Source organism: Akebia trifoliata, chromosome 16 (assembly GCF_017979445.1).
Source record: "Akebia trifoliata isolate Shusen 1 chromosome 16, ASM1797944v1, whole genome shotgun sequence".
Classification (NCBI taxonomy): domain Eukaryota; kingdom Viridiplantae; phylum Streptophyta; class Magnoliopsida; order Ranunculales; family Lardizabalaceae; genus Akebia; species Akebia trifoliata.
Genome location: NC_141390.1, coordinates 20241736 through 20313824, shown reverse-complemented (window position 1 = coordinate 20313824; position 72089 = coordinate 20241736). Strand labels below are relative to the sequence as shown.

The 72089-nt window shown below is 34.9% G+C and overlaps 2 protein-coding genes and 1 non-coding gene across 3 annotated transcripts; 2 read left to right on the top strand and 1 right to left on the bottom strand.

Moving 5' to 3' along the window:
• Positions 1-6080: 6080 nt before the first annotated feature.
• LOC147382777 (small nucleolar RNA R71) lies at positions 6081-6187 on the bottom strand. The gene has a single exon (XR_015174112.1). It is a non-coding gene; the product is annotated as a small nucleolar RNA R71 (small nucleolar RNA).
• A 13830-nt stretch (positions 6188-20017) lies between these two features.
• Positions 20018-20899, top strand: LOC147382776 (NAC domain-containing protein 100-like). The gene is made up of 2 exons (XM_086427228.1): positions 20018-20047; positions 20181-20899. The coding sequence occupies exons 1-2, from the start codon at positions 20018-20020 to the stop codon at positions 20802-20804; spliced, it is 654 nt and encodes a 217-aa protein (XP_086283354.1). The 3' UTR covers positions 20805-20899.
• A 12317-nt stretch (positions 20900-33216) lies between these two features.
• LOC147382775 (gibberellin-regulated protein 12-like) lies at positions 33217-36627 on the top strand. The gene is made up of 4 exons (XM_086428270.1): positions 33217-33368; positions 33996-34034; positions 34528-34558; positions 36317-36627. Exons 1-4 carry the CDS (start codon positions 33294-33296, stop codon positions 36496-36498), a joined length of 327 nt encoding a protein of 108 aa, XP_086284396.1. The 5' UTR covers positions 33217-33293; the 3' UTR covers positions 36499-36627.
• Positions 36628-72089: the final 35462 nt, after the last annotated feature.

Sequence of the window (72089 nt, the reverse complement as noted above, 5' to 3'; positions counted from 1 at the left end):
ACAGAGGCTTGTCTGCAGCAACCCTGTGAAGCACTCCACATATGAACATATCTCCCAGGATATAAGATTACAAAAAAAGACTACACAGATGAGCTTTTTTTTTTTTTTTACTTTGCATGAAAGAAAAGCAACAAAGAAGAGTGATGGATAACAAGAGAAGAGCTATACTGTACTTTATTCTAACCATCACAATTAATAAAGATACTCCATTATCCTAGGATTATGGTTGCAGTAGGGTTCATGCTATGATTTCCTTTAATTGCAAAAATAAATTTATTGCTAGATTTTGAGGACATCTTTTAATTGCATAGGGCATGATTTGGCTAGTAGCATGTATTGGAGAAATCCCTAGAATGTTGTGTAGCCCTTTAAGTGTTCTTAAGAAACATCACAATGAGTTTTCCCTTCCTAATTCTTTCATTTTGAGTAGAAGTAAATACCATTCTATCAGAGTTATGTGCTTGAAATTGATATTTTCTTCATATTAGAGGCGTGCATTCATTATAGACTGTAAATGACTGTTTCATGTTTATGATAAAAGATATCTGTTCTTGTTTAGGTCCCCAAGGGCCACAACTACAGAAGGTGCTGGAAAGGTTGACTGGACTACATACTGCACCAAACATTTTTATTGGTGAGCTAATTCTTTATACTTTCACCTTGCCATCACATATTATGAATAACCTTCACTTTTGAACATGGATCATATTGATTCCAGTTAAGCTTTTTATTTTCGTTTCTAAACAAACAGAAACATGCATCAACCACGTAGATGTCGTATTTTCCAATTCCAAAAAGTCTAAAAATTTCTGATCATGCATATCTGCTAAAGGGACTTTGCCTAACTTTCTATTTTTAAAAGGCTGTGAAACTAAGGGACCATAAAGCTTAGTTTTATTCCATGATACACATTGAACTTCCTCAGTCATAGTTAAGATATAGTTGTCAGTTTGTTTGTCTTAAAAAAAAACTTTATTAAGTTGTTTTCTTCACTAAAAGGGCAATATAGTAATGATTGCAATTTTCTATTATTGAATAAAATAGAGGAAAGTGGGATTTATTTGTTAATCCCTTCCCTAATTTCACTAGTCTTCCTCTCTTATCATTTTTTCTCAAATCATTTCCTTTGAAGTGGTGCTATGGCAGTTATCCTAGTTGAAGAGGTTAGGGTTTCATGGCTCCCAACTCATTAACTTTATGTGCAATAATCCCCAAGAAGACTTAGGTGCCAACTTTTAAGTTGGTTAAGTTTGCAAGTGTTAATATCATAGACTGGCTGGTGAGTGATTCTCTAATTACTAGTCACTACAACAAATATGGCGATTAGGAACAGTTTATAACCGTTCCTAAGAAAATATGAAACGGTTTACTGACCATCTCTAATTGAGGTGTCGTTAATGAATTTAAACGGCTAGAAGCCGTTCTTGATCTCAAGATTTGGAATGGTTAAAAACCGTTCCAAAACTCAGATTTTGGAACGGCTTAAAAACCGCTCCAAATATGCATTTATATATAAAAAAAAATATCTTAGACATCGATTTAAAATCCGATGTCCATAAGAGTGATGTCCTAAGTCTGAGACTTTAGGCATCGGTTACAAACCAGTATCTAAACTTAAAAAAAAAAAAAAAATTTATTTTAATTTTTTATTTCTACGCACTTTTTACCCACGGTCAAAATATACCCAAATAGAAAACATTGAGATTCTTTATCACATTAATTTATACACAAAAAGAGTTACAATGAGTCATAAGTACAAAATTCAATTCATGTGGCTTCAAAGCTCCCTGAACAATCTCTTGAACTCCTCTATTGCCACGGCAAACATCCGATAGCTCTTCAACTGAAACTATTACAACTGAAACTATTAGAGCAGAAATATCACCCCCTATTGCTGCCTTGGATAATGCTTGCAGAAATCTTGATCGCTCCACCTTAGTCACAACTGTTGATGGAATCAATGAAATAATCTCCTTGGGCCAATCCAATGCCTTTTCCCATATGCCCTCACCAGAGATAGCAGTGCATATGTTATCTAATTAAAAAAAAGAGGTTCACTTATCATAAATGGAGATGAGTAAAAAGCTGATTTTCGGCAAGAATAATTTCCAAACCGTGGAGATCATTTTGACATATTTAGCCTTATCAAGAGACGATAGATAGAGAGAACAATAACGTATGCTCAAGAGTACTTACCACTTCTAATCAAGAACTTGGGAGTGCCCTAGTTAATGAGGCTACCAAGATTCTGGTAATGCTTGCACCTTGAGGAATTACCACATTATCCCTGATAGATTTGTACTGCTCTCCTCGATTAGAGTTTGCAAGATCAAAGACATCGGATAAGAATGTCCATATGGAATTGCAGGCCTTCTTTAAAAGCAATAATGAAAATAGAGGGTAAGTTAGATGGGAAAAATGCCAATATTTAGCCAAAATAATTGTGAAGAATATAATTATCCATGTCAGTATTGCTTCCTCATTGAAAACTACTGGGTCTCTTCTTGCTTAGCATAGAGAATCAACTAGATTGATATCTGATCCCTTACTGTGGGTATGCCTACTTTTGGGTAGAGGGCTATCTAAGTTCCTCAGAGTTACACTCACAACATATTTGCAAGCCTAGCATGGAGCATCCATCGTTCTAATGTCCCAAGCACGACTACACAACAAGAACTTACAAGCTCAAATTGGACATCGACAAGAAAATTTAGGCATTTAACCTTCGAAAATTGTTCCCTAAAAGGAAAGTTATTCAAGAATCCTTACTGATCAAATATAGCTTTGAAAATTGGCCATAACCTTTGAATTGCATATGCCACAGCTTCAGGGTGATTTACAAACCTAAAAATTAATAAGTTGGGCAATTGAGAAACCACATAATAGAAACTGGGATACATAAATAAAATACATGTCAATTCTACCTTAAAATGTTTCCAAGTTGATCAATATGAATAGTAAGCTCCCGTGCAATTATTTTTTGCAATGGTCCTGGACATTGATTGATGATTTCCTGTTTGTTTAGAAACAAAAATAAAACAGTATTACCCAGTCCAATAGAATTTTAGACTACTTTCTTTAGAAATAGAATTTTAGACTATTTTTTTTAGAACACTAACCTGTAAAGGAGTTACAACTGGCAGGCATAAAGCCTCCAGGGCTTTCTTAGCATGCATCTGTGATGGTATAGTAAACAGACCTGCAATATAAAAAAGAATGTACTTCACAAGAAAGATCCAGAATAAGAATGGTCTATCAATGACAATGATACTAGCAGTACAGGATAAAGGACAGGATAAAGGTTGATCTAATAGATGGCTACGATCATCCAGCTGAGATTGGCTTCAAAGATCTCATAACTTACTCTGATTTCCTAGTCTTTGCTTTAAACTGCGCTTGAATGTGTCTAATCAGAATGTCATCGGCACCTAACGGTTTTTCTTCATCTTGCATTCAAATGGAAGTCATAATCAACTTTTAGTGAAAAACAACATGATCTTATCTGCCAACCGACGCTAATTGTACTTTGTAGAACCAAATAAGAGTAAAAAGACATAACACTCACACAGAATTTCCAATTTTAAATGAGCATTAAAGAGGATATATTATCTGGTTTAAAGTTTTGTGTCACTCCTGAATGTTTCAACCAAAACTTTCTGTTTTTTTTTTGACATACAAGAATGCCACATTATTTAATCTCCAACAATCTTTACCTTTCAAAAAAAAAAAAAAGGAATGCCACATTAATATTGTTTTGAAATTCCAAATGTATCCCAATGTTTCGCAAAACATTAAGGAACATAACAGAAAAACATATGTATTCCCATTAAGTCACGGGTACCTATGCTCGTTCCAGAATGTTTTAGAAACATTTGTAATGTGTATTTGTAAGGTGGAGTCCAAAATTTCAAGTTGCTATAGTTTTAGAGAGAATAAAGGAAGGTCAAGTAGTTGAGGGCATGGGTGTGTGTTATTTAAGCTTGGTTTATTATTCGCAGTATTGTTTGTTGATTGTAATGGAAACCAATGATTAAAGAGCTAGACTTTTACCTATGGGCCACATCTTAATCATTGAGTCCCTGAAGTTTGTGGAGAGCACTAGGGCATGCAAATTATGATAACATGACTTCCACTAAATGCTAACTTCCAACTTCTGCCTAGTCTTTCCAAACCAACAACATCCCATTGCCAATCTGACAATCTTCCACACTATATTATAATTTCAAACCTTTCATGAAATTTTTTTACACATGCATGATATTTTCCTACAACCAAACATATATCAATCACAAAGGATGAGGAGACGTGCATTAGTTATTGATTCCACCTACTCTTACTAAGTTAGTAAGGATTTCACCCTTTACTAGGGGTCATTGGGCTCAACTTGTGTCATCCAAGAACATGATCCCATGCATCTCCCAGTGATTGTCATTAAGCCATCAACCAATTAAAGAACAAATTAACAATTAGAACCAAAAGGAAAAGACTTAAGCCCAACCACTAAACAATTAAACAAGTCTAAGCTGCTTATAACCATGTTTGGACTTTAATGACTACCCATTAAAGAATCGGAAGATACCTCTAGTATTCCATTCCCAAAGCTGCCTTTTCTAAACGCACTCCACTCTGGCTGTTTGTCCCAACAAAATCTACCTTTTGCATGGCCTTATTAGAAATTCACATAGCATAGCCCTCCAAATTCTGGTATGTTATCTCCAATGGAAGGACACTTTCCTGGGTCATCTGCATACTCAACATCAACTTTTTCTAAGCTCCCACCATCTCCAACTGTTATATAAACAGGACCGCATGGATCCAATTTATAGTTGTACATTCTATTCATTCACTCATAAGCGTGCACCTGTCAAGCATGTAAGGGATTAAACCCTATTTAGCATCCTTGGTAATTTGTTTATGAAAACACTTGCTGTTGTCTAATTTACGCACGCAAGTATACGTATCGAAACAAGTAATAAAGTGATAAGAAAGTATCGTTCCCACGGAGACTAAATACCAATCTATTGCTAATTACTAATTTATTTCACTTTAATTTTATCCAAACAAAAGTAAAAATAGGATTTATAAACAAGAAAAATAACGGAGAAAATAAATTTGCAGATTTAAAATTAATGAATGATAAAATCTAGGTTTATAATTTCCCCCAAACAATCCACTTGATTAAATTATCTTTCCTTCTATGATAAATTAATCAAGTGGATTGTTTGGGGGAAATTATAAACCTAGATTTTATCACTCATTGATTTTAAATTTGTAAATTTATTTTCTCCGTTATTTTTCTTGTTTATTTTTAAAACCTATTTTTTACTTTTGTTTGGATAAAATTAGAGTGAGATAAATTGGTAATTAGCAATAGATTGGTATTTAGTTTCCGTGGGAACGATACTTTCTTACCACTTTATTACTTGTTTCGATACGTATACTTGCATGCATAAATTAGACCAACAAGTTTTTGGCGTCGCTGCCGGGGACTAATTTATTAATCTTTTTTGTTAATATTAATTCAATCATATTTGATTTTAGACCAAACGTTTTTTTGTTTTGTAAGTGTTTGGCTAGTGTATGCGTAGTACGGGAAATTCAAAACTTGTTTCTTTGGATCTTGAGATCGAGAAAACTTGTCGAAGAAATAGAAAGAAAAAGCGAGAAGCTTCTCAACACCATACAATGGCCGATCAAAATAATGGTAATGAAGATGCTAAGTCTATGCGGGACTATGCTGTTCCACTGGTAGATGGGATTCACACTAGTATTCGTCGTCCAACAATACAAGCCAACAATTTTGAACTCATGTAGGCTATTATTCAGATGGTACAAGCATCTCAGTTTGGGGTTCACATGTCGAAGATCCCAATGCACATTTAGCTAATTTTCTAAAGATATGTGTGACTTTCAAGTATAACGGTGTTGATGATGATGCCATCCAGTTGCGACTATTTCCGTTCTCATTGAGGGACATGGCGAAGAATTGGTTGAACTCATTACCAAGGGAGTCTATCACCACTTGGGATGACTTGGCGAAAAAATTCCTTGCTAAATACTTTCCGCATTCAAAAACTGTAAAGTTGAGGAATGACATCACTACTTTCATGCAGTTGGACAGTGAGTCTCTTTATGAAGCCTGGGAGAGGTACAAAGATTTGCTTCGGAGATGTCCTCATCATGCTCTACCGGAATGGTTGATCATCCAAATTGTCTACAATGGGTTGGTTGGATCTATTAGAACGAGTGTTGATGCTGCAGCAGGTGGATCTCTTATGACGAAGACATTTAAGGATGGGTATAATTTATTAGAGGAGATGACCTCTAACAAATTCCAGTATCATACAGAGAAAATGAATCCAAGAAGAATAGTAGGAGTGCATCAATTAGATACTTTTACTGCTTTGACTACTCAAGTGGCCTCTTTATTTAAGAAGTTGGATTCATTTGGAGTTCATACCATTCAAACTCCTACTGTTACATGTGAGATTTTTAGAGGTAATCATTCAGGAGATATGTGCCCTAATAATCTAGAGTCTCTCAATTTTATTGGTAACATGCAAAATGATCCATACTCCAATTACTACATTCCGGGCTGGAAAAATCATCCGAACTTCTCATGGAGTAACAATAATCAAGTAGAGACCTCTTCATCTACAAAACCCATGTTTCAATCGGGTTATCATCCTCAAGCTCCTCCTAGATAAAAGAAGCCTTCTTTGGAAGATCTAGTACATCAGATGGAAACCAACACTAATCAGTTCATGATAGATACTAAGTAGTTCATGACAGAGACTAGAACTCAACTCCATAGCCAAGCAACTTCTATTCGGAATATAAAAATTCAGTTGGGTCAGCTTGCTTCAACAATTAACAATCGCCATCAAGGAACCTTGCCTAGCAATACAGAGACCAATCCGAAAAGAGATGGTAAGGAGCACTGAAATGCTATCACATTGAGGAGTAGAAAAGAGCTGAATGATGTTATCAAAGAACCAGATGTTTTATTGGCAGAAGAAACAGTTTCTAAAGAGAAGGGTTAACAAGAGAAAGAAGCTACAAACCAGGAACATAAAAAGCCGGGCTTGGAAAATATTACTCCCTACAACCCACCCCCACCATTTCCTCAACGATTCAAGAAACAAAAACATGACGAGCAGTTTGCAAAGTTTCTAAATATCTTCAAGAAGTTGCATATTAATATTCCATTCATTGAAGCTTTAGAACAAATGCCAAGTTATGCCAAGTTTTTGAAAGATATCTTGACTAAAAAGAGGCGATTGAGTGAATTTGAAACAGTGGGTTTGACTGAAGAGTGTAGTGCTATCATTCAAAGGAAACTTCTAGCAAAGCTTAAGGATCCAGGGAGCTTAACTATACCGTGCACAATAGGTAATCAATTCTCTGGTAGAGCTTTTTGTGATTTGGGGGCTAGTATTAATCTAATGCCACTGTCTATATTTGAAAAATTGGGATTGGGAGAAGCTTGGCCTACTACTGTGACACTCCAATTAGCGGATAGATCACTAAAGTATCCAAGGGGAAAAATTGAAGATGTTCTTGTTAAGGTTGACAAATTTATATTCCCTGTGGATTTTATTGTTCTTGATATGGAAGAGGGTAAAGATGTTCCAATCATTCTTGACAAACCATTCTTAGCCACAAGTAGAACTCTTATTGATGTGCAAAAGGGGGAGCTTACTATGAGAGTTCAAGATCAAGAGGTGACGTTTAATATTTTTAAAACTATGAAGTTCCCCCACTGAAGAGCCTGAAGATTGTTATAGAATTGATGCAATGGACACATGTATTCAACATGACCATGAAGATACACTCCCATTTAACCAACTTGAATTAGCAATCATTAATACATACAATGAGAAAGATTTGGAGTATTTGGAGTTGGTGAACTACTTGGAAGCTGCACCAAAATTCTCTCGTTCTAAACCAAAATTTGAGTTGTTAGAAGTACCACTATTAGGTTCTCATTTGAAGCTGTCAACTCAAGAATCGTCATCATTAGAGCTCAAGTCTCTTCTTAGCCATTTAAGGGAGTTGCGAGATTACAAGAAAGCATTGGGATAGCCTATAATAGATATTAAGGGGGTTTATCCTTCCACCAGCATGCAAAAAATCCATATGGAGGAATATCATAAGTCCTTTATTGAGTACCAACGTCAGCTTAACCCAATCATGAAGGAGGTGGAGATCTTGGATGTGTGGGGAATTGACCATCAAAAATCCACCATCACTCTAGCAAACTCGACGTGACTTCAGACAAAATCAGGTTGATGACTTTAAAACAAGTGCTTATTGGGAGGCAACCCAAGCGTTCTAAGCTCTCTCTTCGTTTATTTTGATTTTCATTATTTTCTTTTTAATTTCAAAATAAAAAAAGGTTAATTAGTTTGTTTTTATTATAATTTTTTTGAATTCTCTTTAATTCTATTCAATTATGTTTTGTTGAAACATGTTGGGAGTCTGTAAGCAATTCAAGGGCATTGGTAACATGATGCAAGGCGGTGGAAGTATAAATTGAAGAAGTCGTGGCATCTATTCATTTATAGCCGTGACATCTAAACCAGACAGCAGGTCCTGATCTCACAGTTTTAAGAGGTCGTGGCTTAACTCTTCTCAGGCCAAGGCACGAGTCCGTGACAGAACTGATCAGAAAGATAAAAATGCGGGGCTTGGCATAATATTCTACCAGGCCTCGACCCAAACTCGTACCCACAAAGAAAAGGGTTACACTTACCCTAATATTTCTAATGTTACACAATTTCACAACCAACCTTCTCTTCGTGCCTCAACGACAGAAAACTCTTCATCTCTCTCCCTCTTCTCCAGCATTATTCTTATATCTCCCTCTCAATATTCAAACGTGGCTAAAGAGAGATAAAATCCGTGAGCACGATTTTACCAAATTTCAACGGATCTTTCGAGTACTTTCTTTGCCGATTTGACCAAATCAAGTGAAGCACCATCAGGTTTTGTCTGTAAGTCTTACATTCAATTAACCTATTTTGCATATTGTGAATAAATATTTGATTATTTGGAATGAAAAATTCGAGTTTTGATTACACTTGTGGTTGTTTGGGTGTACTTGATGGATTTAATTGGTGATTGATGCTGAGTGATTGGTGGAGTGATTGATGTTGGAATGGGTGTGTGGATTGTTTGATTGGTGGAGTACTATGTGTTGTAATATGTACGGTCTTTTGTGACAGTAGTTGGTATTACTAAATTTTGGGGAGATCATTAAATTTTTGCTCACACCAGGTGTTTGTGAAAATTTCAATGACAATGAGAAAGGTTGGGAAGGTTAAGTTGTTGAAAATTTTGGGGATTGTTTGATATACATGGTGCTTGGTAGATATAATTGAGTGCAGTTGTGATACTTGTCATTTCGGTTGTTGGTGATTGGGTTCCGATTACTTGTTGTTGGAGTTGTGATTTTTGACCATCGATTGTTAAAAGTAACAAAACATGAACTTCACCATTTCATCACTACCGGCAGGACTGAATGACAATAGCAATGAAGATGGCGTAGATGATGCTGATGACTCCTGACCGCCAATAAATATTTCAGGGAAGTTCTTTTACCAACCTTTGGTTCTAATTGATTACATTGAGGACAATGCAATAACTAAGTTTGAGGGTGGGAGTAGTATTTTTCTGAAAACGTTTTTTTTTTATTTCATGTTTGCTTTAATGTGTGTAAGTTTAGGTTTTGGTGTGCTTAAGTTAGTGTTAAAAAAAAATGTTTTGTGATGATTTTTACCTGATAATCTACAGGCAATGATAATGATTTTGATTGAGTATAGACATAGTTCTTAGAAAATGATGGAGGTTGAACATATCTATGTGCTTAACTCTGATGAAATTCAGTCTTGTTTTGAATTATTTTACATTGAGCTTATAATCTTAATACACTTAGTTGTTTGATACACTTGAGGAATGTTTATGCTTTTGAGTGTGATTTATGATCTCAATGAACTCTAGAACTTATTTGATTGTTACTCGAGGCGAAATCCTAGGTTGCACTTGATTAGGAACATGATTTAGGCTATTTTTTGATCGATTGAGCCTTTTAAGCTTACCTATGTTGATTTTATCACTAATCTTCCCCATTGAGCCGTGTTTCCCATTTTCTTTGGCACCCACATTTTTAACCAAGCCTTTTTTATCTAATTTTTCCAAAATTTGACCCATCACCTCTTAGGCATATTGATTGCTACTGGATAATTTTGAGCTATGCAAATAAGGGTCGAAAGGGAAGTTTCGAAAATGTGGAAGGCAAAGTTTCGAGAATATTCAATTCAAGGTTCGAAAAATACTTATGTTAAAAAAAAAAATTTGTCTCATCACTACATAGCTTCATGTTAAAGAATGCATTGAATCAGATAAGTTTGGGGGTGCAGTGGACTATTTTGAAAAAAAAAAGTATGAAAAGAAAAATAAAAATAATAAAAAATGATGAATAAAAGGTTGTCAAAGGAATGAAGTGAAACAAGATTGAGATTGCGGAGTGACTTAATGTTGAAATGTAAGTTTGCGCTCTGTGAGAATCCTAAGAGATTGATGTGTTTAAGGGGTGATCTGAGCCACAAAATTTCCTTTTATCCTACCTTTAACCCAGCAACACATTACAAGCTGAATAAAAGTCCTATTGATTCTTGATTGAGTGACGACCTACATTAGTAGAGAATAACATGAAAAATAGGCCTACGGAGTTCATCAATGTCAATATCTAGAGATCACCTGTGTTTATTCTTGATTGCATAAATTGATTTGAGTTGAAAACTGATTAAGTGATAAGGAGTTGTTTGCACATATGTTAGGGATTCAAGGTGAGGTTAAATGACATTTGGGTTGAAAATCTAGACTGTTTCAATTTCTAAAGTTTTTTAAGAATTATGAAAGTTGCGCAATCTTTGAGGCAAGTGTGGAGAATCAGGCTAGTATCATCGCTTTTGTTTTATTTTTGTTTTAGATTTCTTTCCTGTAGTTAGGTTTTTCTTTGTTTTTTGTTTTGCTCGAGGACTAGCAAAATGTTAAGTTTGGGGGTATTTGATGAGTAGGTTTTATACCTACGAATTAACCACTTTTAAATATAATATTTTCTTAATTTTAGAGACTTTTAGTTGTTTTTAGTTAAGTTTAATTTATTTTATACTTTTTATGTGATTCTATGTTTTTATTTGATTTTTATGCTTATTTTGTAGTTTAGGAACAATATGGAACATTAGAATATTTAGCAACGTTTAAGAGAAATTCTGACTTCAAATTGGTTCACTCTCGGAAGAAGGAAGTTAAGAATACAAGCTAAAAAGTCTTCAAGCCGCAACTTGAAAGAAAACGAGGCTGCGGCAGGAATTCAAGAATTGCACAATAGAAATATGAAAATATAAGCCGCGGCATGACATGTTTTAAGGTTATAGCTTACTTACGTTTCCAACTTTATACGTTAATTTTTGGGGATCGAATTAGAGACGGATTTTGGGGCTCTTAAATTCTAATGACTCCATACCTATAAATATGAACAATTAAACCTTATTCAGCACATAAGTTTTTAGGGTTTTTCTTGGAGGCAGAAGATTGAGAAGGAGGATGGGAATTGGAGAACGGCTCTTGAGTTTTATCTTCTTTAACTTTAACTCTTCTCTTAATTTTGTAATCTAAGAATGGCTAAATACTTTTGTGATTTTGTTTTCTTTTCAATGATGAACTAATTTCTATTCTAGGGTTATAATGGAATCCATTCATGATATTTGATCAGTTTTCTTTCTTTCTTCTATAATCCCACATGTGATTGTTTATTCTATCCAATGTTTAATGCGATTTGATTAACTGACCATTGATTTAATTGATTTGGTGAACCTTAATAATATCGGCAGAGTTATTTTGTGTTCATGACCTAAATAGATTAACATATGCTAATTTGAGATAGGAATATACTCAGGTTGCATGTGCATTTTTAATGAGAACTTATTCTTAATGAATTCTTCTTGATTTAATTCTCATAGGCATATAGGGAGTTAGTTTAGAAGGATATTTTTACATGACTATCAGAAGAGGTTTGTAGAGAATTTAGTGTTCTTAGATGACAATCATAGTGGACTAATTTATCATAAAGGGAAGGAGAATTTAATCAAGTGGATTGTTTTGGGGGAAATTATAAACATAGATTTCATCACTCATTGATTTTAAACTTCAAATTTATCATCTGCGTTATTTTCTTGTTTAGTTTTAAATCCTATTTTTACTTTTATTTGGATAAAATTAAATTGAGATAAATTAGTAATTAGCAATAGATTGGTATTTAATCTCTATGGGAACGATAATTTCTTATCACTTTATTACTTGTTTTGATAAGTATACTTTCGATCCCCGGCAGCGACGCCAAAAACTTGTTGTCTAAATTTACACACGCAAGTATACGTATCGAAACAAGAAATAAAGTGATTAAAAAGTATCATTCTCACGGAGACTAAATACCAATCTATTGCTAATTACCAATTTATCTCAATCTAATTTTATCCAAACAAAAGTAAAATAGGATTTAAAACTAAACAAAAAAATAACGCAGATAATAAATTTGAAGTTTAAAATCAATGAGTGATGAAATCTAGGTTTATAATTTCCCCCAAAACAATTCACTTGATTAAATTCTCCTTCCCTTTATGATAAATTAATCCACTATAATTGTCATCCAAGAACACTAAATTCTCTACAAGCTTCTTCCGATGGTCATGTAAAAATATCCTTCTAGACTAACTCCCTATATGCCTATGAGAATTAAATCAAGAAGAATTCATTAAGAATAAGTTCTCATAAAGAATGCACATGCAACCTGAGTATATTCCTATCTCAAATTAGCATATGTTAATCTATCTAAGTCATGAACACAAAATATCTCTGCCGATATTATTAAGGTTCACCAAATCAATTAAATCAATGGTCAATTAATCAAATCGTATTAAACATTGGATAAAATAAACAATCACATTTGGGATCATAGAAGAAAGAAAGAAAGTAATCAAAAATCATGAATGGGTTCCATTATAACCCTAAAATAGAAATTAGTTCATCATTGAAAAAAAAAAAAATCACAAAAGTATTTAGTCATTCTTATATTACAAAATTAAAAGAAGAGTTAGAGTTAAAGTTAAAGTTAAAGAAGATAAAACTCAAGAGACGATCTCCAATTCTCGTCCTCCTTCTTAATCATCTGTCTCCAAGAAAAATTTCAAAAACTTCTATGCTGAATAAGGTTTAATTGTTCCTATTTATACGTATGGAGTCATTAGGGTTTAAGAGCCCCAAAATCCGTCTCTAATTCGGTCCCCAAAAATTAACGTGTAAAGTTGAAAACGTAAGCAGGCCATGGCCTCAAAACATGTCATGCCGCGGATTGTATTTTCATATTTCTTTTGTGCAATTCTTGAATTCTCGCTGCGGCCTCATTTTCTATCAAGCTGCGGCTTGAAGACTTTTTAGCTTGTATACTTAGATTCCTTCTTCCGAGAGTGAACCATTGAAGTCAGAATTTCTCTTAAACGTTGCCAAATATCCTAATGTTCCATATTGTTCCTAAACTGCAAAATAAGCACAAAAATCAAATAAAAACATAGAATCACATAAAAAATATAACATAAACTAAACTTAACTAAAAACAACTAAAAGTCTCTAAAATTAACAAAATATTATATTTAAAAGTGGTTAATCATAGGTATAAAACCTACTTATCACTTGCCCAACAGTCCTTCATGGTTTCTTTTAAAATTGGAAAGATTAGAAATAATCTGCTACAAATTATTCATTTTTAAATGCAGTTACACATGCTTTGAGAAATCTGTATATTTAACGAAGTTAAAAAAAAATGACAATGGCTTCTGAGAAATCTAAAGACACATAGATGTTAGATTTCTTCACTATTTTTAAATTGTTTGAAGGATAACTAGATCTTGTCTAATAAAAATGATTGGGTTTTTAAATGTGATCATAATGGGATGCTTCTTCATTGACTCTTGCAATGTCTACAAGGGTGTTCTATCATGCCTTTCCCAATCTCCAAACAGAGGATGCCTGGTGCTTTAAGACTTCTATGATAGTTGCAGCACTGTAATTAAAATCATAAACTAATAGATGTGTAAGACTCACTAAACCCCACATTTCAAAGTAGAGAAGGGCAATGTATTAGGAATTTAGTTAATACTACCTAATAGCCAAACCCAAGTTTTCGTGAATTGTGATTAGGCTTCCATGATGAATTTATATTATCTGATATTGTCAAAACTATAAAAACAATGTATAAATGATTGATGCAAGGAAAATATATACATGAATCAAGATTGGTTTAAATACAAGTAAACCAGACCCTTCCATAACTCAAGCTTAGCTTCATGTACCTAAAAGCCCACATAAATGTAACCTACTTTAATCTTAAATAAAACAGAGTAAAGAACTTCAAAGCCATTAAATAAACCAAAAGAAAAAATATGTACATAAATAGACCCAATAAATGAAAAAACCCTAACTCACAAAATCGAAATGCTTATGTTACTGTTTTTTCTGGTTGAATGGTTGAAGTTTTGTTCAGTTAGAGAGGCTAGAACACATCAAACAAGACATTAAACCCTACATCGATCGGAATTCCACCTAAGAAATGTAACGATCTTAGTTGAAAACTAGCAAATCAAATCAGATCTAACTAAGAATCGATAATAAGGTTCCAAAATCATAAAAAAATGATAGATCGAAAAGAAAATTAAAAGAAAGCAAGATCTTAACCCATAGACGAGGGGATTTCGACGATTTGAACCTTAGATTTCATAGTTCTTGGACGAAGAACCGATCGACATTGAGGGACGAAGTGGATTTTCTCTCTGAAATTGATAAATCTTCATCAATCCTAAGTTCATTGACAAGCAAGTGGAATTTCTCTCTAAAACGAATGGATTTTCGCAGATCACTTTCCCTTTCATCTCGATCTAACTCTTTCTGTCTTCCATCTTTCGTTCTTGTTAGAACGAGAGAGAATGAGGTCGATTTCTTCGGTCTGGTTCGGGTTAAAACGAATGGGTCGCGATTTAGAAACAGCTCCTAACATAAAAAACAATTTAAAACCATTATTTATTAGAAACGGATAAAATCCGTTTCATCCTCCTGTTCCAAAATAACCATTTTTTTGTAGTGAGTCTTGTGAGTGAAACAAAGCCTGAGGAAGAATCACCCTATGTTCCTTTGACCTGTTTGGTCATTCCTGCACATTGAGTCTTGGGAAAAAACCTATTCAAGCCCTTGTCTCAGATATTGGTAGTTCGGGGCAACCTCTCTATGCTCCTATTGAAGCTTCAATTGTCTAAGGTGAAACTTTGTAGTCCAATGACTCTGTTCTATCTTCCGAACGCTAGTCTTAGGTAAAACTCTTAAATAACTTGTGCTCAAGTTAAGAGTATGGCATGCAACTCTTTTAGGCTTTGGGAAGGTTGAATTTTGGGCATATGTGCACTCGCTCAAAGTGAGCAAATGAATTGACTCGAGGAGGAAGTAAGTGTCCATTGTGTCGTGCGCCGATCGTATTTGTCTATTTGATTAGAGGTAACTGTCTCAACAGGCTGTGGCGTAGGGTGCACCTTATCTAACCAAATAGGCGGCTCAACCTCGTCCAGGCTTGAGCTATATAACTCTTCGGTTATTTGTGCACAAAAGTCAGAAATATCGCCGGCTTGAACGCATTTGCAGCAGGGAAAGCTGCAGCTTACAAGATGTTTGAGACAATAAAAGGAAACCATTTATAGATGCCTATGACATGAGTGGGATTGTAATGGAAGAAGTTAAGGGTGATACTGAGCTAAAAGATGCGTACTTCAACTACCCTTCAAGGCCCGAAGTTTAAATATTTGTGGGGTTCTCGCTGTTCTTGCCAAGTGGCACTACCGCAGCTCTAGTTGGACAAAGTGGTAGTGGGAAGTCGACAGTGATCAGTCTGATAGAGAGATTCTACGATCCCCACACTGGTGAAGTTCTTATAGATGGTATGAACCTAAAGAAGCTTCAACTCAAATGGATAAGAGAGAAGATTGGGCTTGTTAGCCAAGAATCGATATTGTTAGCAACTACTATAAAAGGGAACATTGGGTTTGGTAAGGAGAATGCAACAGATGCCAAAAGCTGGACTGCTATTGAGCTTGCCAATGCTGCAAAGTTCATCGACAAGTTACCAAAGGTGACATGAAACCATTTTTATTTGTGAATTAAAGCTTTGTGCGAGGCTGACATGGTTGCATCTTTTAGTTCTGACTTGGATGAGTGCTAAAGACATTTAAGCTCCAGCCTATTACATGACCAAATAACATTTAAAATCTTGATTAAGCACGATGTTTAGTCAAAAAGATAAAATGATTTCCCTATACAATCAGTTTCTTTTTTTTTCACAACTTTGACTTTACTGATAAGATCCTATAGCATTATCATTTTCACCATCAAAATCTTATCTTAAGGGAATTTCATCGCATGATATCAGTCTGCACATGTAATGTACACAGTTTATTTTGCATAAGCAAATAAATGTGTCCCTACACAATATAGAATGTCTGCGACATCATAATTATCAACACCAATATCACCAATCAAGGATAGCCAGGAATCCCATATAAGCCCTAGAAATGATTCAAAAATTAGATAAAGAGATAAACCTAGACCTACTAAGACTCACAAATTTGCACTTTTTTAGTCCTTTGAAATTGACCTAACCCCCCACCCACGAGTGATGAACAACACCACCCAAAAAAAGTGCAAAGCCACAAACCCCACATTGGGAGCAGTTTTCACTTACAAGAGGACAAACCCTATGTGAGTTTAGTGCTTTTGAGCATAAAGAAAAATGTTTTTGTTGAAAACATGTATCCTAATTTTCTTTCAGATAGGAAGAAAAAAAATTGAAACATATTTTGAATAATTAATGGGATAATTTCCTGCACCTCTTTCAACTAATTTAAAGTTGGAATCCAAGTCATGGTTCAACAACCAGATTTGTTGTTTCCCATTGTTTCACCACTTTGACTCAGTCAGAACCCACAAGGTTTTCTCCCCATAGAGCACCATTTTCTACTCTTCGATGATGCTATTCGGAAAAAGAACTTTAACTTTTTATATTTTATATAAAGGCACCACCATATCTGAAATATATACTAATATTTTTCTTTCCACATGTTGCTTGACATACGGTGAGCAATGACGCTGTCGATCTATTCAAGCAGATGCTACGTTGTAATAATTAAATTTCTGGTTTGTGCCTTTCTTAATTGTGATACAATGAAGTCCTATTACCATATCTAGTTTAAAATAATGGCATAGGCTATATCATATTAATATGTTTGTGTTGTGTATTCTGTTGGTGGTATTATATATAAGAGCATAGTACACTTTATACCAGGATCTACTCTATAGAAATAATAAATTGTCGTCTTTTTAATTTATAGATTATATATTTTTAAAACTCTTAAGAGGAAGATTTTCAGTTTTATTGAGAGGAAGTGAGATTGTAACACTATTTTCACGGATATTGTGAAAGGATCATCTTTTTCTTGCCAAGCCATGTAAATTTTAAGCTAGTGGACTTTAATTATCATGAACCCTATCTTTAGTCCATGTATGTTCTTTTGTATTTTTTCTTACCATCCCCCCTTATGCCATTTTTTAATTTTATTTTGCCTTTTTTCGAGTCATCAACTTACATAAACCACTCATTCTCACTAATTTTGTGATTGTTGTACTTTGCATATATGCCAAAACCACCTAAAAATGCCATTCCCTGGTTTTATTGCGCGTATTCAAGCCATTCATAGTAAAATTTCTAAATGATACTCATCTCTTTCTCTCTCTTCCTTTAATCATCTCATCATTCATCCGTCTAAACATCCTCTTCACTAATAGGCTTTCCGATAAACATGTTATTAATTGACAGTCCAACATTCAACTCAACAAACTATAAATAGTCCTATTACCATCTTATAAATTTTTTCCTTCAATTTGATTATTACATGTTAATGGCATAGTTCGTATAGTTACCACATATAAAACATGATATCCAAGTCATTTCTTTGGTTTACTATGATATGATGGATATCCAAGCCATCCAACTCATTTTGCTCACACAAGAAGTAACTCACATTGTTTTTTGGGTAGAAAAAAGTTCTCAAACCTAACCAAAATCCACATCAGATTTTAATATACAATCTGTTTGAACATGAACCTCTGCCTACTAGCAACTCTGATGGGTATATAAAGGCATGGGCTTTGTGTGTTCTCTCATATCATAAAGCTATAGTGCCTTTTGAGTTCTTTACACAAATGGGTTCTCTCATGTTGGTTATTATTGCTCTATTTGTTTTGGAACCTGTGGTGGGTGTGCTAGACATGGAACATGGTCATTTGAGAGGGGGGTGAAGTTACAGGGAAGTGACCAGGATTTTGTGACTGACTTACCTGGCCAACCCAATGTTGAGTTTCGATACTATGCAGGTTATGTTACCATGAACGAAACGAACGGTAGAGCACTATTTTACTGGTTTTAGACTGACCCTGATGAGAAGCCTCTAGTTCTCTGGCTAAATGGAGGTAATTAAAGATATTGTTATATGGAGCTAGTTGTAACATATTGTGCTCGTTGCGCCACTAACCGATATAATATGGAGACCATGGCACATCACTTTATTGCTCTGGTGGTGCACCTTTCATTGGCTGGTCTGTCTAACAAGTTTAATTTGATTAGGAGATCTACTATTGGCAGCTCAACTTCTACTAAAATGGTAATCCAGATGGTTTGCTCCCAAGTTTCAGGCTGCAAACAGAACTCCTTCGCAGAATCTGGTGCCATGTGTCTCACTGAGGGTTTTGTCACAGCGACAGAGTCTAAATGAGACTCAGCAGGACCTACTTCCTTTACTTCCCTGAAGGAGTTGGGTTTGAAGCCTGTCTCTTGGCAGTACTGAGCCCCATTATTTCCTGTATAAAATATGTTCTCATTTTTTCCTTTGTGTTTAACTTATTTAACCATTGTTCGCACAGCCAGCACCTGATTCCATCAGAGGGGTAAGAGAAGCTCTGCTAGGACATCTAACTACTGTTCTCGGTAATGATGGTGTTGCAGCTCATTATGTGTTGTTGCATCTTCTATCCCAGGTACATTTTTGTTCTTTACCTCTGTAGTTTTGTTCCTGACCTTTGACATGTTATAGGCAGAAAAGTTTGAACTCATCTTTGGTCTATTAACAGTATACATATCTGATTTACGGGAATACACTGCCACTGCTTTTCATGGTCCCGCACACACCGGAGCTGGATGGGTACGTGTTTTTCAACCTCACCTAAGCTTATAGCGATATCCATTCAAGTTCAGTTATGAATTGAGTTGGTTTTGATATTGTGTGGTGTAGTTCAATGATTTCCTCAACACCATCTTCAGTGAAATTAGTTCAATGACTAATTATGTAATTAGTCACCCCTTACTCCATTTTGAATTAATTAGAGTGTATTAAGGTATTTATCAACTCCAATTTCAGATCGGTCAATTAAGGTTTGCTATCTTTATTAGCAAACTTTGGCTTCATTAGTAGAGATAGAAATAGGTGTTTCTTATTTATGCGTTAGGTGAAGTTAATGCTAGTGGTATCATTTACATGGACCTCTATGCGATCTTTGATGTTTTGTTATTTTTCTGTTTATGAACTGTCTTGGCTAATGTCTACCATTGCTTTAGGTTCTGTTAGTTGATCCCATTTACGAGGTTGCTATTCAAAACCTGAAATCATACAAAGAGAAGAACTTCATTGACATCAGCAAGGTGTTTGATAGCGACTTCAATGCTAAAGCAATTGGTGAAGCGGATTTGAATAAGTGTGAACCTTGGGATGTAAGTCTCCTAAACAAAACTATACTTCTTCTTCTTTGATAATTATATCCTTATTTTTTAATATATATGTATATATTTTTAAATGAAGGGAGAGTAAAAATGGGTGGGAAACAATGGTATTTCTTCTGTGTTAGAGATAGAAAATACCCATGAGTTCAGATTAGAAGAGTTCCTAAAGGAGAAAAAACTAATTGGGTCACGCATGAGTTCAGATTAGAAGGAAAGTTCTCTCCTTACAACCTCCCCAAAACAATTAAGGTAGAGAGATATATCTCCTTATTTTATCTTATTTTTTCCTATTTTTGTTTTATTTATTTATTTATTTTGGCAGAATGAGTGGGTGATTTGCAAAATATTTAACAAGAGTTCTAGTTGTAAGAAACCATATGTTTCAAGTCTTGTGAGATTGAACTCTTTAAGTGCTGAAATGGGTCATTCTCATCTACCACCATTAATGGATTCTCCAATCTACAACTCCAAGACTAAACTCATTGCATCTGAGACATCTCATGAGACTTGCTTCTCCAATTCAATGGAAGACAATTGTTTCAATCCTCCACTTGTCTATGATACTTCAAATCCTTCTATTATTACCAACCCTTTGTCATCCATTATCTCTAAAATCTCTCTTCCAAACTCATTTTACTCAACTCAAGATCCTCCAAATTTAGCCAATTTACAATACCCAAATTCTGTATTAATGCAAGATCAATCAATATTGAAGGTTTTATTGGAGAACCAAATGGAGCAGAGTCATAAAGCAGAGAGGGAGATGATTAGTATCTCACAAGAAACAGAGCTGACTACAGATATGAACACTGATCTTGGAGAAGAACCATCTACTTCGGTTGGACCAGTTGATCTTGATTGTATTTGGAATTATTGAAAAATTCTATAAAAGAAGAAGAAGAAAATAAGAGCTTCAGTTACTATTAATGTCTAAAATAAATGGTGTGTATAATTTTTATGGATTGAAATAAGATCAAATTAAATATTTAATCTTACATCTCGAAGAAAAAATCTATGGCCCACTGCCAAGTCAGCATAGAATTGTGAGCAGTGTGGAATGAAGTCAGTTTAGAACAACTTTATTTTCAAATTATGAAATCAGAATTTATTAATTATAAATTGATAAAAACGACTGCCATTAACAATCGTTTTTTCCGACTGCCTAGAACCGTTGTTTTTTTCAATGGACTAAAGCCGTCGTTTTTTTTTACGATCATTTAATGGATTAAAGCCGTTGTTTTTTTCGACGGTCATTTTAACTGTCAAAAGTCGTCGTTTTTTCCAACTTTCTTTGACAGTCGCTTTCTAATCGCGACTCCTTTTAAAACGATTGTAAGGACAGTCGTTTTTGTCAAAAACGACTGTTCAAGACAGTCGTTTATCCCGCAATATGACGTAGTGTAACGTATATTTTATCATTAAAGTTTCTGTAATGGGGGCCTCAAAATAGACATTCTAGGTCCTGATCACAGAAAAGACAGTCCAAGGCAAGAAGAGCCTATGCTTTCTCATGTCGGACATCGAACCAATAAGGGAGCGGTATTAGTTTTAACCTTTCTCCAAATCTTTCCACCTTCTTTACTTCCTACTTCAAAGGAAGCTTCCCTTTCAATGGAGTTTTCTTTGTTGGGACTGACAGAGAGAGCTCTAAGAAGGGCTCGTGCGTGACTAAGGTACGATTGCATTCCACATAACAAACTGTACTAGAAAGTTGCCCAAAAGTGGGATCCAAATTTGAAGTATTCATGTAATACACCTAATCTAAAAACTCATGAAATTATTTAATCAATAATACTCCTGAAAACCTCTTGAATGGTGATAGATTATAATCAATATTTTTGTTTTGAAATAATGATAATTTCATAATTCAATAATTTATTATGTTAGACAACTAGTTGTCAAAATAATATCATGCTTCCATTCATTGTTAAAATTTTAATAATTTTATGAGATAAAAAGTGGTTACTATTATAGAATTTTTAGTTTTATATAATTGAGTCATTAATTAAAATGTAGGGACCCAATAAGTAATTCTAATAGATAAATTACTAACTTATATCATAGCAGTCCATGTGATGTGGATAGTATTTGTTAAAAAAGGATATATGAGTCATTATGAAAATGATTAATTGATGGTAGTGTTATAATGTAATTTATAATGCATATGGATGATTTTTATTAAAATTAAAATTATGGCTTTTATGAATTTTCTCGCATTGAACTCTTCAAAACACAACCTGTCGAGTAAGTATCGGAGCAATTCATGGCCATCATGTTGTTGGTAGCCCCTAAATTGAGGGACCTTGGCACAAATGCACCAGATAAAGTTCTCGAGTTTATCCCATTAGTTTCATTGTGAGTTTCGACTGATCCAATTTCGTAAAGTAATTCCATTCTGATTTATTGCAAGAAAGTTCTGCATGACTGAATGCCAAGGTTAACCAAACCTTGTACCACATAACCACTCATTCCATCCAAAACTCCTGACTTAAGAAGTTTCAAACTTCGTCTCATCTTCACCTTTACAATTCCCAAACCAAACATCCTCAACATCTATCGAAGCCCCTCTAGAAGAGTGTTCCTTGATCAACTCACTACATCCAATAAAACTTCTTCCAGCTCGACATTTTCTTCTAATTTTTTTAATTAGTGAATCACATGGAAGCCACCAACGGAGATGCGGGTTGTCAAATAGAATCACACACGAATGACAGGTTTGTTTGGAATGTCGAAGCACATGACTTTGAGGGGTTGTTGGCAATCCAACACCTCCACAAGCTAAATGCCCACACTCCAATACGGATGTTGATTCGTGCTTCATGCCCATGATGGGGCGGAGCTAATAAGGAGCTGGTGGGGGCAATTGCCCTCACAGAACTTTGGGACACCCCTATATTCCCCTTCAAATTTTTTTTTTTTGTTGAGGACATTGCCTCTTGATTGGGTCTTCTCATATACTAATTGGAAATGACCTAAATATCCTTTTTTTCGACTTCTAACCAAGAACCTCTGAATTTCTCCCTAAAACCATTCATCTTCAACTTCTTCAACTATACAATTAACCATAGTTTGCCCCCACTATAAGAAGATCCTGGCTCCGCCCCTGTGCCCATGGGGCCTATTCCTTTCTTCTTTCGATGCTTAAGTGTGTTTGTGTTTCGGATCTTCTTCCCCATTAATTCTTAGATGAATCCAACAGAAAAATATAAGCCAAACCTTCAACACCAATAATAAAAAAAAAAAATAAGAGAGAGAGAGAATGGAATCTTAATTAGAAAAACTCTAAAATCTCCGAAAAACTCATCCAAACAACCATAGTTTGATTTCAAAATGCAAACAAACAGATAGATTGAGAAAACCAAACACATATTGAGAAAACCAAACAATCAAACCAGAATCCAAAGAAAAAAAAAATAGTTACAAGAAAAACTCGAAATTTTCTTTAAAATAAAAAACCTCATTCAAATGAACATAGTTCCGTTAAAAACGCAACCAAACACATATATTGAGAAAACCGAGAAATAAATTTGAATTCTGCGAAGAACCCAGATGGTAAAATTTATTAAAAACATGTATAAAAGGATATTCTGGGCATCTAATCTAACAAGCAAAATAAGAGGATATGCTACAGGGGAAAAAACTAGTTGGCTCACCAAGAAAATCGAATGGAGAAGGAACTGAGATTGCTCAAAGACGATTCAATCGATTTACATTTATATTTGAAGAGCGAACTTTGATGCTTTAATTAGTTTCAGAGGATGATTAAGTATCTTGCGCACGAAACCTCTCAATTATGAAACACAAGAGAGACAACCTGGAAGTAGAGTTGTAGTCTGCAGAGGTAAAAATTTGTGAAAGATGTTTTACTTCTAATATGAGTGAAACACAGATTCTAATGATAATTGGATATTCAAATTTCTGACATAAATACCCTCTTGACTGTGGTCTTCTTCTGAGACTATTAAATGACAAAAATGCCATCCCAAATCTTTGATATTATGATGTGAGTAAATGTTTTTTCAAAAATGCCATCACTTTAACATTTAAACTTACACTAATGGATTTACTGCAATTCTTAACATTTCTGACATGGAGCTCGAGGAAACAACATCAGAGGTTATGTGCAGACCACCACATAAATATGTAATAATCACAGCAAATCCAATGCGTGCCACCCCAACATGGCTTTTAAATTTAATATAATTAAGGTCATTTTGATCCAAACAAAAAAACTTGTAATTCCATGCCCCTTAAATAGTTTTCAAAATTACAAAATTTCACTTTTACAATGAAATCTACAAAAGCCCTCAATTTATATGTTAAATTAAAAAAAAACCTTTGGATACATATGTGTTCGTGATGAGTGTACCTCTCGATTATTAAACAGAAGAGAGAGACCAAGTTGGAAGGGAGGTGAAAAATTGTCTAGAGAGATGTTTTTTGTTTTTTTGTCTTTTGTTTTTAAACTTCTAATTAGAGTGAAAAACTAATTCTTAAGATATTGGGTAATTTTGTGACATCCCTCCTAAATTTTTGTATATATCTTAAGAAAAATGTTGAACCGACTTCCTTCAACAATGCGCTCAACACTACTGATGTGGTAGTGTGGAGAGGACCATAGATTTCTTGAGGAAAAAAATCTATGGTTCTTTGCACAGTACCACGTCAGCATAGTGTTTAGTGTAGAGTCGAAGGTAGTTTAGTATGACTAATATTTTAAATATCTTGTATTTTCAAATTTATGACATACCCCTTGATTGTGGTCTTCTACGAGAGACAACTAAATGCTTGAAAATGCACTCTACGAGAAAAACCTATCATCTTCCACCATTGAGTCCAATTTATTAATTATTAATTTTAATCATTATTATACTCGATATTTAATGTTGTATTTGGTTCGTTGACTCACAAAATGACACACAATCCCAACCGTATAAGCCACATATCTAGTGATTGGTATTTTAGGTGGTCAAGTATGTGATGATAATGGCCTTCAAAGAAATGGTGTTCTTCCACATAGGTATTGTAGAGGCAGGGTTTGTATAATTCTTTCTCGTGGGATTGACTCAACTTCTTGTGCTTATTGTTTTGAAGTTGGTAAGCGTGATTTCAAGGGCCCCAGATTATGGGTATTAAGGAAATAATCACGAGTGGGTCCTGTTTAGTTTTAGTAGTCAGGGAAGCCGACAGGCTTTGGCCAAGTCAGCATGACGGCTTCCCTTGCCGTTCTCTAAGTTATCCCTATAATACATATCCCGATGATACTTATCTTGATGATAATTTTCAATCACTGGATTTTGTATTCAACTATTAAGATCTTGTGTTATTTCTTGAGTAAACGCACGAAATCTACCCTTTTAATTTTTTATATATTTTATATGGTAATATGTCTTGAGTTGCAATTCTCATCAATTAATGATATGATTTATTAGGTTAGTTTGGATATTTTATCTTGTCCTTGGAGGCACATTATTAAAAAATGTTTTAGGGATTCAAGTTGGGAAAAAAATACTTGAGAGAAGTAAATATCATTTGAAAGCTTGGCTCGAGGCAATTGTAATATTGTTGGTTGAGCTCGGGCTAGATCGAATTTTAAAATCATGTTTAAGCCAACTAAATTTTTTGTTGGACTTGGATCATATGCTTTGATTTTATTGATCAAACTCTTATCTAAGGGATTTTTTCCTTTAAATATTTTTAGGATCATAGTTTAAATCTCGTTTGAAACTGAGATGACTTGTCCGATATGTCTCGATATTGTTCACCAACGAGATGGATAGACAAGTCTATGTATCAGACGAGATTTAAAATCAGGGTCCATTGTTCTCATTGTTGAAGGGACAATTCAAACGTATCGAAAAACTCGTTTAAGACGACTCGGTTTCGTTCATAGACGAGACGTCGAAATGAGTTTTGGAATCATGTTTAAGATTGATATAATTAATCAATCCAATCAACAAAGGGTCTTTAGTGTTATCAATAACGTCATGGATGTCATTTTTGTCAATATTTAAGCAACTCCATTAATGTGCTTAAAAGAGGAGATTGAGGGGATGAGAAATATTACAAATTTATTATTTTTTAAGGATTATTTAGACATACCCTTCCACGTATTTGAGATATTCCTTTATAGTTTTTAAGAATGAAATGTTCATGGTTTATATACAAGCCATTATTTATGAAAGTTGATTATATATTTGTCAACTGATATTCAAACTAAAGTTAAACTCATCGAATTGACTCAATTTTGGCCAAGTTGACTCAATCATGTTGAATATTGAGGTGATCTGACATTAAAGCTTGTTTGATCTTGGTCCAAGTATAAAAGAAATATACAATTAAATTATACACTTGATTTCAAAATTCTAGTAGGATTTTATATAGAAAATAGAAGAATCTTCTAAAAATCAGAGTTATATCTAATCTTAATCCATAATTATTTAATTTAATCCTAAAATATGTTTTGGTGTAAAATAATATCTTTATTACAATGCTCCATGGCTAATAATCTAATTCCCTCCCTCAAACACGTATGGATGGTGATAAAAGATCGACATAAGTTTGACAAAATGGGAATTCTTGAAATCTACATCTTTCATTTTGTAAGACAAAGTCCAATTTACTAAATTTGTGTCGCTGATGAAAATCTTATTAAACAAAATATATTGTTGAAATCTAGTTGAATTGCTGTGAATGCCTCCCGAGAAAAATGATGTATCCAAATCCAAATGTGTAGAAAAAGAGGATCTGATAGCTCAACTCAAACCTTGATTTGGTCGTGATCAAATTTTGGTTTAGACTGAAACCAAATAATAAGCTCAATGATGATTCCATCATGAGCTCAATCATTTGCAATGGCCTTTAAACTTTAAAATAGATTAGATGTAAACTCCATCATGGAGCAACATTGATCTGTGAGGTTTAGGGTTTTATGAAGTTTGCATTTCGTTTCGTTTATTACGTTGTCTTCATGCACACAACACTGAGGAAAAAAGTGTATTTAAATGAAGGTGAGGCCAATGGGCTTGGTGCAATCCACTATGATTTCAAATTAGATAAAGAGTGAATTTTATGAACGGTTGGGCATGTTACTATTAGATTGGTTGAGGACAAAAAGGGAAGGAAAAATTACTTAAAGGACTCTGGCAGTGGGATTTTTTTCTAATTAGTCCCTAAATTTTAGAATTTCTCTTAATAGTTCATTTAATATAGTTTTTCTTTCTAATCAATTCCTAAATCCCATTCCCAACATTTCTTGTGATTGAAATGCCAAAATTGTCCAAACCGTCCCAGCTCACCATTTTCATCCAAAAATAATTGGATTCCTAACATTCCAATCGAATTTCATAGACTCCATTATGATGGAAAAGATTTGAGAAAGAAGAAGAAGAAGAAGTTATTTTCTAGATTTTTTTCAAGTGTTTTGAGGACGTATGAAAAAAGTTAGGATTTTTTCTTTTTTTTCAGTTCCGTTTTTTTTATGCAAATCAATCAAGGATGGTTCTTTTGGTTTGAAATCATCTACAAAAGTTTTTATGTTAAATTTTTAGTCTATCTTTACATGTATTTTAGTTGGAAAAATTCGAAAAATAAAAATGGGTGGGTTTTAGCAGTGTCGAGATCACTACTGTTTATTGTTGAGTCTGACATTTAAAAAAAAAATTGTTGAATTCAACAATAAAAAATTTCAAACTCAACAATAAAAAGTGGTGTGCTTAACGATAAAAATGTTGAACTTGACAATAAATAAAAAATTGTGAGTTCGACATTGTATAAAAATTTTGGAATCTCAATTTCGTTCTTCATTTTTGTTATAATATCATTGAAATTAAAAAAAAATTAAAAAAAAAATACATCTAAATGTCCAAAATTAGAAGTATATCATTCCATTTGTCATTCATAATAAAAAAATCACCATAAATTATTGCAATTGTCGTTGGAAAACCTAAGTATGTGAAGAATATGAAAAAATAGTAATTTAAGTATTCCAAGAATATTATAACGTGAGACAAAGTTGAGGGACCATTAAGAACTGAAAGTTTTACTAAATAGACTATTAACTTATCGTCCAAAACTTAAGCACTGTTTAGAAAGAAATCCCTCCAACATAGGGATGGCAACGGGATAGGTTTGGGGCGGGTATAAGCTAAACTCGTCCTCGAGCCCAACTCGGGTCTAAATTTTTTGACCCATCTCTACCCTTAATAGTTTCTCCCCTCCCTGCCCCACCCTTTTATAATGTTAATAATTAAAAATTGCATGGGAGAAGGTTTGAACTAAAGAACATGAGAAGAAATTTTCACATACCTTACCATTAGGTTAAGTGACAATTCCTACTGATAACTCTAATATATATAATATATATTGTGGCGGGAGTATGTCAAAACCCTCAAAATTGACCCCATTTTTAATTTTCAATACCGAAATCGTCTCAAAACCGTTTAAAATAACGAAAACCTGACCTATAGAGATGAGACAGGTTAAAATCGCCTCAACATTCACACCATCTCACGCCATAAATGAGATCTCTCAGACAATATTTTGAAAATGTCGATAGAGTAAATAAATCTCAATTGAGTCAACCAAGATTTTGTAGATTTTGATTAAAATAATTATTTTTTTAGAATTTAAATATTCATTATATAATAAAAAATTATTTTATGAATGAACATTTTTTTTTCTCTCTCTTTATGTGGTTCTTTTTAGTGTGTTTGGTTCAAATTGTAGAACCCAATTCTCAAATTTGATTATGGATTGTCAAAATCAGATTATAGAAATTGATTTCTAGAATCCAAAATCTCGTTTGGCTATTTGTTTTGAAAACTAATCTTGTGGAAAAAAAAAATTACACAATTACACTTCTCGAGATTGAAAATGAGATTAAAATACAAGTCCCATAGATTGAAGATAATGGATTTTTGAGAGAAAAAATCAAATATTTTTTTGGAAAGAGTTGAAAATGAGGATATTTAGGTCACTTTCTATTGTTTTCAATTGAATTATTCATTAAGGAGCATGTTAAGATTACCCAAAAAATTATGATGATTTTGTATTTTTATATAAAAAAAACTATTATTATTATTATTGTTGTTGTTAACTATAATTATATATTAGTAGTATTATTAATATTAGTTATTATTATTATTATTATTGTTGCTTTCTTTTTTCATTATTACTATCGGTTCCTCGAGATTTACCCCTAACTATCAATCTTCATGGTTCTTGATGTACTAAATAATGATCAAAAATCACACAGAAAAATTATCAAAGAGAAGAGAGAGAGAAAACAAGAATCAAGATTTGTTTATGGAGTTCGTCCCAAAATTGGACTACATCCCCGAGCTTCGAAGAACCATTCTACTATTCTTCAAGCTATTATAAGATTTACAAGCCCCTAACCTCATCTCCCCCTTTCTTTTTCTTAAGAGCCCTCTCATTCTTCAACTTATTCGCTTTCTTTATATAGATAGAGAGATAAATCCTAAAAGAAAAGTCAAATCAAATTAGGATTCCCTATAAAATCTATCCCTATCTAGAAATAAATATTCTCTAGTCAATTATGAGACTTTTTGTTTCTGGTTAAGATTACAATTTTAACCAAAAATCTAATTAAGGATATATCAATACATCGAGATATGCATTAATTATCACGTAATCGGTCATTGATATTCGTCTTATTCGCGTCACGCGTCCAATATCGATTTTACCCTATACAACTATTATAATAATAATTTTATTAATATATTATTATTATTATTATTATTATTATTATTATTATTATTGCAAGATGTATTTTAAGATCATCATAAATGGATAGTTTGAGAGAATCGAGAAAAATATCTTAAGAACTTTTTTTGATTCTCCATGATTTTGATTCTTGATTATAAAAAAATTGGCTTGATAATCCGAAACAAACGATTCATCAGATTCTAGAATTCAATTATGAGCCAAAATCAAATGCTAGAATCCAAACCAAATGCCTACTTAGTATGGATTGGGAATTTAAAAAGAAACTATAGACACCTCATTTTCATACTCGCCTGATTAATCAACTCGTCAAACCGATTGCGACGGTTCCAAATGATGAATGAATATTCCAATGTTTCTTATTTGTTATTAGATATGTTTTAGGAAAATATAATCCAAAATATAGAAATCATCATTCTTGGGACAAAAAGAAGTTTTACGAGAAAAATCATAAAAAAATAATCAAATTACCAAAATAACCCTGACATCAAAACATCCCTAAAACCTATATTATGCTTAGGAAAATCTTTTCGAATACATAAAACAACAAACTAAAACCAAATAAACTATTTCGCCAATTTTTATAAAATTCAACAAAATTACGAAAACGCCCCCATAAGGCATACAATCATTTTATGCAAAAAATCTATAAGTGACACGAATCAATACTCCCATTAAATTGCTTACGAAAAATTGATTCCAAAACATTCCAAAACGTCGAAAAATAACCACTCAACCAAAAAATCCTCTGTAAGGGCAAAACGATAATTTTTCAACCCTAAAAATTTTAAATTTCGAAATTAATAATTAAAATATTAATTAACGTAAAGTGAAATCTTAATAAATTGAATTAAAAATTTAAACAAATAAAATTAATCAATCAAGCCCACGGGTTAAATTTTAAGTAGTGGTCCATTTATTTAAGTGGAGCCCACATGATATTTATAAAAGGCTATTTGGAGTCCTAAAGAATTAAAAATATAATTATGGGATTTTTCAAAAACTTAAAAATCTTCATTGTACGTAAGAATTAAAATCCTAATTCAAAAATTTAATTAAACAATTTAAAAAAATATAATCAAACACTAATTCTTCCAAAAAAATTCTATAAAAATGAGCTTCTACAACCTAAACTCGCAGGTCAAGAAAAATCCTTAGAAAGAGAGGCCAAAAACTCTCTCAAGCATTCTCAAAACTCTAAATCTAAAGCACCAAGTCCCTATCTGACACCTAAACCCCATTTTTTATTCAAAAAACACCTAGAAAAATATTCAGATCTAGGAGGAGAATACCTCATCTCGGAGATAGGAAGCAGATCTAGTGCCGGAGATAAAAGTAGAAAGACTCACACGAGAAATACTTTTCGCTAAGTCTGAGGGAATCAACCATCGCAATCACCTAGGTAATAAAGGTAATATTTTTATTTTGATTTTTAGGTCGTTATTTTTGCAATGTAATTTTTTTAGGAAAGTAGAAACCAGCGTTCGTTGCCGGGATTGGTGCCTAACACCTTCAAATCCCGTAATATAGTCACCAGACCCATTCTTTTCGTAGATTAGTATTTTTTTATCTGTTTAGAGTTATGTTTCAATTCTTAGACCGTAAAACTAGGTAGCAACTCCCAAAGCACCAAAAAAGTATCCACATTCACGGATCGAGGGCGCTTTCAGAAATTCAAACAAAAAAATTTGTTCATACACCTGAATGGCTATAAACATCAGATTTATTGATCTGAATGGTCCTATTTTATTTGCTATGTCCCTTATTTCGTTTGCTAAAAACATTTACTCTTCAATTTTTTCTATGTTGTTGGAACTGCATTGAAATTTTTAGAGATATATGGGTGACCTCAGAGATATTGAACCAATAATGATCGAGATTTTCATCTCCCCCTTTTTTTTTTTCTTTATGAAGACTTTCATTGATTGCAATTGTAGTGGTAGGTTTTGTAAATGGCAAGGGGTTTAATCTTATAGTGCAGATGATTTAGGAAAATCCTTGAGGGACTTTGTTTTTCACAGAGTTTCACACTGCATTGATGTGGTGGCCACTGATGTTTTTCCTCAAGATATGAGTGAAAAGCATTTATGGTTATGTGCACACCTCCTTGTCAACGTAGGGAAAAATGAAGCCCGCCCCCCCCCCCCCCCCCCCCCGCCTCCGCCTCCGCCTCCGCCCTCCCCCTCCCCCTCCCCCTCCCCAAACGACTCTATGATTTATTTGATGAAAGACCTATAGAGCATAACTAGTACAATATTTAGAGAATCGATTACAGGGTTGATTCAATTTGTTGGGAATAAAAGGTGGTGTTGATTTTATTGAATAAATGCAATATGTTGGTGGAGATAATGAAGGGATGATGATGAGGTGACTATGGTGTGTAGCCAAGATAATTAAAGGGTGTTCAAGAGGTTATGAGGTTATGGGCACAAATAACAACAAGGTGTTTGATGAAATGTCTTTAGGAAGGATTGATGTATTAGTGTAAGGGGTGATATTGAAGTGGATCTATTTTGAATGATCGATTACAAGAGCCCTAATAGGATTTTATATAAAAAGCAAAAGAATCTTTAAAGAATCAGAATCAGATCTAATTAGATTTAATCATATTCATAAATATTTAATTTAATCTTAAAATATGATTTGGTTTATCATCTTCTTAAAATCACAATCATATCTAATTAGATTTAATCCTATCCATAAATATTTAATTTAATCCTAAAATATGATTTGGTGCATCATAGTTTTCCTTATTAGAATTTTTTCTATCTAATACTCTAATCATTGGATGATTATTTAAGATACCTCCTTATATTTTCAATTGAGGGGTATTAAAAATACCCAAATGCCCTCAACTTTAATATTTAGCAAAATCCCTTTATTTTTATCCCAATATCAGTTTTCTTCAAATTCTTCAATCGTTATGGTAAATTATTTTTTATCTATTCAACTCAACTTTCATCCATCGTTTCATTATTGCCTTAACTCCTTTTAGAAAATCATTGACATTTTACCCGAATTTCATAGTTTTCTTTTTGTCTAAAACTCATATCTTATCGTTAGACTTGAAAAAAGTAAAGTGGATACAATTTTAAGATTGAAGATGAAGGTACAATATTTCACCTAATTAGAGGTTGAAGATGCCTGTCGTTTTGGAATGAAAAAACATGGGTTTTCCTGCTAATGGTTGAAAATGAGGGCACTAAGGTCATTTTTAATTAGTATATTAAAAAAGATCAAGGTCAAGGGGGCCATGTCATCGGTTTTGAAAACATAGGAGTATCTCAATATTCACCAAAACATAGAGGGTTATGTCTAAATTGCATTTATTTTGTGGGCCGCACTCTACCAATTCATTACCCGCCATGTTTTAGAAGAGATTTTTTTCTATAGAGATTAGAAAGGGAGTTAAAATAAAAATATAAATTAAAATTACCCTCCTTATTTTAGAAGAGATTCTAGAAGATATTTTTTTCCATAACAATGTGATTTGGACACCTGCCATCATTCGATGTGCACATGGGTTCTATATAAGAAAGGTGGTCTAGGCCAGGCAGGGCACACCACACCTCCTAACTCTCATTGTGTGCTCCAAGATCCAAGGCCCAACAGAAAAACTATGGCTCAGCTCTCATGGCTTCCCTCAGCCTTTGTCCTCCTCCTTGCCGTCATGTTGGTTATGGAAGTTTCATGTGTGAGTCTCTCTCTCATGTAGATGTGTGCATGGTGGATAATCATTTTATAACGGGTGCTTGGATTTATTATTATTATTTTATATATATTTTTTAATGATGGGGTACTTGGATCCGTAGGCCCAACTGGTAAGATTAGGCAACTGGTCTCTTAGAGCATCATATCTTGCACAAATCCCCTAAGTACCTACAATCTCCCTCAAACCAAACAGATCAGGTAAGTAGGGATAAATCCCTTTGGATGATCAACGAGGGGGTTTGAATTCAAGAAAAATTTTTAAATATTTTAAAAATACATGTCAAAATGTGAGGTTCGTAGGATGATTTTTGGAAATGTTCAATCTGATCACAAATACAGAAATGTTTTCTCGTGAGGTGTGGAAGAACCGGGGCACCGTTGCATGAGACCCAAGACCGAAAATGCCCACTGAACTAAGTCTAGAAGCAAGCGTAAGCTACATATCTTGGAGCTAGTGGGGTCAAGGGACCTCTCTTTTTGGAGGGGGGCCCTGGTCATTTTATATTATTATTGTAAGATTAAAGTGGGAATTACAAGTGATCGAAGTGGTTGTTTAACTAGAATTTTATGGATTTTACATTGATAATTTAGTTGTCTTATTTTCTTGCAGGCTGAAGTGGCTGATAATGGTAGAGCAGCTTATCATCCAGTAAGTTTTCTATCTAACTACGTGTTTGGAAACAAGGTTAATGTTGTGCTCGAGAGAATAGCAAAGCTAGTATTGTATGTTTGGCAACATAGTTATTAACGCACTTAATGGGTCCACATGATAAGGATCCAGTTTGATAAGTTAACAGATGGGTATTGGATCAATAATTCTCCGATCTACAATCTAACTATTGTTGGACCAGGTTTATGGATCATATTATAATCCTTAAGACTTTGGATCTGATCTGAATGTTATTGGAATAGTTTCGGCTGACCTAGGTCCGTTTTGAAGGGATCTTCAATCTGATTAGTATTGGATCAGGTTAACGGATCAGATCATGATCCATTAAGATATTGGATCTCTGTTTGTTATTGGATTAGTTCTGTTCTTTCTTTTCACATTGAATTTAATTTAAATTTTTTTTATTTTTTATTTTTTATTTTAACGAATATTGTCCGATTAATATTTCTTTGTTTAAAAAATGGATTAATAGGCGGGTGGAGAAGGATCGGTTGCAGCAGCAGGTATTAAATACAATCTGAGTGATATTTTTTTTGTTTTTATTGTGTGAATTAATAAATGGTACAATAAAAAAATTTATTTTATATTAATAAAAAAACATTTAAAATCTTATGGAACATTTTTTCTACATACATAAAAAAAAAAAAAAAAAAAAATCATGAAAAAGAAATTGGCAAACCACGTTTAGTTCGGATTTTATAATTTGATTCTGGCTCATAATTGGATTTTATAACCAATGCATTGTTTGGTTCGGATTATGGACCTGATTTTTTCATAATCATGAATCAAAATCATGGAGAATCAGGAACGACTCTTGCGTTATTTCTCTTGATTCTCACAGACTTTCCACTTATGACAATCTTGAAATACATTTTGAAATAATAATAGTTTTTAAAATAAAAATCTAAAATCTTTATAATTTTTTGGGCTATCTTAATCCTAACATGTTCCTTAATATACAATTCACTCGAAAACTAATAGAAAATGACTTAAATATTATCTTTTTTAATCACATTTTCAATCTTAAGAAGTGTAATTGGGTAACTTTTTTCACAAAGATAAGTCTTCAAAAATAATGTTAGCCAAACGAGATTTTAAATTCTGAAAATCAGTTTCTATAATCTGATTTGGGCAATCCATAATCAAAATCAAGTATTAGGATCTACAATCAGAACCAAACGCCCCCTCAATTGAGTTTGTCAAAATATCATACTAGGGCTGTCAATGGATTAAGTCTGTATTAGATGGGGTTTGACTAGGACTAACGGGATAAGGATCTGATTGGACCTATAAATGATCCAATAAGAATCTGATCAGACTTTTATTGGATCTTAATATTAGGATTCAAATCCTTTCTAGTAACAATCATATTGGATGAAATCTAATTTGATATACAAAATACAATTCTCAATCCCATACCCAAAGTTAATGGATTGGAATGGATGGGATTTCAGGTCTGATCCAATCTTTTGACAGCCTTAAATCAAATAAATAGATTCGATTTTCCAAGGTCTGTTCCAACTCATCCGAGTTCTAAAACCATGATGGGGTTGGAGTGGACTTGTTTGGATGTAAATGCCCAACCCATTATTTGGTTGGATTTGGGCTTGAGCCTGATCTCAGCCCAATATAAGCTGGGACCTTGAGACTCATGTTCCAAGCTGGGTTTGTGAGAATCCCGACCCGGCGTGATGGTCGTTTGAAGCCCTCTTTTCATCGATCAAAGATTTGATCGAGATGGTGTTAAAGAAAGACAGCTGCTATTGGCACACCAAGAATAAGTTAATGTGGGGGTGCCAATAGAATCATTCTCTCTTTGATTTTATGTTTAGAGTTTTTTTTTTTTTTTTTTTTTTTTTGAAAGGTTAGCAGGGTTAAGGCAGACCCAGACCAGTATAAGAAGGGGTTCAAGGGGTTTGAACCTAAGACCTTGGGAACAACCTCCACAAAGTCTTACCACTGAGCTAAGTGGTCCTTCTTTTATGTTTAGAGTTCTATTGGCTAGATTAAGGATTTTATGAGACTAATCCTAATTGTAAACTACTGTTGAAGTTGTTTGATTGTGTTATAATACTTTGTAATGTTGGGGTAATAACTTGAACCAAACTTCTGTAATATTTGAATGGTGTGTTTTAATCTTTAATTAGGGTGTGATAAATAATTTAAGAAATTGGAGTGTAATAAGTAAAAGTTTTGGTGCCAATAGCACCTCTCTAAAGAAATGGTGTCACTAACAAAGGCAAACCAATGTTGTTTCTCAGATTGCCCAAAGGCATGTACCTATCGATGTTCGGCGACATCGCACAAGAAGCCATGCATGTTCTTCTGCGTCAAGTGTTGCTCTAAGTGTCTTTGCGTCCCGTCAGGCACATACGGGAACAAGGAGGAATGCCCATGCTACAACAACTGGAAAACGCGGGAAGGCAAGCCCAAGTGCCCTTGAAGATACCCAACTTGAGTAGAATTATATTAGAAAAGTTAATAAGAACTGATTAAAGATGTTTAATCTTGACAATGTGCTTGTTTTGAGATGAAACAGAAATGGTAATAAATGTTTTTGATTAGCTGCCAATGAAAATGAGTAAGTTGCTTTCTTGTGTGGGATACATAGTATCGAAGTTCGGATTCAGTAATTATTTGGTTGGGTTCAATTCAATTAATTAGGGAAATTTTCTTAAGAAAACAGAAAAAAAAAAAAAACAAAAAACAAAAAACTCAATAATACACAAATGTTTTTGGGTTTTTACTAAAACCTATCATATTCAACCTTCCCAAAAACTTTATCTTGTTCTTGACAGTTGAATGTTGAAGAAAATAGAAGTTTGAGGGTGATGGATAAATATGCTACCATAGCTAATTTTTAGAAAAATTAGAAGATTTTCCTAACCATACTATTGATCCCACCTATAGCTAGGAAGTCTTATAACACAATGAAATACTAGCTAGGAAGCCCTATAACACAATGAAATACCAGCTAGGAAGTCTTATAACACAATGAAATGGTTGTTACTGCATCATTGTTGCTTGTAAAGATCTTGATTTCTCTTGACTGTCCAAATATACTAGGTTATTGAATTTCATGAGAGAAAAAGTGGCCTTGCTCCTGCAATGAAATTTCTATCTTAGGTAGGGTTCCGAAACACCGAGGTTCATGAGGGTATGGATGAGTTATAAAATAGGGATGTAGAGACGGTCGTCGACCATTGGTGGTCATCGCCAAAACCTCCAATGCTATATGTATTATCAACAGCCAACTAGTTGTCTATGAGACTTATTGCGACAGCTGCTATTGGCTGTCTCTCTAGGGTCTTTTTATAAAAAGAAATATTAGGCCTTTAGTTATGGTTGCCGACAGTCGCTATAGGTTTAAAAAAAAAAAAAAAAGAAATATTAGGTCTTTAGCTATGGTCATGGCCGTTGCTATAAGAACTTTTGAAAAAAAAAATTTGATTTTACACCTACCCCCTTCACATGTTGCCGAATATTGGAAATACGCATATGTTCTGAAATTGATGACCTAGACCCAAACTAGCAACATTACAAGATCCAAATGCCCCTCGTCTTCAACTTTCATAAATCTAACTATTTTCTAAACCACCTGTTGTAAATTATCTATTGTTAGAAGGTAAAATCATATAATTATACAAATCTAACTACCAATCCAAATTCTAGTCTACAATTTAAAATTATCGAGAACCCATTATTAGGATCGATCTCAAGTGCATTCTTCAAGTCTAACTTAGTTATGTCCAAATCAAGTGTCTCCATGTATGCTTCAACTCTCTAGAAAAGCGCTTTTACATTGCTAGGTTCAAGTTTCAATACCTCTTTTGAAACAAGTGTAGTCAATAAAACAAATTTATTAAAACAAAATACCTTTGACACAAACCAATCAGATGGAAAAAAATCAAGATTACCATTGAATTGCGTGTTCTTCAAAATTCAATCCACCTCAATTTTCCTATCTAGAATCTACCAAGAACACACCCATTAACCAAACTTCTCCCATCGATGGCAACGAAAAACACAATCTACATGTGAAATTCGAACAATTTAACAATGCATCAGAAACCTACTAGGAGCGGTATGAGGCCATGTAATATAGATTCAATGTACTTTTATCTGTAAAAATCAAATATGCAATTGACAGAGAAAAGTACTACAGTCTTTCTAGAAATAAATAACTACCTTAGAGAAAGCAATTACATCAACCTGATGAACATACAGAGATTAGAGTTTTGATTTGAAATCGAACCAAAAATAGATTATCAAACCTGATTAAAGTTTCTATATCAATAACAAAACCATGAAAGATTATACAGAGAGATGGAGAGAGACTGAGAGCTCAAATGCATAGATCTGAAGAAATAACAAATGAAAAATCAAATCATTGGTTGAGACTGATAGCACAAACAAAAGAATAGATCGAGAGCTCAAAAAAAATAAAACAAATCTGATGAACAGTGCTAAGGGTTCAGCTTGAGGAAATCGAGAAAGAGTGATTTTGAGTGAAAGAGTTCCCTTGCAAATCGAAGTGTGAAAATCAGAATGGATCTTGCAAGAAGAGAGAGAGAGAAAGAGAGTAGATCGAATAGATTGCACGAGTTTGAGTTTTGCAAAGCCACATACAACGATAGTCAAACCAAAGGCAGTCAGTACCCTCGTGGCTAAAACCGGGAAACAAATTATTATGAGAAAATAACCTATAGCAACGGTGCCAAGGTGGCCGTCACTAAATCTCGTCGCCATAAATAAATATTCTTATAGTGCATGGTAATTATTTCATAATACAATACCTTTAAAATTTCACCTAACAATTCTGCCACTCGCAAAGCAAACATGGCAGCTAAGGCTACAGTCAAAGACTAACCTTCCCATTCCATTTTGACCAAACACCCCAATGAGTTCAAAGGAAGTAACTGAAAGTAAAAGATCATAAAAAATATTAGCTATAGGCATAAAACATTGGTTCAACTCCCTAAATATTCTAATCAAATGTGAATTTTACTTGTTTTTTAAATACACATGGCACCATATCATTGATTCATCACCTTAGCATATAAATTTTGAAACGGAAAATCTCTATTCTTCTTAGCATATCAAAGTAATAATTAACTTAGGATTGCTGATTTAGGTAGGAGTTAGTTTCTATAGTATAGACTATGGAGGATATGTGGAGTGTAGTTTTGGTTTTTTATTTATCACTTTCTTGTCGCATTATGAGTTTTGTTAGTATAGGTTTATGTTATCAAATGTATTGTCTTAGGTTTGTATGCTTGGTGCAGTTATTGTACTATTTTTATATTGTGTTGGTTGCCCATGAGTTTGATGGCTTTAGTATCCTAAGAATTGATTAATTACAAAACAGTAATAGAAGGTCAATCTCCGAAACAGCTAAAACATAATAGAATAGAGCAAGCCTTACAATCTTCACAACCATTTAAAAAGGCTCTTCCTGGAAATGTGAAAAACCGAAGCCTTACAATCTTTCCAGAATTACTGCTAACAATGTCTAACAATTAATTTTATTTTTTATTTCCAACAGTTCTGCAGAAAATTTTGACAAAGTGAGTAAACATCACTAAAGATATGGACATTGGAACAGAGAATGAGGATACAACTCTTCATTTTTTTTTATTCTTCCTAGAAGACAAGGGCACTAAACATTTCACTTTTAACAAACAACATCAATTAGAATATAAATTTGTCTCACAAATATTCTCTTTCACACGTCAGTTTAACCAAACTACTAAAATTGATATTTGCAAATCAATAGCACAATGTGAAAAAAGCCCAAATTTGATGGCCTTGGGCCGTCAAATTTCATAAAATTCGACTGACGAAGAGGTCGAATTGGCGTTGAATTTTTCATTATCAATTTTTTTTTTCGACGGGCCAAATCTGTGAAATTAATGAAGGATGAGAGAAATTCAACAGCTCTAAGCTATCAAATCTGGTAATAGCAAGAATTTCAATGGTCCTAAACCGTCAAAATTCGATTTCATAAATTCGTGGGCCTTGGCCCGTCAATTTTTTCTGTAGAATTTTCCAATTTTCAGGTAGTGTAGTAAAGAATCTTAAGACTTAACATGCAATGAACAAAAATAAATGACTCCCCCAAACTTTTAATAAAGATAAAAGCTATTCATAAAACAACTATCTTGAAGGTCACAACTGATTTATATACCTTTTTTACCGGACAGTCACCAATCCAGAGGAAGATAAAAGAAGGTGTGTTTGCAATTTTGCCGGAAGAGATGAATTAGAAAGGATTAAAAACTAGAAATTTAAAGTGGAAGTTGAATATTTGGCAAAGAAGAAAGCATGGCGAATGAGTGTACCTCAATCTTAAGGTTTAATATTTCTTCAAATGTCCAATACTCCATACGGAGGTAGAAGGGAAATAACACTCTGATCATTGGCGGATACTAATAAATATTGAAAGTGCAAGAAAAACATCATTATGGGATATCTCTAGTAATATTTTACATATCATCTTCATTTATAAACAAGATTTTTTCATGTTGGCTTTTGCACTTGTCCTATCTCTAGTCACTCTAGTGTAGTCCTCAATATTTGAGCATCAACCTCTCACGCATCGCTTGATGAAGATGTTGGAGACTGCAATGTGACAAGTGTGAATGAGCAACCTCATTCAACAGATATACATGATATAGCTACAATAACAACTGACGTTGCTCAGAATCACCCATTTTGCTCTTCTTCTCTAGGAATAAGGTAGGACAGTGGGCTATTAGACTTCCATTGTGAAAAATGCAAAACAAGCTTCAGTTCGACCACCAAAAACTCAGGCTTTAATCCATCTTAATGAACCCAAAACAAAGCAGATTCAGGTTCATGTTCAAAACAAAGTGAAAGAGAATCTAACTAATTTATAATACCAAAAAGAAATAAATGACTATAGAACCCCACAAGTCAAGTCTCAAATTGTTTCAAGTTTCAAGTTATACATTGTTTTCCCTCTTTATTTAGGACCCTGTTGATACATGTTTCCATTCCCTATGTTTCTGATCATCATTCATGATGCTCTAAGAGGTCCCAATGATAGTTTTCAATTTTTTATGTGCCTATCATTGTTATTAGCTCTTAGTGTGTTGTTACATAAATTCAGAAAGCAAGACAATGTTTTAAGAAGATTATCTAGCTTCTCATAATGGTAGGCCATTTCCTTGGATGACTAATAGCCACAAATCATAAACAGTTCATTTTTGTAATGGGTAGGATAACCCACTTGGCATAATTTTCACTCTACGGCCCATCCAAGGAATGTGCAAAAAGTAAACTGCTCAATTTATAAGCAATTGTGCACATCTATTGCTGTACATGTGGGATACAGTGGGACAACTTGCTTACAAAGTGCCCAGATTTCCTCATGCTGTGCCCATTAGACTACAAAAAAGTTCTTAATAATTAATGAAGCTTTGTACATTTGATCCTCTTGAAATCAAAAGAATATATGATCAAAATGAAATTCGAAAATGATGAGATTTTGAGGAAATCAACCAAGCACAAACAAGAATCCAACACCTAAAAATGAGCCTAAATTAAGGTTGTTTTTGCTATTAAAAACCCTAACTGCCTAAAAATGATATAAAAAAAATCGAAGGAAAAAAAAACAAAGAGAACGAACTATTGAAATTGATTACCAATATTTTATAAGGTGAGATCGAAACCTAGAGAACAACCACCTGAGGGATTGAGGCACTGAATTGAGTAACTTTTCCTCAATTTTAAGTCAAAGGTGTTTGAATCATTAAAATTTATGCAATTGAGGTCACTTCTACAGGAAATTGAGTAAAAAATATTAATGTTGTTGTAGATCTCAATGAAGAATGGGAAGGTATAGCAAATCGAAATGTATTTAAACCATAAAGTACGCATGTGTCCTAGATCAGACAAATATAGAAATAATAGAAATGGAAATTAGAGACTCACAAATTTCTCTGCAAATCACCTTACCAAATTTTTTTTAAGAGAGCATAAAGATCCATCGAAGCATTTTCCCTCTTTTTTCCAATTCGAATTTGAAGAATAGAGCTTCAATTTTGAGCGGCATTAGCTTTCTCTAGACAAAATTCTCACTTAATAGAATCACTTCTCATGAGACAAATCGCTCATAAATTGTGTGAGTAGAGATGAATCACAATCTCAGAAAAAATAAATTAAAAAAAATTGAAGATTTACATAAAATTAACAGATTTGATCACTATTTTATAAAATTAAGATAAAATTCCTCAAATTCAAACAAATTCAAATCAATTATGAACAAATCTATACCTCTAAAACCTCTAAAAGATCTCCTAGAATGAGGATTCGCACTCTGAATCCTATCTTATTGCTTCAGCAACAAATCATCACTTTTCCTCAACGATTCTTTCTACGAAAGTAATGATCGTTGTTTTGGGGTTTAGATTTCGAAGAAAAAGTAAAATATATGCAACTACGAGACCAACTTTTGATTATGAAGTTTGCGTAAAAAAATGGAGAAGGAGACCGAGTTTTGATTCCATAAAAAATTGAGATTAGAGAAGGAAACGATTTAAGAGAATATGCAATCACGAGACCACGATCAAGAGTTAGGGTTTGAATGAGAGAAGAGAGAGAGAGAGAGAGAAGATGAGCTTTTGATATTGTAAGAAACATAAAATATGAGATATGAGATACTTTTTTTTTTTGCTAAGCAAGCAAGATGAATTATATTAGATTTGTAAAAAAAATATACATAGGGAGGGCCCTAACGAATTACAGATCTGAATTGTGAAATATCAAGCTTATCTCCATAATAAGCATTTCTAGCATTTAAAGGCAAGTCTATAACTAGCTTGAATGTTAGTGACTGATGTTTGTGGGTTGCTGCTGCAGTAAGTGCATCTGCAGTTGCATTTGCTTCTCTCCAGACATGAATAACACAGACTTCTATCTTCGAGATCATAGTCCTTGCCTTTTACACCCATTCATCTAGTCTCCAAGAAACTGATTGGTTTACGAGGCCTTTCGCTATAATTGCTGAATCCATTTCAATGATGATTTTCTTCCCAATTAGATCAAAGCTCTCCAATGCAGCTACCACAGCACGGATTTCTGCCATATTATTAGTCATCACACCGAAATTCCAATGACTGCTTCCACAAGATCTCCATGCTCGTCTCGAAGAATAGCACCTCCACCTGCTAAACCTGGATTGCAAATAGCTGATCCATCAATATTTAGCTTGAACCAACCTGGAGGTGGTCTTTCCCAACAGATTCTAACTATACAACGGCGTGGAATCTGTCTTTTATGTAATCCAATTTCCAATAACTTCCGGACAGCATCATCTGAGGATGGATATTTAAAAGATTGATGTTCCTCGAGTTCTTTTATCCATTTCAGACATTTGTAAATGATACCTTGAGCTGAAGGCTTCAAACCATAAAAAATACAAATGTTTCTAACTATCCAAATATTCCAACAGATTACCCATGGAACCATTCCACTAACAGTACCGAATTGAGAATTTTTCGATTGGCCCCATTTAAGTAATAAACCAGGAGACATAAATCTTATTCGCTCATCTAACAGATGGCAGCTAAAAAAATTCCACACCTCCAACGTTAAAGTACATTGATAAAAGAGGTGATCAACAGATTCTTCCTCACCTTCACAACAAGAACATCTTGAAGCCAAGGATATACCCCATTTTTTCCGCAATAAGTCCACCGGGCAAGCTTTATGAAAAATCTTCCACGCCAAAGTCTTCATCTTAGTAGGCACCTTTGCATTCCATATTGCCTTGCAAAAAAGAGAAGCATTTCCCCTGCTTCTTAAGGATTCCCATGCCGATCGAGATGAAAACAACCCTGAATTTGACAACATCCATATATTTCTATCATAACTCCCTTGTTGGATATATGATGCAAGAATCTCTTCCAGAGCAGCACTATCTTGAACCAATTCTCTGAGACTTGAAACATTCCAGCCCTCTTGACCCCAAACCTCCTTCACCAAAATGCTTTTATTTTCATTCGGGAAAAGGTCAATTAAAGGACTAGAACCTCTCCAATTATGTACAAAAAAAAAAGAAGACGTTGCTCCATCTCCAATCAATAGTTTTGTAAGACTAATTGTTGGTTTAAGATAAAACTGAATAGTTCTCCAAAGCTTTGAACCTCTTGTATTAGAAGGAAACCACCAATTATCATCCTTCACATACTACGAGCACCCTTCTTGATGTATAAGTGATTGTAGCCCTTTCTCAGTTGTCAATTTCCAGCAAGTTTTCATTAAGCCCGTTTTATGCACCTCAGATAGCGTTTTAATGCCCAATCCACCTTATGTTTTTTGTTTACAAACTTTATGCCAAGCCACAAGATGATTTTTCCTCCTACCCTCAGTGTTTCCCCAAAAAAACTTTGCAAAACATTACTCCAATGAGTCTGAAATAGACTTAGGAATAGGCAAAATTGAAATAAGGTAACCGGGATGGAAGATAGAACATGAGATAGCAGGGTTAGACGTCCTCCTTCAGAAAGAAGTTTTGATTTCCAGCCCACGATCTTCCTCGAAATCTTGGAGACCAAACCCCTACACATATCTCTTGTAATTTTTCTAGTAAACAAAGGAACTCCCAAGTAATTGGTAGTAAGAGAACACTTGGGAAAACCCATAATTGTCATGATAATTCGATTCTCTTTTCTGCCATATGATCTACCACAAAGAAACAACTCTTCTCCATGTTAATTTGCTGACCCGAAGCCTGTTCATAAGATTCCAAAAACTCTTTTATAGCCTTTAGGGACTTAGAAGTTGCCTTAGAGAAGATTATTAAATCATCCGCAAATAAAAGGTGACTAGGAGACACCCCTTTTTTTGAAACTGAAAATCTCTCCATACTTCCTTTAATCGTTAGATTGTTCAAACCCACACTAAGAGCCTCTTCAGCAAGGATGAAAAGACTTGGAGATAAAGGATCTCCTTACCTCAAGCCACGACTACCCCTAAAAAAACCATAAGAGCACCCATTAACTAACACTAAATAAGAGACGCTCTGTAGACAAACTTTTATCAGTTTTAACACTTCTGTCGAGAACCCCATCTTGGACAAGACTACCATCAAAAAAGGCCATTCAAGTCTGTCATAAGCTTTCTTCATATCAATTTTCATAGCCAAATTGCTTCCCCTGATTTTTAGACTAAGATCATCTAACACTTCATGAGCCAGCACTACATTATCATAGATATTCCTCCCCTTAACAAAAGCACCTTGTTTAGGGGAAATTAATGAAGGAAGGATCTCTCCCAATCTTGAAGCCAATATTTTAGACAGAATTTAATACAAGAAATTGTATAAACTAATAGGTATAAAATCTGAAAAAGAAAGAGGTACCTCCACCTTTGGAATCAAAGCTATGGAAGTTGCATTTACAGCTTTTGGAATGACGCCTTCTTGGAAGAAATTTGTAACTGCATTCAACAAATCTTGCTTGATGATATCCCAACATTTGATATAGAACACCCCCGAGAAACCATCCGGACCTGCAGCTCCTTGGGCATTCATACCTTGAATGGCCTGCATTACCTGAATCTCAGAAGGAAGAGCACTCATACGTTTGTTATGAAGATTAGTAACTTTGCAATTTAAACCCTCCAACAAACTTCCAAAGGACCATCTTTGGGTAGAATTAAGGAGCTCTTCAAATGCACATACCGCCTCCCTTCCAATTTCTTCTTGATCTTCTGTAAATGTCCCATCAGCCTTTTTTATTCTTCTAATTGAATTTTTCATTGTTCGAATCTTAGTAGACAAGTGAAATAATTTCGTCTTTCTATCACCTTTTTGAAGCCAAGATACTCTGGATTTCTGTTTCTAGAACGACTCCTTGTTTCTTGCCCAGGTAGCATACTCCATCTTTGATTTTTTGCATTCCAAATAAAGGTTTTGATCCCAACCCTGAGGAGTAAGTAAGTTCTCATATTCTTGGACTTTATTTTCTACTTCCTTCAACTTCATTTGGATGTTACCCACGACCTCCTTATTCCAAACTTTTAAAACACCTTTTAGTCTTTTAAGTTTAGAAAAGAATTGAAACAAAAGAGACCCCTCCGCTCTAACCACCCAAGAATCCCTTACAATTTGTAAAAAATCTTCCCTCTCAGCTCAGAAATCCATAAATCTAAATTGTCTTGGACCCAAAATAATATTAAAGAGCTGAACATGAAGAAGGCAATGATCAGAAGATATCTTGGCAGATGAGAAACTACTGGCGAGCCCAATTCTGAAATCCAAGAAAAAGACACACGTAAAATCCCAAATTTTCAATTCGTATCTCGAGGAAAAAATAAATAATGGAATTTTAAGAAAATCTTGAAAGTGGGACTTAGGGGTAAAACTTTAGGATGTTTTTGATCATTTTTAATGGAATTTGACCACACCATTAGATTCAAAATGATTGAAAAACATACTTTAGCCTGTAAGCATGCTCAAATGCGAGTTTGAATATAAAAATTGCAAAAATCCTCGATTATCGGGTTGGACCAGGCTAAAATAGTGACTTGTTGGTAGAGAAATAATTGTTAAGATTTGATCATATCATTAGGTTTGTAACAAAAAATTATTGAACATGAACTATTTATTTGTCATTTTTGGAGATCAGGAAGTCGAATTATCGTCAAAAACGAAAACGACATTAAGTTTAGGGGTCACCTTAGGTCAAAAATGTAAATTTTTGATAGAGACATAATTTGTAGAAATTGACTGTACCATTAGATCCAGAACGAAAAATTAGACGAAATAGAATATTCATTTGTTAGTTTTGGAGTCCAGATGGCCAAGTTATCATCGATCAAAATAATAGGCGAAATACCGATTTCGTCCCAACTTTTATATAAATAAAATTAAAATTTTTTTTTATTAATTCGTCTTCTCCAACCCGTCCAACAGCCAATGAAAATAAAAATGAAAAATTCATTTTTCTTCAAATTTCAATCGTAGATCTACAACAAACGGTGCACCGTCGTCGACCGACGCAGAAGAGAGAAACGTCTGCAACCTCATTCTCTACAAAACCCATCCAAATTCCTTCCATTTTTTTGTCTTTTTCACCTTGTATCGTCAAAAATCAGCCGTACATATATACGGGATTTCGAAACTTTGACCTCAGATTTCGTCCGTTTCTGGGTAACCGTCTTCCGACGCAGAAGGGAGAAACATTCGCAGCCTCGACATTTGCAAAACCCATCCAACATTTTTTAGTTTCACTTTCTATTTCACCTGATATCGTCAAAAATCAGCCGTATTTATATACGGAAATTTCAAAAACTTCGACCTCTAATTTCATCGATTCGGGGTCAAACCGTCCTCCATCGCAGAAGGAAGAAAGGACGACGGCGTCGAGATCTTCAAAATCACTAGGCCAGATTCAAAAATCAACTACTTCGAAGTTTGATTCGTCTCAATTTTCGTACCGATCGTCTCAATTTTCGTGCACGTGCTTCGCTCCTTTCGCCTGGAGATTGTAAGGAACTCTCAATTTCTATTAATAATTGTAGATTGTTAAAATTACACTTAGGATTTTATCGAAAAAATTTGGATATATTTCTAAAATATAGAATTTTTTTGTTATTTCAAAAATTCACGCCAGAAATTGCATGTTTGATATGTTTAATTGTATTTTTAATAAATTATACGTGGGAAGGGTATTTTAACGGGTTATTTCCATAAATTTGGTCTTGTACACTGCTCGGACCCCGTTTTGATATGAAATTTGTATTTTTTTTTCAATATTATTGATAGAAATAAATTCGATAGTTGAAAAATGTGATTTAATATTCAATGAACTCATATTGAGTTGATGAATATCAAAACATGGATATTTTATAAAGAGATTGAAAATTGTAAAAGTCGAAAAAAGGGAAAAAGGGTATGAAACGATAAAATGTCAGAGTCACACCCGAGGGGTGATGTTTGCATTTTACGTTGTTGTGTTGTGTGCAGGTTGGTGAACAGACATCCAGGGATAATATTGTTGGTTGCATGTTTATTTAAATTTCTGTTAGCGCGAGGCGCTGTTTATGTTTCCGTTTTGTTATTTATTTTAGGCTGGGTGGCCACACTTGCATGGTAGGAAACTGGATATCTATTCTCAACATTGTATTGTTAATTTCTCTTTTATTTTTAAATAATATATATATATATATATATATATATATATATATATATATGTAACTATTTTGTGAGCTATTAAAGAGTTTGTTAATGCTTGAAGGGATAGTGTGTCATATCATCCGAAGTGGTGTACTATCCTGGGATGTACGGTAGGGACTACCAAGCTCATACGTAGTATGGGACGCATATAAGAGTGGAGTCACAACTGAAATCCGGGTTAGTCATCTCTATCTTTACCAGTGAACTTGTAATGTAAAGGTTTGTATATTTGGGAATCATATGCACGCCTGATAGGCATAGACGAAGATGATTAGTCAGTGATCACTAACAATCTATAGTAGTTGAATGTTCTGACACATCGAAAAGAGACCCATTGCTTACAGTCACGTCAAACGGCCAGCCTGAGCCGAATAAATGGTCAAACAAACGTGGTAAGTGCAGCGACCGGCCACAAAATCAGGAACTAAAAGCCAGAGAAGAATTGTAACATCATGTCCCGACTGGGAGCGATCCAGTCTTGAATCCCAACTCTCTAATTCTAATACTCCACCATTGTGTATTATGTTTATGTTACTTATTTTGATATATAAAATGAAATGCATGTTTATTGTTTCCATTTGATCAATTAGAATTGTATAAAAAGAGAATGTTATAGTGAGTACTGTTGATCGATGTAATGTGAGTTTAAAATGTTTAGTTGTTCATCCCTGATTATATGTACCAGTTAATCGTAGTTTCTTCTGTAAAATTTTGTATATTTTAAAATGATTTAGTATGCTTATTCGTTCATATTAGAAGAGGTTATTAGCAGAAATTGTGTTATTCCTTACTAGGTATAAATGACAAAGTGGAAGTCTTAGAACAGATTTCAGAATCAACTGGCAATCCTATTGATGATCCTAAAGGAAAAATGATAGAAGAAAATACAGCGAGACGTGCCCATGAAGTTTTTGAACTCGATGGAGATGAAGAATATGTTGATGAGAATCTAGTGTTAGCCAACAGAATGTCTCAACTGGAGTCAGCTATGAAGAGTATAAAGGGTATCGCTGAAATTGCAGCTGGCATTGAAGCCCTGAACCCTATCCTTAGAATTCATCTGTCAGAAAAGTTTGTGATGCCTGAAATGGACAAGTTCAGTGGGGTAGGTTGTGCAAAAAACGCATCTTAAAGTGTATGTCACTAACATGCGCATTGTGGGCTTAGCGACGAACATATGACATTACTGTTTCAACGAACTCTGTCAGGATCAGCTCTACGATGGTTGATGTCTCGAGACCCAACTAAAGTAGGTACATGGGAGAATATGTCAAAGGCTTTCTGGCATCAGTACAAATACAACACCGAAATTGAAACTTCAAGAAGGGACTTGGAGTCAACTAAACAGAAGAATGGGGAAATATTTACTGATTTCATCGGTCGTTGGAGGGCCAAGGCTGCACAAATGTGGGATAGACTTTCAAAGAAAGAACAAGTGGCTATTATCTTAAAAAACCTTTCGCAAGGGTATGCCCGACATCTAGTCTCCCAATACTTTCCTACATTCGAGTCTCTATTGCAAGCTGGTAGCCAATTGGAAGATGCTTTCGCTTCCGGAATCCTTTCCAATCCTTCGGACAACAAGTTCAAAAAGCCTTTCACCAATTCCAAGTCTAGCGCTGATCACGCTTATGTAGCCAATACGTCTACTACACCCATCCAATCTACTATCTTGCCTAGTAACCAAGTTAACCCTTGTCAACCTCGACCACGTAGGAAATTCACCAATCTTGGTATGCCTTTGAGTATTGTGTTTCAGAAACTATTAAGTAAAAGGCTCATTGCACCTCTCCAACCTCGACCTTTACCAAATCCACTCCCTACTTCTCACAATCCCAAACTATTTTGTGAGTTTCACCAAAATTCCGGTCATCTTACTGATCGTTGTGTTGCTCTTCGTCATACAGTTCAAGACCTCATTGACGCCAAAAAAGTTACTGTCCCTGCCCCTGAGCAGCCAAATGTTACTGTAGACACCCCATTTTTTGCATTCGCCTGATTAATCAACTCGTCGACCCGATCGCAAAGGTTCCCAATGATGGATGTCTATTTCAATGCTTTATTTTGTTACCAGATATGTTTCAAAAATCCGGATGAGGTATCTCGAACTGACAAAACTTAGAAACCACGCTACGCTAGGAAAATACGACCCCAGAAACATAGAAATCATCATCTTGCAAACCAAAAAGAAGTTTCACGATAAAAATCACTAAAATTACCAAATTACCCCTAACATCAAAACAACCCTAGAGCCTGCATTACGCTTAGGAAAACCCACTCAAACACATTAAACAACAAATCGAAACTAAGTAAACCACTTCGCCAATTTTCACAAAATTTGACAAAATTACGAAAATACCCCTCATAAAGTTCACAATCATTTCATACAAAAAACTTCATAAATGACAAAAACCAACATTCCCATTGAATTCCTTACAAAAAATTGATTCCAAAACATCCTGGAACATTGAAAAACGACTTAAAACGTAAAAAATCCTCTCCGAGGGCAAAACGGTAATTTCACAATTTTCATAATTAAAAAATTCGAAATTAATAAATAAAACATTAAATAATTAAAGTGAAACATCAATGAAATTAATTTAAAAAGTTGAACCTAAAAAATAGATTAATTGGACTCTCAGGCAAAATTGTTGAGGGTTCGTGGGATATTTCTTTAAGGACCCCTCCATTTGGGGGTCCAAAGAATTAAAGATATAATAGAAGGGGGTTCTCCAAAAATTAAAAGTAAATCAAGCAAGACTAAAGTCAAGGTATTAAAGTCAATCAAGTGAAACTGAAGTCAAAATTAAAGTCAATCAAGCAAGACTGAAGTCAAGGTACTAATCGAGTCAATCTCATAAGACTAAGGTCAAAACCCTAAATCAAAACCCTAATCTAAACTAATCAAGTCAATCTCATAAGACTAAGGTCAAAATCCTAAATCCAAACCCTAATCTAAAACTAATCAAGTCAATTTCATAAGACTAAAGTCAAAACCCTAAAACCCTAAAGACTAAGTCAAAACCCTAATTGAAACCCTAAAAGAAACCCTAATCAAACCCTAAATGCTTCTAAAAACTTTATAAATAGGAGCCTCCACACCCTATTTTCGTATCAAAGAAAAAACCCTAGAAAAGTAGGTGAAGAAGCTTCCAAAATCCTAATTTTGGAGCCCCAACTACTTCCCTAACACCCCTACTCCGATTTTAGCCTAAAAAACACCCAAAAAACTTTCAAAAACACCTAAAAAATCCACCACAAATTCAAAGCATCCAGATCCAAGAAAAAGACACCTTGCCTCGGAGATCAGAAATCAGATCCGGAGACAAAGCGAAGCAAGGAGTATGGTACAAGGAACTGTTTTTCAGATCTGAGGGAATAGTACTTTTGCAGATCGAAGGTAAGGTTTTTTTATTATTTTTTAAATCTAGGTTTTATCATTAGCGATGTAGTTATATTTGGTATAAGTAGAGACCGGCATTGGCTGGGCGGGGTTGGTGCCTAACACCTTCCAACCCCGTAACATGATCTCCGGATTCAGATTTCTATAGTAGACTAGTTTTTTTTTTTATCCATTGTAGGGTCAGTTTGGTTCCTAGACCATAATAACTAGGTGGCGACTCCCAAACCTTAAGGGTCAAAAGCGGATCCGCGCACCCCGCGGATCGAGGGCGCTTTCAGTTACTACCAACCCCCTACCCATTTACCAATCTCCTCAGACTTTGAACATGGTATCCAATACTCAACTCTCATTTGACCTAATCCTTCTCATCCGATCAGTTAATCATAGACTTCCTAGCCCCCTCTTACTAGAGTGACGGTTCCTAATGAGGTTTTCACCACCAAACGTAGTCTTGGCCAAGAGAGAAGAAGTAAGTCTGAAGAATGCAAATAATTTGAAAAAGAAGACTCAGTCCAACCGCTTGGAAATAGTTTCTCGAGTTCTCAATTTGTAATCAAGTCTGTTGTGGGTAATTGTCTTTAGTTGTTTATGAGTCTTGAGTCTAGTTCTTTCTATCAATTCAGTAATCAAGTATGTCTTTTTATTTCTTATTTTGTTCTAGTCAAGTTAGTTTGTCAAGTCTGCAATAGTATCAGTCGCCCTATCTAAATTTAATTGAATAAAGAAAATTTTTGAATATCTCGAGCGCATTAACAAATTAACTAATAACTGGCTTCAAGGAGAAATTCTTCTAATAAGGAACCCCCTCTTGAATGAGAAGATAAATGTCTTGCTCGAGGAAGCAAAGGTCATTGACCTCAGAACAAAAATAATTCCCAAGAAATTCAGATTGGAACTCACTTATCCCCAAAGGAGCACAAAGAGATGATGAATTTATTCAGAAAATTCAAAAGACTTGCTTACATGGTCCTATGAGGATATGTCGATTAAATTTGGAGTGTTGTTCAACATGAAATATATACCCATCCTGTGAGAACACCACATATACAAACTAGAATAGGCTCATATAGTCAGAGGAGAGATTACAAAATGTATCAGTATGGACTTTTAAAATTGATGGAATAATGGAAGCAACGAGTAAAAATCTCCAGACAATCATTGTGAAAATGTGTCAATCACACATCACACCGGGATTAGCCAGAGAAGTTACCATTCGCGTTATGGACATATTACACTTCAATACAGTTTTCCACTAGAGTTATTCTAGTGTATGATGTGGAAGAAATCTTATCAGTTAAAAGGGAAAATCATGTATCTCAAGGTCTTGATGGAAGTTAATTGTTAGAAACAGATTGGGTTTGTCAACGGAGAGTAGTCACTCGCATGTTTGACAAGAAAATCAAAGTTCATCACTTATAAGTAAAGGATCTGACCCTCAGACTACCAAAAAAAAAAGGATTAAGCATTCTTCCTCGATCATAGGAGGAAATTTGAACCCAATTGGAGAGATTCAATCATTAAGGAAATACTATCTGAAAAAACTGTTAGACTTCAAGATCATGATAGAATCGAATTACCAGAGTTAACCAACCTTGACCAGATCAAACGGTACTACATTTAAGGAGGCCATCTTTGGCCGAATCAATTTTTCTGCTACCCAGTTCAATATCTCCTTTCTCAGCCCTTTGCAGTCTTTTCAAAAAAAAAAAAATTATGCCTTTTCTTTCTCAGTCCGATCACCTAACCTAGGGGAGGGAAGATCCGAACTACGTTTTGGTCTGATCCCAAAAATTTTGGGTACGTAGGCAACCTAAGAAGTTACTTCAAGCCCAACCACATTAAAATAAAAAAAAACAGATTCCTCGACAAAGTAAAAATCTAAAAAGAAAAAATTCAAAAGAAAAAAATTGTTAAAGTGGGGAAGAAAATTCAAGGAAAAAGAAAATAATTTAAAAGGAAATGCCATACAAGGGGCATTTGGGTTTTGAGCCTCAAGATTCCTTTCTTTTTATGCCCAGTCCTAAGTTTACCAATAAAAGTCCTCCTAAGTACCGTGCGAAAAGTCAAGGAAGGTAGTAAAGCATGATTAGACAGTAACTCCAGAAGTTCAGAAGGAAAAAAGAAGAAAAAAAAATCTACTAAGTTGAAAATCCGAAAAGGGTGGCTTAGGCAATAATTAAGGCAAGCTCGCGAGGTTAAAAATCTGAAAAGATGACCTTGGCAACAATTAAAGCAAGGAAAAAAAATTGTAAGCTCGCTAGATCGAAAATAAAAAAAGGCGATCTAGGCAAAAGCTAGAGCATGCTCGCTAGATTGAAAACCTAAATAGGCAATCTAGGCAAAACTTAGAGTTATCAAAAAATAAAAGAAAATCTCCGTTGAATTGAGAAACTGAAAAGGTAGCCCGAGCCGAAATATCAGAAGTCCGAATGATCAAGTTTCAATACCCAATTTGAATCAAATATAGACTCATTGGATACAAGTATCTCATCTATGATTGATCTGAAGAATTTCATGTCCCTAAGCGAACCGACGGGAGAAAGAACAAATTCTATGATGAATTTCAGAAAGAAATATTTTTTTCCAATTTCTTTGAGCCTGACTCAAAATCTTCAATATAAAAAGTCAAAATTAAAAGTTAAACCTTTATTGCGCTTGCGGTAATCAAGGATTTTAAACTTTCATAACAAGGGCACTTCCTTTTTCTAAAGAGTACAGTTTCCCCCCTTACACTAGGGGCATTTATTTTCAAATTATGTTTAATTATGCCCAGTACAATGTTCATTGTCAAACTAGGGGCATTTTTGTTCTGATGCCTGGTCAATTTCAACCCTAAAGGATAAGGTTAACTTTGAATTAAAGGTTACCCTCTTGATAGTAATTTTGAAAACTCCTCAGATTCAAAGAGAGTTAAAATGTTTACCGGACCTTCATAAAATCCAACTTTTTATTAAAAAAAAAAAATCATATGCGGTGTAAATCCCCCATTTATCCCCAAAAAAATTAGTTTTTACTCTTTCACTTCGAGTAGGTAGAGTAGAACTTCCAAAAAAAAAATTAGTTCATTACTCTTTCACCCTGGGCAGGTAGAGTAGGACTCCAAAAAAAATTAGTTCATTACTCTTTCACTCCGAGTAGCTAGAGTAGAACTTCCAAAAAAAAAAAATTAGTTCATTACTCTTTCACCCTGGTAGGTAGAGTAGGACTTTCAAAAAAATAGTTTATTACTCATTCACCTAGGGTAGGTAGAGGAAGACATTCAAATTTTACTCAAATTATGCTCACTTTTGCTCAGATCATGTTCAGATTATGCTCAGTTTATGTTCAGATTATGCTTAGTTTTTTTCTCAATCTTTGCTCAATTTCACACAATACAAACACTCATACTTACACTTTTTAGTCAGGAAGAATTCTCTAAAATTCAAGTATCTGACACTGTCAGTGAGAGCTCACGCTCAAGGACCTGACAACTTTTTAGTTCGGGGAGAGTTTTACGCTCAAGGATCCGAACATCCTGACGAATTGCTAAATCAGGCTGCAAAATGAACTGTCACTAGCATTGGCATTCAGATATCGTACTAGCTACCAAAATATATTTACTATCTAATTTGCTTTAACCCTCTGCCAAAGAGGGGCATCTGTAGACACCCCATTTTTGCACTCGCCTGATTAATCAACTCGTCAACCCGATCGCAATGATTCCCGATGATGGATGTTTATTCCATTGCTTTATTTTGTTACCAGAAATGTTTCAGAAATCCGGATGAGGTATTTCGAACTGATAAAACTGTAGAAACCACGCTACGCTAGGAAAATATGACGCCAAAAGCTTAGAAATCATCATTTTTTAGACAAAAAGAAGCTTCATGGTAAAAATCACTAAAAATGATCAAATTACCAAAATACCCCTAACCTTAAAATATCCCTAGAGCCTACATTACGCTTAGGAAAACTCATTTAAACACATAAAATAATAAATCGAAATCAAATAAATCATTTCACCAATTTTCACAGAATTTGATAAAATTACGAAAATGCCCCTCATAAAGTTCACAATCATTTCACATACAAAATTTCATAAACGACGCAAACCAATATTTCCATTGAATTCCTTACGAAAAATCGATTCTAAAACATCTTAGAACATTAAAAACCGACTTAAAACGCGAAAAGTCCTCTCCGGGGGTAAAACGGTAATTTCATAATTAAAAATTTTAAAATTAATAAATAAAATATTAAATAATTAAAGTGAGATATTAATGAAATTAATTTAAAATTTTAAACTAAAACAATCGATCAATCGGGCTCTCAGGCAAAATTATTGAGGGTTCGCAAGATATTTCTTTAAGGACCCCTCCATTTGGGGGTCCAAAGAATTAAAGATATAATAGAGGGGGGTTCTCCAAAAAATTAAAGTCAATCAAGCAAGACCAAAGTCAAGGTATTAAAGTCAATCAAGTAAGACTAAAGTCAAAATTAAAGTCAATTAAGTAAGACTAAAGTCAAAATCTTAAAGTCAATCAATTAAGACTAAAGTCAAAATCTTAAAGTCAAAGTCAAAATCCTAAAGTCAATCAAATAAGACCAAAAGTCAAAACCCTAATAGAGTTCCAATTAAATAATAACTCTATTTAATAGAGTTCTAACTGAAATATAACTCTACCTAAAACAATTCTAATTAAAATACAATTCTACCTAAAACAATTCTAACTAAAACACAACTCTAACTAAAAGAATTACAATCAAACACTAATTCTATATAAATTAACCCCTAAAAAAAATTATAAATAGAGGTCCTCACACCCTATTTTCGTATCAAATCATAAACCCTAAGAGAAGTAGGTCAAAAAGCCCCCTAGCCTCCCATAAACCCTAGTTTTGAAGCCCCAACTTCTTACCTAACACCCATACTTCGATTTTAGCTTGAAAAACACCTAGAAGCCCTTCAAAAACACCCCAAAATCCATAGAAAAAATTCGAAGAACCCAGATCTAATAAAATGATACTTTGCCTCGGAGATCAGAAATCAGATCCGGAGACAGAACAAAGCAAGGAGTACTATACAAGGAGTTACTCAATCAGATCTGAGGGAACGATAAAAAAATTTTCGGAAAGGTATAATTTCTTAATTTTTTTTATTATCTTGGTTTTTTTTAGCATGTAATTTATTTGAGAAATTAGTAGAGACTGGTTTTTGTTGGGCGGGGTTGGTGCCTAACACCTTCCAACCCCGTAACGTGATCCCCGGACCCTTTTTTCTTTCGTAGATTAGTAATGTTTGTCTTTTTTTAGAGTCAGTTTGGTTCCTAGACCGTAATAACTAGGTGGCGACTCCCAAACCTCAAGGGTCAAAAGCGGATTCGCGCACCCCGTGGATCGATGGCGCTTTCACCTAGGCACCGAAGATGACCCACGGATCATGAAAATCGAAACCCTATTAACAATTGAGCAGAAAAAAGAGATTACAAAATTCTTACAACAATACCAGGATGTCTTCGCTTGGTCCTATCAAGACATGCCGGGTTTAGACACAGATCTAGTCGTCCACAAGTTACCTATCAAATCTGGAAGCAAGCCAGTCAAGTAGAAATTACGAAGATTAAAACCAGAATGGATACTTAAGATCAAGGATGAAGTAATGAAGCAGTTCCAAGTAGGATTTCTCGTAGTATCCACCTACCCTGAGTAGGTTGCTAATGTCGTTCCTATACCAAAGAAGGATGTAAAGGTCCGCATGTGCGTGGACTACCGTGATCTGAATAGAGCCACTCCTAAAGATGACTTTCCATTACCGCACATCGACACTCTGATTGATAATACAGTTGGGCACGGTATGTTCTCCTTCATGGATGGCTTCTCGGGTTATAATCAGATAAAAATGGTAGAAGAGGACCAGGAGAAGACTGCGTTCATCACACCTTGGGGCACCTTTCACTATAAGGTTATGCCATTTGATCTCAAGAATGCTGGGGCAACTTACCAACGAACCATGACTGCTTTATTTCATGACATGATCCACAAGGAGATAGAAGTATACGTGGACGACATGATAGTTAAATCAAATCTCGACGAGGATCATCTGGTGAATTTAAAAAAGTTATTCGATCAATTAAGGAAGTACAGCTTAAGACTTAATTCGGCAAAGTGTGTATTTGGGGCCACGTCAGGAAAGCTATTGGGATTCATTGTCAGTAGAAGAGGCATCGAAATCGATCAAGCTAAAACGAAGTACATCATAAATATGGAGCCACCCAAATCAGAGAAAGAGATCAGGGGATTCCTAGGGAGAATTCAGTACATTAGTCGGTTCATCGCACAACTAACTTCGATTTGTAAGCCAGTATTCAAATTACTGAAGAAGAATGAGCCGAAAGAATGGAATGAAGACTGTCAAAAAGCTTTCGACAAGATTAAGAGATACATGCTTAATCCACCAGTCTTAGTTCCACCTACACCAGGTCGACCTTTACTAATGTATCTTTCCGTGCAAGAAAACTCCATGGGCTGTGTACTGGGGCAACATGATGAAACTGGTCGAAAAGAACGAGCCATCTACTACCTCAACAAAAAGTTCACAAGTTATGAAGTGAACTATTCGACTCTTGAGAAGGCATGTTGTGCTCTTGTCTGGGCATCACAATGGTTACGCCACTACTTGCTCAGTTACTCGATCATGCTCATTGCTTGAATAAATCCGTTGAAGTATCTCTTTGAGACGTTGGCACTCTCAGGACGCACTGCGAAGTGGCAACTACTATTATCTGAGTTCGACATCACTTATATTACTCAAAAAGCCATCAAAGGACAAGCCATTGTCGACCACTTAGCGGAACACCCTCTGCCCGACTATGAGCCATTAAAGACAAATTTTCCTGATGAAGCCATTTTGTTTGTTGAAGTCGAGAGCGACAATGAAAAATCTAATTGAAAAATGTATTTCGACGGAGCAGTAAATCAAAAGGGAAATGGAATTGGGGCATTTCTGGTTAAGCCAGACAGGACTCATATCCCCATTGCGGTCAGACTAAGATTCCAATGTTCGAACAATGAAGCTGAGTATGAAGCATGCATTATGGGGTTGAAAGCAGCAATCGACCTCGAAATGGATGAACTAGATGTATTTGGAGACTCAAGTCTGATAGTCTACCAGACACAGGAGAATGGAAGACTCGAGAGCAGAGACTGGTTCCGTATCATGAGTATCTCAAGGATCTAAGCTCAAACTTCGCTCGAATCTCATTCGCTTATATGCCGAAGGCTAAGAACCAGTTTGCAGACGCATTGGCTACTCTAGCCTCAATGATCAACATTTTTGAAGATACCATAATTGACCCTGTTGAGATTGGTATTCAAGACGAGCCAGCTTATTGCTTGCCTATGGGGATCAAAGAACTTGAAGAAAAATCATGGTATGCAAACATCAAGGCATTTTTGGAAGATCGAACTTTCCCACCCGATGCCACAACAATTGATCGAAAGACTATTCAGATATTGTCAGGATAATTCTTCTTGAGTAGTGGAGTCTTATACAAAAAGTCGCATCACGAGGTCCTCCTCAGGTGTGTAACAGAAGCAGAAGCTCAATGCTTAATTGAGACCATATACGGTGGAGTCTGCGGACCTCACATGAATGGACATATGCTTGCAAAGAAGATTATGAGAATGGGTTACTACTGGATGACTATGGAGAACGACGGGTACCAACATGTTCGGAAGTGTCATTTGTGTCAAATCTATGCCAATAAAATCAATGCACCACCTTCGGAATTGCACAATATGACTTTTCCTTAGCCCTTCTCACTCTAGGGCATGGACGTCATTGGGCAGATCAATCCTCAAGCTTCCAATGGGCATCGCTTCATCTTGGTTGCCATCGACTACTTTACAAAATGGGTAGAAGCTACGTCCTACGCCAATGTTACAAGGGGCAATGTCTTGAAGTTTGTGAAGAATAACATCATATGTCGGTACTGCCTTCCAAGCAGAATAGTAACTAATAACGTCAAAAATCTCAAGAATAAAGACATGTCTAAGATGTGTAAGGATTTTCAGATCCTCCATCACAACTCAGTCATTTACAGACCAAAGATGAATGGAATAGTTGAAGTCGCTAACAAAAACATCAAGAAGATCATCGAGAAAATGGCGGTTACTTACAAGGATTGGCACGAAATGTTACCCTTTGCTCTACATGCTTATCGAACGTCAATCTGAATTTTGACTAGGGCAACGCCTTATTCACTGGTCTATGGAATGGAAGCAGTCTTGCCCGTTGAGGTCTAGATTCCCTCCATTCGGATCTTAAAAGAGGTTGAATTGGATGAAGCAGAATGGGTCCAAGCCCGATTTGATCAGTTGAACTTAATAGAGGAAAAACGACTTTTAGCAATCTGTCATGGGCAAACCTATCAACGGAGAATAGCACAAACTTATAACAAGAAGGTTCAACCTAGAGAGTTATCGCCAGGAGATCTTGTCTTAAAAAAATTTTTGCCAATACAAGAAGATGCGAGAGGGAAGTTTCATTCGAATTACGATGAGCCATTCGTCGTCCAAAAGGTACTGTACGTAGGGGCACTAATCCTTGCAGAGATGGATGGAGAAGTCTTGCCACAACTGATCAATGCTAATACCGTAAAAAAATATTACGCCTAAAGTCGTTCCTTGAAATAAAGAGAGGCTATCTTTCTACTACCTGAACAATTATCTATCCTTAGTTAACTTTTTTCGAGCCATCACGTTCATTTCTTAACCTAGGACCGGGGCAAGTCACAAAAAAAAATCATCAGAAGTCAAAATTAATAAATAAATAAATAAATAATATCAAAGTATACTCCTGGCCCGCATGAGGATAAACTGTGAACGGCTAAAAGTACAAAAAAATCAAAAGGTCAAAAATCTCAAATAGTTGATCTTAAGCTCGACCCAAATCTCCTACCTAAACGAGTTCGTGAGACGCTGGGAGGAGACATAGATCATATTTTCGAAACAAAAATATACCAACCCCGTGTCCATTATTTACCTAAATAAATCTAGATTCAACCTTTCTTATCCTTCCATAACCCTAACCTAAGCTCATGTTTCGTCTTATTTAAAGCCCTCTTAGATTAGGGAATGGTTCAAGGCAACTCAATCACGGTGGAAGCATGTCATGAGAAATATTGTCAAGTGCAGTCGATCTTGTCACTCAAATTGGATTTCAAGCCACCAAATTCATTGGAAGACCTGAGAGGGGAGACTAGATCGAATATTCGAAGAAAAAAAAGCGCTTCAAAATGTAGAGTCATTAATCTCGAAGCTTAACTTAAGTCACCGCACTATGAAAATCGTTGGAGGAACTCGAGAGGGAAGTCCAGATTTGTTACTCAAGAAAGAGCGCCACTAGAAGAATAGAGTGTTCGATATCGTAGCTCAACTTGAGTCACCAAGCCACGAGGGGCACAGAGAAATCAATGAGGTATTTCAAAGTAAAAATCTATAAGGTAAGCATAGACTGAAAGGGCATGGTGAAAACCCGCAAGGGCACTGTGAGTAAAAAGATCAGTCTATGACAAGATCAAAACCACCGGCACGATGAAAACCCAAAAAGGGCGTCGATGCGCAACAATGTGGAAATCGGGTCTAGTGAAAATCGTAACTGGCGCTAGGGGCAAAAATGAAAAAAAAAACTCCTAGCCCGCAAGAGTATAAACTGTGAATGGCAAAAATCTTGAAGTCCTCAATGTTCTCGTGGGTTACAGTGAAGATAACTCAGTCAAAATTCTCAGTCTCGGGGATGACTCTAAAGATGCTAAAGATTAGCTACCACTTGTATTCTCGGCATTTGGCAAAGACACCATGATCGTTAACTTTCAGAGTTTTCAAACACAGTCTATCACAGATTATTCGACAAAGGCAATATTTTAAAAACTAAAATAAAAAAAAAAACAAAAAAAAAATGCATCATCAAAATTACTATTTTTGGTCTATGACGAAGAATCTAGGGCTTTTCTTAAAATCAAGAGTTTTCGAAAGCAGTAGATATATCTGAGGCCACTACGTAAAAAACCTATTTCATTCATTTCAAATAGTGCTACATCATTCTCATTAAAAGTAGGGTACAAGAAGGAATAACGGGCAAAGAGCCACTTAAACATTTCCCTGGAAAGTGTAGTAGGCATCAAGTTATCCTCTAAGGCTTTGATCTAAGCAGCTTGGTCAACGATGATTCTCTCCATATCTGAGGCATGACAACACACAAAATATTCAAATATTATACCATCATGCAAGTCTCTCTCAAGGACAATCACACTATGTTAAGCTTTCTCAAGACGATCCCATAACTTCCATGAAAAGGGAAGATAGAAGTTTGAAATTTGGATCTGACAAAAGAAAAGAAAAATATCTCAAAATTGTATCGCATAGTTTAAAACGTAAATCACTTTAAAAAATTATCTCATTTTATCCAAGACTTCAAACCGAGCTTCGTGCCAAGAAGTCAAAGATTTCAAAGTTAACCCTATCAGACCCCGTGCTTGGGTAACCATGTTCTACAAAAAATTCCTCAATCTATCTGATGTTTTAAATTATTATGTAACAAACTATTTTGGATTCGTGCAAATAAAGGGTCTAGTTCATTCTTTGTAGTTCCTTGCAAGCAACTCATGCAAAGAGGGGCAGTTGTAGACACCCTAATTTGCACGAACCCATTAGAAAAATCTGAATTTCCTCGAATTGATTTCGATTTAGAACTCGAGCCTCTCAATGGGCCCGCATTGCCACTTGGTAACATTATTCATGCATACATGCATCATCTCATATTATTTTGCATACCCATACCTTGTCCCTAATCCAAGCCAATTCTACTTACTTCTATGATTCAATTCGAACCGATATCCATTCTCCAACCTAACCTAAGTCCATATCCTAAACCCAAAACCCAAGTCCATATTCTAAGTCCAAACCCAAGTCCATTCTAAGCCCAACACCAAGCCCATTCTAAGTCCATTCTCTCACACCTCCAAAAAGATGACACATGTTGATCTCTCATAAGCCCTCAATACCCAATGCATTATCTAATTGGAGAGTCAACTCTTTCTTGTGAAAATACAAGAATGCCCTTTCCAAAAAGATTAGTCAAATCAAAAAGATACTTTGATCTTTGGTAATAATTCATAAAGTTGAGAGAACTTTCAATCATACCCTCAAAAGGTGGGAATGTTCAAGTACATACATGGAGTTCTCCCATTACTCCATTTCAAAAATATACTTCCACCCTTGCTTTATGAGTTATTTACAAATGAACCAAGGTCTACTTTTCACCTACCACTTCACCTTTACACATGTCATTCTCCTATTCACCCTCCCAAAAGTATTTTTATTCTCCCATTGGTCCATTTCAAAAATACACTTACACCTTTCCTTTATAAATTATTTACAAATAAACCAAGGTCTACTTTTTACCTACCACTCCACCTTTACATATGTCACTCCTTTATTCACTCTCCCAAAAGTACTTTTGTTTTCTCACCTCTATTTACCAAAAAATAAAATACCAAAAAATACTTTTAGGGTTTCTTCACAAATGTCATCTTTGCCCACAAACAAATGAAAAATTCAAAAAGAAATAACCTAAACCTTATGTCAATTCTCATTATTTTTAGGATTGGACCACTTTATCCCCAAAAGTTATCTAGAAATTCTATAAATACCCTCATTTTCTATTAACAATTTATGCTCTCAAACCCCCATCTTTCAACCTAAAACTTTACCAAAATTTCTACTCATCTCTCATCTCTCAACTTTCAACTCTCTCAACCCTCAACTACATCCTTCAACTTTCAAGTTCATTTCTCAAGCTCAAATTCATTCAAGACCTCCAAGGGGACAAGGTGAGTATAGTGGTTGTTATTTATTATTTAACTTGCATCTTCTTCTTCTATCTCTCTCTTTTTCTTTTTAAAAACCTTTAGGATGTAATGGAGAACCCTCATTCATCCCGAGTAGATTGAACCTCAACCTTGGGCATGGAATGCTTGAGACGATTTGGTTGAAATAATGGAGGTTGAAGCTCTTTTTAACCCATTCTCATATCATGCATCATAATGTATACTATGGACGCACATCACACATATTTAGCTATGATGAAGAAATGTGTAACTCTCTTGATGGGGTTAAAACACTAAGTTTCTAGCTAAGTATGCATGCATTAAGGTTATAGATCTAAGAGAACTCCATTCATGGAATTTCTCTAAAATCCTAAACCAACATCCCAATTCATGTAAAAATGTGATGACTTTATGGGATATCATTTCCTATAGGATGTTCCTCATGTCTACACAAACATTAAATCCTTTTTCGAAGGTGTACATACACACTTTGTGCACCCACCCACTTCAGCATCTCATGTATTTATTTGTTACGTTAATCTTTTCAAAAATGACCAAATCTAAAGGTAACCACCATAGGTGGAGAGAATGAGGTGCTTAACACCCTCCTCATTCTCTAACTGAATCCCCCTACCTATATCTTAGGTAGACCATACCTTTTCCATGATTGAGAGTCACTACAAATGCCATGAAAAAATGGTTTTCAAAAGAATTGATTCAGGTGCCCATTCACACCCATTTCCAAAAAAGAATGGTGGCGACTCCAAACAATGTAGTATAGAGGTTCAAAGTTGAACATTCTCATGTCTACAGCCCTTAAATTATATTCTTTAGAGGTGGTTTTTAAACCGCCTTTAAATTATTATTATTAGAGGCATTTTTTAAACAGCCTCTAAAAATATAAAAAACATCCTTAAATCATTATTTAGAGGCGGTTTTAAAACCTCCCTTAGTTGGCCACTTAAAGGAATTAGCGACGCCACTATAGTAGGCGGTTTACCTAAATCACTCTTATATATATTGGAGGCAGTTTTCATGAAATTTGTGGCAGTTTAAAACCGCCTCTAAACACCTCATATTTTGTAGTGTTTATTTATCAAACTTCTTAAAATTTCGTACTCTACAACCCTATGGCATCGGATCATGTTTTTAATTCAACAAATGCTTTTAACATTTTATTGACACATTTAAAACATTCGAATCAGGATTGTACCCTAAAGATAAAATAAATAAATAAATAATTAGATCATTCAAAACCATTTGATCAAAACAAATTACCTTCTTAAAATCCTCATTTCTTCTTCTTCTACTTAAACCTTGAGAAATCAAGATAGAGAGCAGTAGAACAAAAGTTTAGGTGATTTAATTATCTGGGATCGACCAAATGCTATAAGTCAAATTTTTTGACAAAAAAATAAATTAACATTCAAATCAGCGTTGTACCCTAAAGATTAAAAATAAATAAATAAATCATTTAAAACCAATTGATATAGAGAAAAAAATATAAAAATAAAACACAAATTACCTTCTTAAAATTTCATTGAGTTGTTCCAACTCTTGAAAGATTAAGCCTTTACTAAAACTTCCTTTCTTTTTCTTCTTCTTCTTCTTTAACATTGAGAAATTAAGATAGAGTGAGATGGTCAGGGAATGGAATGAATATATATAGTCGGATTGGGAGAGAGGGGTAAAGGAATAAAAAAAAATACCACCAAATTGAAGAACATGAAAGTACGAAATTTGTTGATCGATTATAGATGGGTTCAACAACAAAAACGCCTCGATTCTTCATCTCTTTAACGGCGTATTTGAAGAAATTTATTTAAAATGCCTCAATTTAGCGAAACATCACCAGAGATTTTTGCCACAAAACTCGTATCAACTGGGTTCACTAGTTAGTTCCATCTTCAAAGGCAAATTCAACGGAACAGTCGCCCATTGATCTCCAATTGTGATGCTTCACATAGCCGACTATGAGACCACGATTTACATTCTTCGAAATCCTATCTTCATCTCCTATTTCAACGATTTTAAGAAATGCCACAAAAATACCCTAAATATCTAAAATTTCAGGCGATTTTTGGAAGAGTGCATCCAATGGCTCTGTATTATGGGGATATTTCGAAAAAACGCCATTAAGAATCCGTCTAATAGATTTAAAGAGGAAAAAAGTTAGGATGCATGGGTTTAGGGGCATTTTTGTATATAACGCTGGCAAAGGACTCTATTTTAAGGCATTTTACAAAAACACCCTAATTTTTGTGCCTCTAAATCATGTTTTTTTTTTTTTTTTGGTAGTGGTAGTAGCATGCACCTTATCTTGGTGTTCTAATCATATGTATGGAGTGCAGTCAAAAATCATATGTGTTGGTTATTTAGGCATTCATGTGGACACAACCCATTAAGTCACGTACTAGGACTCCTCTTGGAGTCAAAGTCCTAGTGAGATTGAGTCCCTATTATATTAGGAGACTACAATCTCTTTATTTTTTATTTATTATTATTTTTTTTTATAAATAGATATAGAAAAAGGACATGAAAGACAATTGAATATCAAATATTCTCTCTATTTTCCTCTTCTCTCTAAGTAGACAGATTTCTGGGTTTCAATTGAAGACCATAGGGTTTAAAGCGTGGAAAGAATTGCGACTGCTATAGAAGTGTCAACGTAACGAGTATTGGAATTTTCGATCTCCGACAATCAACTCAATATGACATGACTTTAGGTTTGGATCTCTGCTGCAACTAAAAGGTAGACTCCCTAAAAACCTTACAATATGTATGGAGTGCATCAACAAAAAAAGATGATAAAGATGAAGGACTGCAATTTATTTTTTCTTTCACAAGTGATGAAGAATATAGGAAGCATTGAAACCAATCGGAAGCTTTAGCCAGACAAAAAGTAGATGATGATGGAATGCAATCATACTATCCTTTTCCCAGAGTGCAATCATACATATAGGGTCCACGAAAGATTTTCTAATTGATAAAGTGAAATTAGTATAAGTTCATTGCAAGTAATCAATCCTTCCATTAATCACTTTACAATTTTTAGGTAAGTTTCCTTCTTAGATTTCGTAGGGTTAATTTTCATAGAGAAAATTCAAGACTCTCTAGATGAGGTTGGACAGGGGACAAGGATTTGCATTTTTGTAAGTTTAAGACTTAAATTGATGGGAATTTCATTCTCTATTTTCTTATTTTGAAGTAACCATTTCAATATATGGGTCGCATTTGGAAGACAATCAAATCCACTTATATCTCAACAAACTATAGAGACCGTCCGATATTTAGTAGATTTTGTGGTTCAGATCGAATGTGGGTTTACAATCGTTGTAAACAAATTAAATTTTCAAAATTGCAACTACCTCCCTGTAAAAATGAAAATGAGTTCAACTTCTCGTCGAAATAGATCTACTTCCTCTTCTTACTTCGATCTCGATCTAGAAACGAAGACGAAGACAGATCTGGACAGTCTCTACAACGCTTCTTCCTCATCTATCTTTCTCTCTCATTCCCCCTCTGTCTGTCTGTCTGTCTCTCTCTCTCTCGACAACAGATGGCGACTCACAGTGTCTGCTGTAAAACGAAGACGACGACAGTGACGATGGCATCGACAAATCTGTTGTGAGTTGCTAATAAAATAGTTATAAAATTGAATCTATTGTGAGGTTTTCATAAATTTCTTAAAAAGGTAAATGGTTCTCTCAAATTTGCAAGCCAAAGATCTTTCTTGAGGGTTTTTTTTCAACAAAAATGTGCATAGTTAGGTTTGTTTGGCAAGCTCATCTACTATATCCATTTATTCTCTTATTCAACAGAGATGAATTTCACAAGAGATGAATTGGATTCTTCTATTATTATAATTTTTATGAGTTTCTTCGTTGGTTTTTATTAATTTAGTTGGTAAAAATGGTGTTTTTGAAGACCAACCTAGCCAATATCATGGTGGGAAGGTAATGAAATATTGGGTGGAAGAGATGGGCTTGCAGTAGGGACATGGTTTGGTTCTAATGGAGAAGGAAGAGTGACCTTTCTTACAAATGTAATAGGGCCTTTATCATACCCTCCAGCGAAGAGCAGAGGCGACCTAACTGTTCGTTTCTTGGAGGTACACTTTAATACAAATTTCAGAACCAACACCCACACCATATGTTTGTTTTAATCGGGCATCTCATTAATGGTTTTGGTTAGTTTCTATTGGCGCTCACGAAGAAGGCGAAGTTGAGAGGCTCTGATTGTCGACAATAAATTTCTACGAATCTACCTCGAGATTCGTGAAATAAGATCGCAAATGATTTTATTGATTTTTGATGAAAAGTGGATACAGATCTCAGTGTTTCCTCTGATTAATAGTCAAGTACAAAAAATAGTGACGATGTATGTAACTTTTCTTCTCTCCGAGCTTCGCGTTTTATCTGCTGAGAAGGATGCTTTGACGTTGGCTTTGCTTTGTGCTTGATCTTCTGTAGATTTTCTTCTCTCCGGGCTTCGCGCTTTATAGGCTGAGAAGGTTTTCTTGGCTTCCGGAGAAGGATTTTATACTTGATCTTCTCTTTAGTCGGAATCCGGATCTCTGAAGAACCTTGCTTTGTCTCTGGAGGAGGGCTTGAGAGCTTCTTCTTCTCTAGAAGGACAGCTTCTGTCTTCTGAGAGAAAGTGATCCAGATCCCCTCTCAATGAGAGAGGCCCTTGTATTTATAGATTAAAATAATATAGCTTTCCAATTATACCCCAACTTAAAGAGGTTTAATTGATTTGTTTAAGAGGTTAAATTTGTCCAAATCCCATTTTAAAGATTCTATGGATCATTATTGGGCAAAACTCATTTATTTAGGTGTAAGGCCCAATATTTAATGTGGATCACTTGAATTTATAGGATCATGAGCTTTATCTGCGAAAGCCCAAAACCAAAACTTGTAGGGGGGCACGTTCCCATTTAATGGACTCAATTTGGATTTGAAGTCCATTAATAAAATTAGGGATTTTTATTTATAAAATTTGTAAAGGCCTCATCAAAATTTTGGTGCCTACAAATGCCCCCTCATGGATGCATTATTTGATGCGTAGCTAGCAATGATGCATTCTTGATCACCTTGACTAGTATGTGATATGCTTTGGTGAATGTGTCAACATTTTTTTTTTTTTTGATCCGACGTGTTCCTCTAACAAGCTTTGTAACCGAGAGACAACAAGTTCTCACTTCTTCTTTTTTTCAAACTCATCGTTACGTTGTCGGAATCGCAATCAAAGACGATTTATCCTTGATCACACCGATAGGAACATGATGCTTTTATTAGGATGAGTACTTTTCACTTGTGCTTCCATTTTCCACCCAAGTCAAACATTAAGAAGATCCTAGCTTTTGTCTTTTATAAGACTTGAGGAGTTGGTAAATATGTAAGCTTTGAGAAGTTGGCAATGCACAACTTCAACTTGCAATTCCAACTATATGACCTTTGGCACTAAGATATCACCACTAGCTTTACTGTACATCGGCCTCGTAGTTAGATTTCAAGCCCACTACATACACCATTAATGTGTGATATTGGAGCTTGCTTCTTGGAGTTGAATTGGAGACCCACAACTCTCACACCCGCACAAGAGAACTTGAAGTGGAATTTTAGACCCAACGACTCCTAAAAAGTCGATATTTCTTAAAGTTTTATTTCTCAAATAATTAGGATTAAGTTTGAAAGCAACTCTACTAAAACTTGTGTGCTCCAGATGTGTGGAAATAAAACCCACTCCCAATCCTTTTATTTCACAGCAAAGAGAGAGAGTGATGTTTTTTTTTTTTTAACAGTATGGAAAACATTGAAGTTATCCATCAAATAGACAGTTGAGATGCTAGGAAAATACCAGCCTCAATGAGCATACTACAATCTGGTACAGTGTATACTTTAGCAATGCATCATTAGTAGTAGTATTTCTCATTCATTTCTGATGGACTTGGGCTTTAGACCTTGGGCTTCTCTGAATTTTTTTTTATCAACCGAACCAAAGAGGAGAGTCTTGAGTGGGACAAATTAAAGGGAACGCATTTGATGAAAGTTATTAAATAGTTCTGATTGGGACTAATGTTGATCTTCAAGTCTTCCACCTCACCCATGTTAATGGTAGCACCAAGGCTTGAAGTTGATAAAGGTAGCAAAGTGATGGGCGTCTTTCCTTCATCTCTTTTATTTGTGCACAGTGGCAAGGTGAAGCTTTGAGTAAAAAGATCAAGGGTCTTTGTTATTTGCAGACTTGACCAATTTTTTTTTTTCAAGTAGAAATGCCCAAGCTTTTTTTTTATCTTTATCCGACGTGTTCCCATAACGAGTTTTGTAACCGGGTTTCTTTAATATTCAGCCGAGTTAAGTTGATGTGGACTCACAATGGGCCGAATTAATAAAGGTTCTCCCAAAGTGAAGAGTCCTTTTTAAACCTTGAGATCGAAGAAGTTGATTGTGCTTAGGAAGTTTTCTGTTCATGTATTTCCCCAATTTGTTAGAAATCTCAAATATACTTCTCCTCTAGCTAAATCTCCATAGATTTTAATCCAAATCTAACAACGGATCTAGGAAATTGAGTATGTTTAGATAACTTTTTTTTTTTAAAGTTGCCCATGAGATACCAATCACCTTCTTTTAGGGCTTGGAGATGCTCAATCAAATCTTTTTTTTTAGATGCCACTAGGCGAACTCAACAACCTTAGTAAGATAAGGAATCTTACAAGTTGGTAAGGCTAGTCTTTGCCCATGAAGAGTCCGAATGAAACTGATTTCAGCATCTTTCTTTTTGAGTAGTGCTGGGGTGACACGAAATTTACTATAATTCTCACAACTATGACGTGGACATGCATACATAACCGTTGATGGTTTTTACTCGTATCGCGAGGAAGCACATCTATGGTTATGTGCACATCCCATGTTTTAATGAAACTCATTTCAGCATTTTCCTTTTTTAACAGCCATGGAAGCTTTTCCATTCCGTCTTAAACACCAACTACGGTTTTAAAAGGATTCTTTTTCTAACAAACAGAATGCGCGGCTGCTATTGACGATAAGTCCGATCGAAACAAATCTACCTTCGATGGTAAATTCAACTCATTTAAAACTCCATTTTAAAGAGAGTTCAACTCGTTTAAGGCTCTGTTTTAATGAAATTGCGGTTGAGATCGCCATTGTTTACGTCAGCAGATTGGATTTTAAGTTTAGAAAATTATCTACTTGAAGAAACCAAATTTCCCTTGCTTTCCAACGTATCAAAGAGTCCGACTTTGATTATGTTCTTCCACTTCAACCAAAACACTAATGTAGAGTTGCAAAACTCCACGTATCTTTTCTTTATAAATGATCCAAAATGGCTGCAGCAGGTTTACTTTCGGCGATTCGTTTCAGATTTTGAAGAAAGAACATCAGCAGGTATGTCCTCTTTCCTCTTCCTCTTCTCTCTTTTAATTTCTTTTATTACTAACTACCCACATCAATGGCAACAGCAAGGTCTGGGCGAGTTGCTTGACAGATGATAAGGTAATGAAGAAAACGGTGGCGTATCTCAGAGCTGTGCAAATCGCTGACTTTATTCATGGACTTCCTCTTGATGGCTACTTCAATCACTTGTTCAGCGGCTCTCCAAGCTGATGTTGGCGTAAGAGGCTCTCCATTCTCATCAAGAAAAATTGCCTCTCTCTCTCTTTCTCTCGTTCTCCTCCGTTGGATCTATTGAAGTTGCTGTTGCTGGTGATGCTGCCTGTGCCAATGTAGCTCTTTCAATTCGGCTTCCAAGCCGGGGGGATAATCATCAAAGGAGATTGTGTTTGATTGGAGTAATAGCGCACGAGCCAAAGAGAGTACAGGGTGCACTCTAGATAAGTCGTTATGCTCCATTAATAGCCAAGCCTCGACTACAACGCGAGTAGTGACGAAGAGGCTTCTCAGCCATTCAATCTTTGAATTCGAGGATCCAACGGTGTGAGAGCGGGGGATTAACATAATTTGTTCTTTGCTGAAGATAATCTTTTGAATCGTTAGATCTTTGTAACGGCATTGGACAGTCATAACTTGATGCACTCCAACTGGAACCGTGGGAACTTTCAATTCTACCAATAAGAGATGGTTATTAGGCAAACATAGCAGCCATGGATAGTTGCAGTGATGAGCAATTGCTTTTTCATCTCTCTAACCTCCTAGAATAAATTTGTCTATGTCAATGGCAGCAACATAGATGATGGCAACGGTAGCTATGGTGGATGAATACCAAACTGAATTTCGGGTTTGAAAATCCATCCCACAAGATGACACATGGTGGTTTGTTGATCTCCAACAGCATCATGATCAATTCACATATTCCTCTTTTTTTTTTCGTAATTTTCTCTTACTGACGTTCGACACCTACGTGCAGGAACACAAACCTTTGTTTTCTCTTTTAAAGTGGGCTTGGGCAGGGGCGGAGCTAGTAAGGAGCTGCTGGGGGCAATTAAGAGATTTGATCCTTATTATTGCTTCTCAACCACTAAGAGTTTCTCGACAACTTAAAGTTTCAGTCTCTATCATTACCAAAACAAAGTAATCTCC

What these genes read in the sequence shown, in the direction of transcription:
- LOC147382775 (XM_086428270.1), top strand. Translation starts at nt 33,294, where the DNA reads ATGGCTCAGCTCTCATGGCTTCCCTCAGCCTTTGTCCTCCTCCTTGCC. An exon ending in GTAGAGCAGCTTATCATCCA is followed by an intron (nt 34,035 to 34,527) that starts GTAAGTTTTCTA and finishes ATGGATTAATAG; the next exon opens with GCGGGTGGAGAAGGATCGGT. An exon ending in AGGATCGGTTGCAGCAGCAG is followed by an intron (nt 34,559 to 36,316) that starts GTATTAAATACA and finishes GTTGTTTCTCAG; the next exon opens with ATTGCCCAAAGGCATGTACC.
- LOC147382776 (XM_086427228.1), top strand. Translation starts at nt 20,018, where the DNA reads ATGGGTGGGAAACAATGGTATTTCTTCTGT. An exon ending in AACAATGGTATTTCTTCTGT is followed by an intron (nt 20,048 to 20,180) that starts GTTAGAGATAGA and finishes CAATTAAGGTAG; the next exon opens with AGAGATATATCTCCTTATTT.